Source organism: Mustela putorius, unplaced genomic scaffold (assembly GCF_011764305.1).
Source record: "Mustela putorius furo isolate JIRA1106 unplaced genomic scaffold, ASM1176430v1.1 tig00003962_pilon_pilon_pilon, whole genome shotgun sequence".
NCBI classification, from domain to species: Eukaryota; Metazoa; Chordata; class Mammalia; order Carnivora; family Mustelidae; genus Mustela; species Mustela putorius.
In genome coordinates, this window is record NW_025422106.1 from 25,081,123 (window position 1) to 25,153,211 (window position 72,089).

A 72,089-nucleotide genomic window follows, 5' to 3' on the forward strand; every position below is an offset into this window, starting at 1 on the left:
AGTATATCTCAATGAAAACATTTGAATTCCCAGATGTTTGGTGTCCATGTTACAGTGACAGGAAAGTTTAAGTCATATGTTTAGGTCCAAATCTCAATTTGACATCTACGAGTGCCTTTTGAACAAACCATTACTCTTTACAGAGTATCTGACCAGATGACATGTGAGTTGTCACCTCTCCCTCCTGAACCCCCACCCTTGCCTCCTCATTTAGTCTATACAACAGCACTATTTGTTTTTTATTATCCCATTTTATAGACGAGGTGATTGAGAGTTGGGAGGTATGGATTTATCCAATTCCTTCAAAACTAGTAACTGATGGAGTTGGGATTTGACTTTCCTTTTGCCTCTAAGTCCACACCCTTACTGCTATGTCACACATTAAACAAGAGTAAAGATGCCTACCTCACTGTGGGTTTAGAGAAGACTTAAATGCTGAATGTGGAAGCACTTCTTCAACTTAAAGCTCTGGGTAAGTGGGAGGTGCCAGTATGAGGATCTCAGAAGGAGTCCTTTTCTTATCGTTTCCCTATGTTTTGACTGCCTGCCACCTCGGCTCCAGTAGGAAATGCTGCTCTTAGAACCAAGAGGGATAGAGGGCCCCATTCTTGTCTCTATCCTGGACATGGTTCTTCCCAACTCACATAGGAGCTGCTGTAGCCACCTGTGTCTGCAGGCTGTGACCCAGGATGTTGAGGGGACACTTATTTGTGGCTCGCCCCTTGGTGCTGCTGACAAGGAGCAGAGAAAAATGAGAGAATGCATTATGGCCTTCACATGCTAAGCGGTGTGGATTGGTCAAGTCAGGAGATAAGAAATGAAAGAGACATAGAAAAACAAGTCAGGCTATCTCCCAGATGATTTAAGTGCTGTGCCTGCAAATGGGGCTGGCCAGGGGAAGTGATTCCCCATTACGGAAGACTTTCTTTTACTTGTCTTTTCCCCTTCCTTCCTTCCTTCCTTCCTTCCTTCCTTCCTTCCTTCCTTCCTTCCTTCCCTCTCTTCTCTCCTTCACTCCCTTCCCTTCCCCTCCCTCCCTTCATTCCTTCCTTCCTCCTTCCTTCTTTCCTTCCCCTTCTCCCTCCTTCCTTCCTCCCTTCCTTCCTTCCTTCCTTCCTTCCTTCCTTCCTTCCTTCCTTCCTTCCTTTTATGGAAGACTTTCAAACAGCTTATGATATAGTGGCTGAGTGATCATTTTGGAGTTGGTTCAAGCATGTAGTGGAGGTGGGTGATGGTTAATCTCTCTTTTAACCCTAAGATTCCAAATTATAGAGTAATCTTGTGCTTGTCCTTTGGCATTTGAGTTAAAATGGGAGTAATCCTTAGGACATGATATTTTGTGTGCCCATATCTATTTGTTACTCATATAGTTCTCCTAAGTTTCTACACTATGACTGAACTCCTTTGTTTCTCTGAGCATGTGAGCCTTCAAGTTGAAGAAGCTGCTTGCCTCTTAGGAAAGCAAAGAGTTTCAGTGAAAATGGGGCATGATAGGCTCATCCCAGAGACCACTACCAGACCCCAGAAGTGACCTGAGGATGATAAAGAGCACCATGGTAATGGCCTGAGGGTCCCAGATCTGAGCACTGGGCACCATCTCTGCTTTTCCATGGAGACAAAGATATTTCACCTCCTTAGGCCCCATCAGAAACTACTTCCTTGTGTAACCTATTGCCTGGATTCAGGGTTCTCTGGCACATCTTTCTTACAGGATGGAGGAAGAAAGGAAGGAAGAAGGCTGGTAAAAGTCAAAGGACACCCAGGGGAATGATAGCTCTGCTTTCTAGCCCTCAAGGCAGCATCACCCACACTTTAGTGTGCCTCAGAATCACATGTGATACTTTAAAACAAAAAGCTGATTTTCTGGCCTCCTTCCTTGAAATACTGGTTGTGTTCTGAGAACTAAGTCCTTTTTAGTGATCATCTGTTAATTCTGATGATGTGTTTTGGGAACTCCTGCTCTGAGTCTATAAGAGTCAGTGGTTTCTGGAAACTTGTGAGGTCAGATGGCCTTAGAGCCCAAGGCTTTCTGCAGTGTGGCTGGGTGAAGAAGGAAGAGAAGGGGGGTGGGGGACAATATGAGAAAGGGCTCCAAAGTCAGCCTTAGAAAACTGTCCTTTCATACCTCTGGTGTTGCTCTCTACCTGCATTATCTGTGAGCCTCCATATCTCACCCATGAAGCCCTCTTTGCAGGCTTGAGAATCAAGAGTGACAGCATGTGACAACACTTTGAAAACTAGAGTGCTAAGAGATGGGAGGGATTGTTGTAGTACCTTCAAATACTAAAGGGTTAGATTATATGGAAAATTTTAAAGTATGTGGGTTCATGAGTATGTTCATGAGAATAAATGGAGAAGAAAGGTTTTGTGTGTGTGTGTGTGTGAGAGAGAGAGAGAGAGAGAGAGAGGAAAAGAGAGACAAGGAATGTCTGAGATGTCCAGACCTTACCCACTTCTCTGTGCTGGTCACAGAATTGTGTAGTACAATGTCTCCAGTTTCCTTTTCAGGATGAAAATTCCGTCAGGACACAAAGACCCTAAGGCATTATTTCTGAATAGGATAGAAATTGGTGCCTGGGTTTTCAGTGCCTGCACAAAAGAATTTAGGCTGTGGATGCTATGATGAACTTGTGGAATCTGAGAACTGAACCCTGGATATGAGGTTCATGAAAAAAATGAATGAGCTGGAGCCACATCAGGGCTATATATCAGTTTTGGAGAGACGCAGAGGAAGCAATCCCAAGACAGCTTGTAGGGATGAACCTGGATAATTGCTCCACTGTTAATGTCTACATGCAAAGGTCTTGGGAAATAAGTCTCGTTTACAAGGAGTAAACAAGCTTCACTGTGGGCAGCAATCCTAAAACGTGTCCTAGAAATTATATTAGCAGGAAAGAAAGAGCTACATAAACATGCTTCAGCTTGGCTTTGAATCATCAGAGGTCCAGAACACTTCAAGCATTGAATTTGGATAATCCCAGATGGCTAGTGGCTCTGAGTACTAAGTAAAAGAAGTTAAAAAAAAATCTTATCTGATGTAGGAAAATAACATCAAGTAGACTTCAAGTTATTTTTCTCAATCCCATTTTCAAATATAATTTTGAGCACAAACCCAAAGATAAGCAGACACACAAGGAGACAAGATACTGAAAGCAAAAGCCAATAGCTGAAAGGCATATAGGGACTCTAGATAATAGAACAATTGGACCCAGAATGAAAAATCATGATGTTTGTGATGTTTGGAGATAGATAGTACATACCTCAATATCATAAAAGCCATCTGTGAAAAACCCACAGCAAATATCATCCTCAATGGGGAAAAACTGAGAGCCTTACCCCTAAGGTCAGGAGCATGCCAGAGCTGTCCACTATCACCACTGCTATTCAACATAGTACCAAAAGTCCTAACCTCAAAAACCAGACAACAAAAAGAAATGAAAGGCATCCAAATTGGCAAAGAAGTCAAACTCTCTTTGCAGATGATATGATACTTTATGTGGAAAACCCAAAAGACTCCACTCTAAAACTGCTAAAACTAATACAGGAATTCAGTAAAGTGTCAGGATATAAAATCAAATACACAGAAGTCAGTTGCATTTCTATACACCAACAACAAGACAGAAGAAAGAGAAATTAAGGAGTTTATCCCATTTACAATTGCACCCAAAACTATAAGATACCTAGGAATAAATCTAACCAAAGAGGTAAAGACTCTGTACTCGGAAAACCAGAGAATACTCAATTGAGGAAATTGAGGAAGACACAAAGAAATGGAAAACATTCCAAATGGCCAACAGACACATGAAAAAGTGATCAACATCCCTCAGCATCAGGGAAATACAAATCAAAACCACAACGAGATAGCATCTCACATCAGTCAGAATGGCTAAAAATAACAAGTCAGGAAATGACTTGTTGACAAGGATGTGGAGAAAGGGGAACCCTCCTCAACTCTTGCTGGGAATGCAAGCTGGTGTAGCCACTCTGGAAAACAATATGGGGGCTTCTCAAAAAGTTGAAAATAGAGCTCTCTTATGACTCAGCAATCACACTACTGGGTATTTACCCTAAAGATACAAATGTAGTGATCTAAAGGGGTACATGCACCCCAATATTTATAGCTGCAAAGTCCACAATAGCCAAACTATGGAAAGAGCCTAGATGTCCATCAACAGATGAATGGATAATGAAGATGTGGCATATATGCATGATGGAATACTATGCAGCCATCAAAAAACCAGAAATCTTGCCATTTGCAATGACATGGATGGAACTAGAGGGTATTATGCTAAGCAAAATAAGTCAATCAGAGAAAGGCAATTATCACATAATCTATCTGATATGAGGACTTTTAGGGACAGGGTGAGGAGGGAAAAAAATGAAACAAGATGGGACCAGGGAGGGAGACAAACCATAAGAGACTCTTAATCTCAGGAAACAAACTGAGGGTTGTGGGGGGTGAGGGGTGGGGAAGGAAAGTATGGCTGGGTTATGGACATTGGGGAGGGTATGTGCTGGTGAGTGCTGTGAAGTGTGTAAGACTGATGAGCTCGGGGCCTCACTCATCAGTGCACCTTCAGAGAAAAACAGTCAATCACTCCTGTCTCCCTGGTCTCCTGCTGCACACTGAGCTCACCCAGCCTGTGTCTGAGCATTTCTATCTCTGGTGCATGGTGCCATTTGGCATCTCCAAACCCAGCAGATTCCTGCAGCATGCTTCTGCACTGCTCCTCCCAGAGGAGGAAGGAAGGACTCTCCCCGGATCTACCAGTTGTGGTGTCCCTGCCCAAAGAGCAGTGGTCCAATTCTACCTTGGATCACAGTTTAAGGTAGCCCTGAGGTGAGATCCCCCTCCTTATCTCCAATTCTGCAGCCGGCTTCCCTGCCCCAATACCTGGGAGCCCTGCCACACTCAGCCCCAGTCTTTCTGTGACCCTGTGGGTCCTGAGACCACACTGTTCCAGCAAGTGTTCCACTCCCCCCCACCCCAACTTAGCCTCTGGAGCAACATCCCTTAGTGGAGCAGACTTCTAAAAGTTCCGATTTTGTACTCTGCTCTACCGTTTGGCGGGAGCTGGCCCCTCCTTCCGAAGTCTCTTTTTCCATATAGCACCTCGGATTCACTTCTCTGCATGTCCTATCTCCCAGAAAGCAGTTGGTTTTCTGTTCCTAGAATTGCTGTTCTCTTCGATCTCCTGTTGAGTTCGGAATGGTTTGATAACTATCTAGCTTAACTCCTGGGACCTGATGATATTTAGGTCTCCTACTCCTCTGCCATCTTGCTCCTCCTCCATCTCCCCTACTAGTTTTAACATAGTATTGGTATGATCCCTTTAGCAGCCAGTGAGAGTTCCAGTTGTTCCACATTCTTAACACGATTTGGTATTTTCCATCCTTCTCATTGGAGCTTTTTGGTGGGTGTGTGGTGGTATCTTACTGTAGTTTTAATTTGCATGTCCCTTCTGATTAAGGAAGTTAAGCATCTATCTTTTCATGTGGTTATTCTCCACAGGTATATTCTCTTGTGTAGATTATCTCTTCAAGTCTTGTGCCCATTTTTTCTATGACCCTTTCATGTTTCCTGACCCTTTCATGTTGATTTATAGGAGTTCTTTATGTATTTTGTTTAAGAGTCCTTTGTCAGATGTATATGTAGTAACATCTTCAACTTTGTGGTTGTCTTTTATTCAGCTAATGATGGATACTGTGAAACAGGAAAACACTCCAACTTAACAATTTTTAATTTGTAGTTAGTATTGTTTGTATCCTGTTTAAGAATCTTTGCTAAATCTTTGCTGATATTCTCCTATATTTTCCTCCAAAAGATACATGGATTTACCTTTCACATTTAGATCTGTTGTCAATCTAGACTTGATTTTTATATCAGGTGAGGGAGCAATCAATATACAGTTTTCTTTCCAAAGTATGTATATCCAACTGACTCAGTGCCATTTATTAAAAAGGCCATACTGTCCCTGCTGTATTGCTGTGTAAATCTTTATTATTAGTCAAGTGACTGTATATATGTTAATTTGTTCCTGAAATCTTTGTCCTATGCATTTTTCTATCCTTGAATCAATACTCAACTTTTAAATTATTATATATATATTAAAGATTTTACTTATTTATTTGAGTGAAAGCGAGAGAGAGCATGAGCAGGGTGGGGTGGGGCAGAGGGAGAAGATGACTCCCTGCTGAGCAGGGAGCCCAATATGGGGCTTGATCCCAAGACCCTTGGATCATGACTGAGCCAAAGGCAGATGCTTAACTGACTGAGCACCCAGATGCCCTAATTACTATATCTTCTAATGGGATTTATCTTTTTCTTCAGTATTTCTTCCACTATTCTTGGCCCTGAATTTCTATTTAATTTTAGAATAGGCCTGTCAATTTCCTCAAAAAGATCTCTTAGGATTTTAATTTGTATTGCACTGAAATTAGATTAACTTGGAGATAGAATGGACATCTTTCCAATATTGAACCTTCTAAACCAGGAATGTAGTATATTTCTCCATTTTGGAAGGCTTATTATTATTTTTTTTAATCTCAGTAACACTGTGTGGTTTTCAGTAGAGTTCTTCCCCATTATGAATTTTATATCTTTAAAATACTTTGTTAAATGGTAACATTTGAAGATTTTTTTCTACCTGTTTACTATTATATGTATTTGTTTTATACTTGTTAACCATTTATATATATATATATATATATACATTCTACTTATTTACTTTTTATACCAAATATAGTATAATATATATAGTATATATGTAGTATATAGCATATAAATATACACACACACTTGATTTTTACGTATTGACCATGTATCTGGTGATCTTGCTGGAGAAATCTACTGATTCTATTGGTTTATCTGTAGATTCTCTTGCATGTTATATGTTTACATTCAGGTTTGTGAACAATGACATTTTTTTTCCTTTCCAATCCCTACATCTTTTATTTCCTTTTTCTGACTTCTAACACCAACTAGGTCTTCCAGTACAGTGTTGAATTAATGTGGTGATAATGACATTATTGATCTTTGAGGAAAGCTTTAAATATCTCACTATTATGTATGTTTGTTTTGAATTAAGAGTCAACAGACTATAGCTTGTGAGTCAAATCTACATGTCACTTGTTTTTATAAATAGATTTTATTGAAACATAGGCTCATTCAGTTACATAATTTTTTCTTTTTTTCCCTCAAAGATTTTATTTATTTATGTATTTGAGAGAGAGAGAGAGAGGTAGTGAGAGAGAGCAGGAGCAGAGTGGCAGAGTGGAGGTCAGAGGGAGAGGGAGTAGCAGGCTCCCCACTGAGCAGAGAGCTGGACATGGGCTTGATACAAATCCCCAGGACCCTGGAATCATGACCTGAGCTGAAAGCAGATGCTTAATGACCTGGCACCCATGCACTCACCCCTCCCCATTCAGTTACACATTGTCTATGATTGCTTTCATGCTGGAATGGAATAATGGTGCATTTGTTTATTTTAAAATTCTTATATATCTTTTATTAATTTTAACTTTAGTTCTAGAATTTTTTGCTTTATATATTCTGAAGCTATCCTTTTAAGCATATACCAATTTAGAATAGTGATATCATCCTACTAGTTTAACTTATTTTTAATTACAAAATATCACTCTTTACCTCCAATATTACCGCTTCCTTAAAAACATCTCCACTGTATATATTTTCTTTTGAGTTTTGTGTACAGGGTATATCTTCTAAACTTTCTGAATCCTTATATTTAATGTGTGTTTTGTAAACAGCTTATAGCTGGGTTTTTATTTTTTTATTTTGTTTGAAAAATTTAATCTTCATTTGGAGTATTTAACCTCTTAGATTTATGTAATTACTGATATGCTTGAAGTTATATCTAGCATCTCACTTAAAATTTTCTTTTACCCATCTGTTTGTATTCTTTTTTCCTTTTCTTATCTTCTTTCAAAATTCAAAAGTCTAATATTTTAAATCTATTTATCCTTATATATACTTCTTATTTATACAGTGTTTTATTTTTCTTTTACTGTAGAGATTATAACATGCATCCTTGACTTATTACAACTGAATGCAAGTGATTTTTTTTCTTTTATCATTTCTATGATTTTACTAGAATCTTAGGACATTTAAACTCCATTAACCACCTTTTATCTTTACATTATTATTATCATGAAATTTATCTCCACACATGTTTTAAACTTCACAGGACATTATAATTTTTTGTCTTGTAGAGGCAGTATTTCAATAATTGGTCATTTGCTTACCCTTTCTGTATGTTTGAGATACGAGACTCCAATCTCATTTCTAAGTTTCAGTCTATGATCATTTTCATCTTGCCTGCAACATCTCCTTTAATATTTAAAATTTTTCTTTGTGGAGTCCTTAGTGACAAATTCCTGTAGTTTTATTTGTCAGGAAATGTTATTCATTTTTGAAGAATGTTTTTACTGTATATCATCTCTAATAACAAATGGCATGGTACTGTTTTTTGTTCTTCATCATTTCTGTTATGAAGTTAGCTGCCATTCTAATTGTTTCTCTTATGAAGATAATGTTCCCTTACTCTCAACCCCAGTTGCTTTAAGATTTTTCTTTAGATTTGTTTTCATATGTGTAGATTTAGTTTTGTTTGAATTTATACAGCGGGGTTAACTGAGCAAACTAAACCTGTAGTTTTCTGTCTTTCATTGGTTCAGAAAATAGTCATTATTTTCTCAAATATTGATCTCCCTTTTTTATTTTCTTTCTCCTGTCTTTTTTGGATTTCAATGTTACATATGTTAGATCTTCAGTGTGTGCCCATATAGCTCTTTTGATCTTATCTGTTTATTTTTCTTTAAAAATTTTTAAAATTTATTTTCAGCATAACAGTATTCATTATTTTTGTACCACATGAAGTGCTCCATGCAATCCATGCCCTCTCTAATACCCCCCAACCTCCCACCCCCTGCCACTTCAAACCCCTCAGATTGTTTTTCAGAGTCCATAGTGTCTCATGGTTCACCTCCCATTCCAATTTCCCACAACTCCCTTCTCCTCTCTAACTCCCCTTGTCCTCCATGCTATTTTTTATGCTCCACAAATAAGTGAAACCATATGATAATTGACACTCTCTGCTTGACTTATTTCATTCAGCATAATCTCTTCCAGTCCCGTCCATGTTGCTACAAAAGTTGGGTATTCATCCTTTCTGATGGAGGCATAATACTCCATAGTGTATATGGACCACATCTTCCTTATCCATTCGTCCATTGAAGGGCATCTTGGTTCTTTCCACAGTTTGGCGACCTTGGCCATTGCTGCTATAAACATTGGGGTACAGATGGCCCTTCTTTTCACGACATCTGTATATTTGGGGTAAATATCCAGTAATGCAATTGCAGGGTCATAGGGAAGTTCTATTTTTAATTTCTTGAGGAATCTCCACACTGTTCTCCAAAGAGGCTGCACCAACTTGCATTCCCACCAACAGTGGAAGAGGGTTCCCTTTTCTCCACATCCTCTCCAACACATGTTGTTTCCTGTTTTGTTAATTTTGGCCATTCTAACTGGTGTAAGGTGATATCTCAATGTGGTTTTAATTTGAATCTCCCTGAGGGCTAGTGATGATGAACATTTTTTCCTGTGTCTGATAGCCATTTGTATGTCTTGATTGGAGAAGTGTCTGTTCATATCTTCTGCCCATTTTTTGATATGATTGTCTGTTTTGTGTGTGTTGAGTTGGAGGAGTTCTTTATAGATCCTGGATATCAACCTTTTGTCTGTACTGTCATTTGCAAATATCTTCTCCCATTCCGTGGGTTGCCTCTTTGTTTTGTTGACTGTTTCCTTTGCTGTGCAGAAGCTTTTGATTTTAATGAAGTCCCAAAAGTTCATTTTTACTTTTGTTTTCTTTGCCTTTGGATACAAAATTCCACCGGTATTCTTCAAAGAATCCAAAATAATCCAAAAATTGGTATGGAATCAGAAGAGACCCCAAATTGCTAAGGAAATGTTGAAAAACAAAAATAAAACTGGGAGCATCACGTTACCTGATTTCAAGCTTTACTACAAAGCTGTGATCACCAAGACAGCATGGTACTGGCATAAAAACAGACACATAGACCAGTGGAACAGAGTAGAGAGCCCAGATATGGACCCTGAATTTTATGGTCAAATAATCTTCGACAAAACAGGAAAAAAATATACAATGGAAAATAGACAGTCTCTTCAATAAATGGTGCTGGGAAAACTGGACAGCTGTATGTAGAAGAATGAAACTCGACCATTCTCTTACATCATACACAAAGATAAACTCAAAATGGACAAAAGACCTCAACGTGAGACAGGAATCCATCAGAATCCTAGAGGAGAACATAGGCAGTAGTCTCTTCAATATCAGCCACAGCAACTTTTTCTTTTAAATTTTTAATTCAATTTTGGTATTTTATATTGATCTGTCTTCTAGCTTATTAGTTCTGTATCCTGCTAGTTCCAGTTGGCTGTTAAACTCATTCACTGAATTCTTAATTCCAGATACTCTGTTTTTCACTTCTGGGATGTCCAGTGATTTCTTTTTATATATGTCATTTGCTGATGAAAGTTATGATCCCTTTATTATTTTCAGATATTAATTGCTATAGTTTAAATTCCTTATCTGCTACCTCTAAAATCAGCTTGTCTTTGCTACTTCTTTTTCTTTTCCTTTTCCTTTTACTTCTCTTTTATTTATTTATTTATTCTTTATTATTGGCCACAGTGTTTTGCATCTTCTATATTTCTGGTCTTTTTCATTGTATGCTGGACATTATTACCATTAGTATTGCTGTGGCTCCAGATGATGTTATCTTCTGCCAGAGATGGTTCTCCCTTTCCTGCTATGCAGATATGGTGAAAGGGCTGATCACTCCATTACAGCCCTGGATTGATTTTGGCCTAGGGCTGGACTGCAGACTTACTACTTCTTAGGGTGTATTTCTCCTAGGTTTTTGATTGAGAACCTGATGAGTTCCTCAGCTCTAAGAAATAATGGGAGGTTCTCTTTAGAGTTTGTTTTACTCCTAGCTCTCTATTGTCTTGCACCATAAAACTTCAAATTTTGGCAAGTAATCTTGACAGAAAGGCCAGGCATGTGTTTAAAGAAGCCCCTTTCCTTTGATGAACCTTGGTTTTCAGTTCTGAAGGACTGTAGGACATTTTGTGCTGCCTTTTAAAAAAACTCACCCTCATTCCCTGGAATTGCATTAGATTCATTAAATGTCCAGAGGAAAAGCAGCCATGTGTTTATGTCCCCTCAGATTTCCAGTACTGTACAACTGCTATAAGCTTTGATGCTTCAAATTTCCTTAGCATATATCCTGTCTCAGTCTGTGCCCAGACTCAGGAAGTAGCCTCTAACATAAAATTAGCCAGTTGTACTCACCTCATCTCAGAACATTCTGTCTCTCTCTGAAACTAATTTATGTAGCTTTTGTTGCTTTTGCTACTCTTTGATGCCTTTCATGATGTAAAAATTTGTTCTTTAAAAATGATCATTGCAGCAGCACATTGTTTGATGCAACCCACTATATTCTATGTGAATGGAGAGATTTGCTTATTTTATATCCAGAGAGCCTCATGTCAAGAAATGTTAGTTTGTTTAAGACACTTAGTGGGTGTTAATAAGTGACACATTCTTCTAATATATCCACCTTGAAACCCTGTTACTACTATCTGAATTCAAGTAACCATTATCTCTAATCTGGGGTACTGAATTAATGATTTCTCTCCTTTTTTAATGTGAGTGAATTATCCTCTAATCTGAATTACTGTCCTAAAAATGAAATTTTAACACGTAATTCTCCTTAAAACTATTTAGAGATGTTTTTCTGAGAATGAAGATGGCCTTTAGGATGAAGAAGCACACCTTACAAGATTTTGCCTGACCAGTCCTCTGCCCGACTCTCTTACCCTGGCCCTTGCGTTTCCTCCTTCAACAATATGTGATAGTTGTGCTGAACTTGCTCAAATTCCCTGAATATGCCATATTATCTTTAATTCTTAAATCTTTGCACAAGTTATTTAGTTTGCTGAGAACACTGTTTTCTTTCCATCTATTCTTTTCATCCAGTTGCCTCACAGAGATCCAAGATCCAAGACACAGTTGTCAAATGTGGCTGGGAGTGGCTAGGAAAGTGAGGGTGTAGTGAAGGCACTGTGCTTACAGACTGCAATGAGATTTCATCACTAAGTGACAAGCAATGTGTGAAAATAAGTCACAGTTACTTTTTCTTAATGTAGCAGGGATAAATTATGGGACTCAATTATTGAATAAGTTGATCAACAAGGAAAGTTTCTTTTCCTGTTTTCAGGATGATATTTCAGGAGCAATAATTGAACTCTCTAGAAAAATAGGTTATCATACTTAAGCACTTCAGAAGGCATACTTAAGCACTTCAGAAGGCATACTTAAGCACTTTAGAAGGCAAATAAATATGTCAGGAGTCAAAATAATGATGTCAAAGAAGGAAGAAGTCTTCTGGACTGTGGTAACCAGGGTGTATTCCTGGTGGGACTGGGGTATGAGCTATTTCCTCTGTTGCCTCTCCCCCTACCTAAATATGGCCAGTAATTAAGAAGTCCCTGCTTTAGACATCCTAGGGGATTTGTCCCAGGGAGGTTTGGAATTTATTTTGTTTGTTATTAATGCCCCCCCCCCCAAGACATAGGTTCCACTGGGACCGAAAGTCCCCCAGGCTCAGGATGACAAAATGAAAAAATGAAAAGGGATGGTATAGATTCAGGTGTTGATTACAGAATCTGAGTCTCCATGAGCTTATAATAAATAAAAGAGTGAGGGGCCCTGGAAAAAACCCTGACGTCCCCTTGAAACATACTTGGTAAGTTAGGCTGGAGGGTACATGCCTTAGACTTTTTCTTAGCATTCAGGTTACTAAGGTTTTATGATGTGACTCTGTGGGATTGTTCTTCAGGCAGTCTAAATTAAACAACAACAACAACAACAACACATGCTTAACATTCTAGAAATAGCTTCATTTGTGTCACCAGATTCAATATGTATTTCAAATAGTATTTGTAAATATTTCACGACAGAGTCCTTTGTGTTTTGCAGAGATTTTTCAAAAGAGATTTCAGTTTGAATAAGTTGATCAACAACTTATTCCTTGTTGATCACCTTTGGGAGGTGGGCAGGAACAAGCCAGTACTGACATTTTAAAGCTGAAGGAGGTAAGATGTAGAGAAATGAAAGGAGTAGGTAAAGTTCATATGGCTCCTCAATGGCAACATTTATAGTCATCTCTGAGTTGGGCTCTTAATCAGGTGTTTTATACAGTAGATGGATCCCACTTGTTTCCCAGAAAAGGAAATTCCTGAGAAGTCAGAGATGGCTCCTTCCTCCAGTAATACCTAATAACAGATCTTTCTGTCCTCTGTCCAAGTGTGAGAACATATGCATATGCCTGGTTTAAGCCCCTGGATCTTGGTGAATGTCCTGCAGTGAGTGCACTTTTCTCTCTATTCAGGGTTAGTAGATGTTTTCTCATCCTGAAATGCTCATCACACTGTGGGAAGGCTATGTGGAGGAGACCAGAAATAGATCCAAGAGACTGGAAATTATCCTCATTTTTTTTTCACTTTTCCATGATCTCCCAACTTCCACATCTGTCTAGTTTCTTCTAATTTGTTCCTGCCCACCTCCCAAAGCTACAATATTGATGTTGTGTGGGGCAAATCTTAAGGAAAAATTGATAGCACTGTTGTCTGCGTAGATTAGTGTAAGACATAGAGCAGGATAGCTTCAGATGGGGTAGTGTGCTGACCCAGGGAAAGAAATTCTGGACAGTCTGCAGTACAGTATCTGGAAATCAGTACAGCAGATTTAGATAAGGGAGCTCAGATTTGGAAAGGCTCAGTGTCAGTGGATGTTTCAACCTCCAAAATTTTTGGTGTCTGTTGAAACAAATAGGAAATCCCTTGGGTGGCATAAATTTTCTTTTCTTTCTTTCTCTTCCTTTTCCTTCCTTCCTACATTCCTCCCTTCCTCCTTTCCTCCCTCTCTTCCTCCTACTCTCCCTATCTTCCTCCTTTCCTCTCTCCCTCCCTTCTTCTTTCCCTTCCTCCTTCCCTCCCTCTCTTTCTTTCTTTCTTTCTTTCTTTCTTTCTCCACACATTGTTCTAGATTTTAGGCTTCAGCAATGAACAGGATAGAAATTTTCCCTTTCCTTAAAACCTAGCAAAGAGCAAATAATCCTGATTTAATGGTCTGGGCCAATTCCTAGGACAGAGAATGGGATGAAATACAGAGAGCTTGTGTAAGTAAATGGAAGACATGATGTGATATGGTGGGATATAAGCAGGATGCCTTTGAGAAAATCAGAAATAATTGGTATGCCTGGAGTGGAGAGAGGATTAAACATGAGCTAACTGATCTGATCAAATAAAAGTGTTTGTGGGTCATGTTAATCATTTTGATCTTTATGTTAACAGAATAGAATAGTGGCACAAGCAGGTTTGAGTCATAAAAAGAACAATTCTGGGTAATGTCAATGGGATGGAATGGAGTGAAAGTAAATATGGAGAGACCAGATTGGTTGTGATGGTTCAGGTGAGAAAAGTTGTGTGACCTGAATGATGGCTGTGGGATGGGTAGCAGGGTCTATATGAGAAGTGAGTAGAAAGGGAGATTGGTAATATACAGTAAATGAGTGACAAGCATGAAGGGAGCCCTCAGTCTGGCTTGAGTACCTTGTAGGTGGTACTGCCAGTCACGGAACTACTAGAGCTACTGGGAGTGGAGCACCTACAGGGCAAGGAAGACAAGACTTCAGACATTTAAGATAGATTGCTTTCAGAGTGACAGTGAGACACATAGGGAAGATGGTCTTCAGGGAACTGAACACCCATATCTATAGCTCAGATGAGCTATGTAGGCTGAATAAATACATTTGGGATTCACTTTCATATTTAGGGTAAGCATAGAAGGAAAACATTCTGAGGACAACCAACATTCAAATGATGACCGGGAAGGGGGAGCTCTGTAAGGAGTGGGTGAAGGTATTGCAAGGCAGGCAGGAAGAACATGAAGCTGAGGTATCACAATTATCAAGAGACAGGAGAGGTTTACAAAGGAAGAAGTGATCATTGGTGTTAAATGTGCTGTCATCTGATTCAGAGACTTGGATGTCATTGGAGACTTTGATGGAGTAGTTTCAATAGACCCAGTTGCCACCTGTGCCTTAATCCTCACTCATCCATACATTTGACAATAGGCCACATGCAATAGACATATGTTTATTTCTTATATTTGGATTTTAAGGTCTGTTATTTTCTTCATAAATATGGTAGCATCACAGAATGACAGAAAGGAACCAAACTGTTGTCTCAGATTTCCTCCTTCTGGGTCTGCCCATTGATCCAGATCAGCAAGACCTGTTCTATGCCCTGTTTCTGACCATGTATGTCACCACCATCCTGGGGAACCTTCTCATCATTGTCCTCATTCGCCTGGACTCCCACCTCCACACGCCCATGTATTTGTTTCTCAGCAATTTATCCTTCTCTGACCTTTGCTTCTCGTCTGTCACAATGCCCAAATTGCTGCAGAACATGCAGAGCCAAGTCTCCTCCATCCCCTATGCTGGCTGCCTGACCCAGATGTACTTCTTCCTGTTTTTTGGAGACCTGGAGAGCTTCCTCCTGGTGGCGATGGCCTATGACCGCTATGTGGCCATCTGCTTCCCTCTGCACTACACCACCATCATGAGCCCCAAGCTCTGTCTCTCCCTGGTGGTGTTGTCCTGGGTGCTGACCATGTTCCACGCTATGTTACACACTCTGCTCATGGCCAGATTGTGGTTTTGTGCAGACAACACAATCCCCCACTTTTTCTGTGATATGTCTGCTCTGCTGAAACTGGCCTGCTCTGACACTCGTGTTAATGAATTGGTGATATTTATCATGGGAGGGCTCATTCTTGTCATCCCGTTCCTGCTCATCATCATATCTTATGTGCGGATTGTATCCTCCATCCTCAAGGTCCCTTCTGCTAGGGGCATCCACAAGGCCTTCTCCACCTGTGGCTCCCACCTCTCTGTTGTGTCTCTCTTTTATGGGACAATTATTGGTCTCTACTTGTGCCCATCAACTAATAATTCTACTGTTAAGGAGACTGTCATGGCCATGATGTACACTGTGGTCACCCCCATGCTGAACCCCTTCATCTACAGCCTGAGGAACAGAGACATGAAGGGAGCCCTGGGAAGAGTCTTTTGGAAAAATAAAATATCTTTCTCTCTAAAGTGGTAACAATTGAGATTTTCACATTATTTAATTCAGTGGGTATAGTAATATTGATAATGAAAAATTACTCTTAATCCATGTTTTTTCCCTTTCAATTTTAAACCCTTCAAACTTTTTGTTTGATATCATATTAGAGGCAAATATGAAACTATGATGACCACTTAGCTGTTTTGAGGTAGAGTTGGGGGCAGCAAACCAGTCTGTTCTGAGTCCTTATTTCCCTCTTGCCAGGTGGCATTGAAGTTTGAAAATAAGATTTATATACCTTTGTGCAAAATACCTTATTCATTTCAATTTAGGAATTTTCTTCTACTTCTTCTTCTCCCCCTTCTGCTCTCCTCTTCCTCCTCTTCATCTTTCTTCTCCTTCTTCTCTTTCTTCTTCTTCCTCTTCCTCCTCCTCCCCTTCCTCCTTCTCTTCCCTCTCCTTCTTCTCCTCCCCGTCCCCACCCCCTCCTTCTTCTTCTTTTTTCTCTTCTTCTTCATGATTCATCTATCCTCGAGAGAGAGAGAGAGAGAGAGAGATACAAGGAGAGCAGGGGGAGTGGTGGAGGGAGAGGGAGAATCCTGAAGCCAGCTTCCTGCTGAGTGTGGAGCCCCAGCCTAGGGCTTTATCTTATGACCTTGAGATCATGATCCCAACCTAAATCAAGAGTTGGCCACTCAATTGTCTGAGACACCCAGGCACCCCCAGGAATTATCTTCTTAAAACATTACTGTAATCATTGCTTTTTTCCTGCCTAGGAATCCTCAGTAATGTGCACAAGCAAAGAAAGAATAAAACCCAACAGAACACAGAGACTTCTGGAGCTCTTAGCTTCGATATACACCTTATTCTCCACTATGTCTAAAAGCACCTCATATTTCCCTCTCTCCATCCGTATGCCTGCCTCATTCTATCCTTTAATTCTAACTCTATTTTTTTTGAGCCAGAGCAGAAAATCACTCTTTGAAAGAAAACAAATAGCAAACAGTTGTTGGGTGCTTTTGTATGTGTCAGGTTCTTTTCCAATCTATTAACCTACCACCTCTATGATGTTGGTCCTATTATTATCCCCATTTTATAACTAAAATGATAGAAAGGTTAGTTTACCATCTAACATCAAATAAGAAGTTCAGATTGAAGCCTAGGCCATTTGTCTTATAGCCCAAGATCCTCACAACCACACTATGCTGCATCTTGAGACTATAGAATCACATTCCTCCATTGTAATGGTGTGTTCTATTCAGTTTCACTCACTTGTCAGTTGATTGTGCTTTCATTTATTTCTTTCATATCTTTGTTTTTCTGGTTGAATAATGATCTTTTTCATATATAATCATAAAGTATAGAACAGGAGTTTTAAACCTATATCCCAGTGGCCAAGCAGCTAATGTAGTTGAGTGTAAAGTGTATCATATTTAAGAAAAACCAGCTGCAGAAATATGATAAAAGGTACTTTATTTTATTAATATTTGGAGTATTCATCTATCATAACTCAAAATATATGCCACTGGAGATTATTTTTTAACCCTGATATCAAATGAACTCTAAATAAAAATAGAAATACTTAATCAGTAGATACATTATTGGATTTTATAACTCCTTTGATTTGGAAGCAAATTTGGCACCATTTATTCTGACCAAGATGTCAGTGTGGAGTCCTTATTTTTTCTTGAATTGTTTAGTAGAGAATTTAAGCTTGGGTCCATTTAACTGGGAGTGATATTTAGATTTTTTTTTCTACTTAATAATAGATAAGAGCTATTCACCAACACATGTACTTTGAATATGGATCAAATCTTTGCACAGACATTTTTATAATTAAGGTCACTTTTTCGGAGGTATAAGTAGAATTCTGATATTCCAATGTTGTCATAATACTTTTCAGTATTGCACAATGTTCCTAATATTAACTTTAATTTTCCATCTTCATTTATACCATCATATTAGTTGGGAAAGGTGAAGTAGTAGGTTCATATAACATATAATGTTATTTTATTGTAAAAAATAGGAAATAAATGAACATTTAAAAAGAACTCATCATTATTTTTTCACCACATCCAGTGCGGTGAAAAAATAATGAATACTGTTATGCTGAAAATAAACAAATTTAATTAAAAAAAAAGAACTCCGGAATTGTGATGTAAACCTGGTGATTCACAGACCTGTACCCCTGGGGATAAAAATATATGTTTATAAAAAATTAAAAATTAAAAATTAAAAAAAAAGAACTCATCATTCAACTCTGTAATTTCATATATGTAGATCAGTCATTGTTTTCATTTCTCTAAATATATTTTAGTTATAATGAGTAGTTTTCATTTTTCTTTGCCAAGTTATGTTTTCAAAGTACATATATTTAAGGGTATCCATCAATTGAATGAAATATTTGTGCAGTTATTTGTGAATGTATTTGCAGAGAAATATTCAGAATGTTTACATGTTTGCAATGTCAAGTTAAGGCCATGTATTGAATCAAATCTTCACAAGTGATATGAGAGGATTTTTTTTTTAAATTAGTGTGTGACACTAGTAACTTTCTTTAAACATTTCCAAAACCTTCTGGCCCTGTGCCTGACCTCCATGTAGTGCTGAAGGTTACTGCCTTGTTTACCCGTTTTTTAAAGTGGAACATTAGCCAGCTGGTTCAATTCTTGGGAGAATTTTCAATTCATGATATTAAGTACTGTTGTATTATGCATTTTATTTTTGACATTTTAACATTGAAAAATATAATAAATGAACTCATATGGTGTCTTGCAAAATATTGCCACTTTGGGTTTAATTTTTAAAAACAAGGTTAATCTTATTACCAATACTATCAAGAGTGTAGTTTGTCATAGACTTACTAATAATATTGACCAGGTAACATGAAAATTTTGAAGTTATTTTTACTCCAATAAAAACATAGCTATTTTCATGATATTGTCTCTATTAGGGAATCTTTCCCAAAGTTTCCATGAAAAGATCAAACCTTTCATCAACATCACAAACAGTGAATTCAATGATATTATTTATGTTTATATTGTTGTGTGGCAAGACGTAGATGCCTGTTTCTGTTTGAAGCACATTATTTTTGCTAAACCCTAAAGACCATCATTTATACTCGAAATCTCCAAAAAGTATAAAGGCCAGTCAATTATTTCATTTAATACAACAGCATTGTACAATATCATTTCTAAACTAAAAATTTGTCTTATTTTTGCTTAAGTTTTTCATATCATAACTTTTTGTACACTGATCATTGTAAGATTCATTTACTGTAAAATAGGTTTGACACAGTGCTCTTTGATGCATGCTTATTAAACATATTGGGATGCCATACATTCCAGAAAGATTCTCACTTTTTCCTGAAAAGCGTAATTATTTATTTTTCCATTTTTGATATATCTATGAATCCAGTAAATGTTACCTCCTTCTGAGAAAGGGAATACCAAAAGACAAGGAAACATGCTGATAAATGGGAGAGTTTATGCCCTGTCTCAAAGGTCAAAGTGCTACTGAGCTAGAGGGGGTAGCTTTTGTGTAGTAATATAGACTTAGGATCACATAATCTCACAGTTATTTGGCCCTGTGTCTGGCCTCTGTTAGTACAGGTGTCCAACATGTTATGTCTCCAATGTATTAAGCAATACATTGCTTAATGAATTGGATGACTGGTCCAATTCTTGGGAGCACATTCTGTTAAACTACATATTTGGATTAAACTATAATTATTAAACTATAAACTGTTCATTTGGATTTTTATGAGAATCTTTCAGCTTCTAATATTGACAATTCATATAAAAATTAATATTCTTCAGGTCAAATAAAACATGTTTTCCCTCCAGATGCAGCCTTTTATAGACCTGCCCTTAATCTTGGGCAACATGGTCCCCTCTCCTGGGCCACATTTGCCCCACTCTGGCACTACTGACATTTTTGGCTGGATAATTCCTTATTGTAGGTGCTCTCCTATGTACGGTAAGATGTTCAGCCAGATCCTTGACCTCCACCCACTTGTTGCCAGCGACATTACTCCTCATTCCGGCTGTGAGAACCAAAATTATCCTCAGATATTGCCAAATGGCCTCAGGTGCGGTGTGGGTGCATAATCACCCCAGCTGAGCCCACTTCTTCAGAGAGATCTCTTACACCTTGCAAACACACATTGGTGCCTCCTCTACTGGGGATCTGGAGCTCGGTTCTGGCATAGCAGGGTCTGGAACCAGAAAACCCACTCTTGTAATTTAGAGCTTTCAAGCCCCAGGGCAAGCAAGACTCCTTCACTTCACTTTCCCAAGGTTTTGAGAGAGAAGCACCTACATCTTAATATTGTAAAGCCTTGTGTGCTGTGCTTCTGCTGGTGTCAGTTGTGGCCATGGATTCAGAGTGTAGGAAGGGTTGGACCAGTGGAGCTCTGAGGTTAGAGAAAAGACTTGTTAAGCCCTCCCTTTCATAATAGCATGTGTGCAATGGATTCGTGCATGAATGAAGTGTTGTTTCTTAAAGTGCTGAGCGTCCTGTTTCTTCCGGTTCAGTATCCATAACAATTGCACATAGCTATTGAAAACATTTGAAATATTAAATGATTTATATTACTTGTAATGTTTATACATGTAGGCCAATATAACATGTATGAAATATGATTTGACAGTTTACGTTGGCAACTGGATGAACTTTGAATGCTAAATTTGAAAATCGTTTTATTTTTTATGATATAAAACAAATTTAATTAAAATTTTAAGAAATCAACAGTTTTTATTTCATTCAGTAAAAAGTTTATATTTATTATTTTAAATTTTATTTTGCCTGTCACACATAATTGTAATGTTTTAGAAGAAAACTTTTTGAAATCAGTTCAAAAATAATAACTTCAATTTTTCCATTTACTTTAATACTCATTTATTGTGAAATTTTGTATTTGAACACAATTACATTTTGTTTTTAAATCCTTAGATCATTGTTATCAATAGAAATGTAAACTATGTTAATACATAATTATGTAAAAATCTCAATTATAACAATCTGTATTTTTATTATAAATGAAGATCATAAAAATCAATATTATACATTAAATAGGTGAAGTTATGAATTATGTATGTATTTCTAACATTGTTGGCCCATCAACAGATACCAAGATATATGAGAAGTAAATAAATATCAGGACTTTTTGGTCTATTTGTTAACTTGAAGTTATATTGTTTTAGATTGGTTGACTTACAAGAAATCCCAAGACTGGGTGACTTAAACAAGAGATATTTACTTTTCACAGTTCTGGAGGCTGGAAGTCTGAGACTGGGATGCTAGTTGGGTTAGATTTGGTTAGAATTCTTTTCCTGGTTTGTAGACAGCCACTTCTTGCTGGGTCCTCAGATGGCAGAGAGAGTAAGCTCTGGTGTCTGTACTTTTTATTTATTTATTTATTTTTAAGTTAAAATTTTTTTTTAATATTTATTTTTTATTTATTTTCAGCATAACAGTATTCATTATTTTTGCACCACACCCAGTGCTCCATGCAATCCGTGCCCTCTATAATACCCACCACCTGGTACCCCAACCTGCCACCCCCCGCCCCTTCAAAACCCTCAGATTGTTTTTCAGAGTCCATAGTCTCTCATGGTTGCCCTCCCCTTCCAATTTCCCACAACTCCCTTCTCCTCTCTAATTCCCTTGTCCTCCATGCTATTTGTTATGCTCCACAAATAAGTGAAACCATATGATAATTGACACTCTCTGCTTGACTTATTTCATTCAGCATAATCTCTTCCAGTCCCGTCCATGTTGCTACAAAAGTTGGGTATTCGTCCTTTCTGATGGAGGCATAATACTCTATAGTATATATGGACCACATCTTCCTTATCCATTCATCCATTGAAGGGCATCTTGGTTCTTTCCACAGTTTGGCGACCTTGGCCATTGCTGCTATAAACATTGGGGTACAGATGGCCCTTCTTTTCACGACATCTGTGTCTTTGGGGTAAATATCCAGTAATGCAATTGCAGGGTCATAGGGAAGTTCTATTTTTAATTTCTTGAGGAATCTCCACACTGTTCTCCAAAGAGGCTGCACCAACTTGCATTCCCACCAACAGTGGAAGAGGGTTCCCTTTTCTCCACATCCTCTCCAACACATGTTGTTTCCTGTTTTGTTAATTTTGGCCATTCTAACTGGTGTAAGGTGATATCTCAATGTGGTTTTAATTTGAATCTCCCTGAGGGCTAGTGATGATGAACATTTTTTCCTGTGTCTGATAGCCATTTGTATGTCTTGATTGGAGAAGTGTCTGTTCATATCTTCTGCCCATTTTTTGATATGATTGTCTGTTTTGTGTGTGTTGAGTTGGAGGAGTTCTTTATAGATCCTGGATATCAACCTTTTGTCTGTACTGTCATTTGCAAATATCTTCTCCCATTCCGTGGGTTGCCTCTTTGTTTTGTTGACTGTTTCCTTTGCTGTGCAGAAGCTTTTGATTTTAATGAAGTCCCAAAAGTTCATTTTCACTTTTGTTTCCTTTGCCTTTGGAGACATATCTTGAAAGAAGTTGCTGTGGCTGATATAGAAAAGATTACTGCCTATGTTCTCTTCTAGGATTCTGATAGATTCCTGTCTCACGTTGAGGTCTTTTATCCATTTTGAGTTTATCTTTGTGTATGGTGATTTTTTATTAACATGTAATGTATTATTAGCCCCAGGGGTACAGGTCTGTGAATCGCTAGGCTTACACACCTCACATGGTGTCTGTTCTTATATGGGCATTAATCCCATCATGAACTCTTCACCCTCATGATCAAATGTAATCCCAGCCTCCCAAAAGCCCAGATCCATAAAACAACACATTTGGGGTTTTAATTTGAATCTCCCTGAGGGCTAGTGATGATGAACATTTTTTCCTGTGTCTGATAGCCATTTGTATGTCTTGATTGGAGAAGTGTCTGTTCATATCTTCTGTGTCTGTTCATATCTTTAACATACGAATTTTGGAAGGACACAATTCAGTCCCTAGCACACATAAAAATTGAAATGGCCAAAACTGACCAAAGAAGAAGTATAAACTTTATTCAAGTGTCTAATTGCAGGAAATGTTGGGCAACTTGTCCAGTGTGATATAGTGCAATTATTGGAGTGTGGAGAGATATAGGGAACCCGAGTTGTGTAATGAAGGTGTGGAAGTGCTGAAGAAGAAAATCGTAGAAACCACTCGCCAAGGTTGAGTGAAAGGATTCTTGAGGAGAGACTAGGTTAGGTGTGTAAGGGCCTGGTTAGCCAGAGGGAGCCATTTGGCTGTAAATTTAGATTGATCCTGCCCCTCACAGAAAAAGTTACTTGCAAAGCCCAGATACAAGGGCGGGCCAGGCAGGGTGGAGACATCCAATCAGTAGGGCGCACATATATTTTCTATGGTAAATTGAAATTCAATTGGCCACCCGTATTGCCGACCTAGCATGACTGTGCATTTTCCCTGTGTATTGCAATCTCATTGGCCACCTGTATATAAGCCAGGCTCAACCACCTCTATAAAAGTTAGTCTGTGAGGCTGGGAAGGGTCGTCGTCGCCTCTTTGTAAGAGACAGCCCCGATTCGTCAGTTTGATTCTCAATGCTTGGTGCAAAATAAAGCTTTGCTTGACCTTTGCTTTGTATCATCAGTCTTGCTCCTTTGATTAGGGACCCTAACAGGGTGGAAGATGAATTTGTCATGGAACATGTTCATATCTTGGAACATATTTTCTGATAGTCCTTGTCAGCTTGAGTGTAGAAGTAGAGAAAGGAGAGTTTTGTATGTATCTAGGAATTGCAGATTTGCTGGGCAGGTAGGATGGATGGCTGGGGAGGGTATTTGCTGGACAGAATTTTTGTGGACAGGTTTTTAATTTTTTTATTAACACATAATAATTATTAGCCCCAGGGGTACAGGTCTGTGAATTGCCAGGTTTACACACTTCCCAGCACTCACCATAGCATACACCCTCCCCAAAGTCCATAAACCAATGTGGACAGGTTTTTTATTTCAGCACTTAATATGTGTTTCTTTTTCTTCTGGTATGCATATATCCTCATAAGAAATTTGCTAACATTTTTGCCTTTGTTCCTTTGTGGGTAATGGTTCTTATTTTTCTCTGGCTATGTTTGAAATTTTCAGTAATTTGCATATTGGCTTTCTCCTCTCCATATTTGGTATGGAGTGTGGATGTGTTTAGACTGCTTGATATTTGTTAAGCTTCTATTGTGTGTGGGAATATTTGGCCACTATTTCTTTAATCATTTTTTGGCCCTCTCTCTATCTCCTTCTAAGATCCCAATGACATATTTGTTAGACCACATGGTATTATTGCATGTTATTATCATGATTAATATTATTGATTTTTATCATTCGACTGCAGCTCACTGAGAGTTTGTTAATTTTATTGTTACATTTTCTTCTCTCTGCTTTCTTTTTGGATTTTATTATTTATTTTATTGGTTATATTTTTATGTTTCAAGTTCAATAATCTTTTTCTCTACAGTGTTAAATACACTTTTAATCTCTTCCAGTGAAATATTCATTCTATCTATTATGTTTTAAAAGTCTCTATAATTTCATTAATGTTCGTTTTCCTTTTATTTTTCTACTTAATATGTTTTCTTTTTTTAAAAAATTAATTTATTTATTTTCAGAAAAACAGTATTCACTATTTTTTCACCACACCCAGTGCTCCATGCAATCCATGCCCTCTATAATACCCACCACTTGGTACCCTAACCTCCCACCCCCCCCGCCACTTCAAACCCCTTAGATTGTTTTTCAGAGTCCATAGTTTCTCATGATTCACCTCCCCTTCCAATTTACCCCAACTCCCTTCTCCTCTCTAACACCCCTTGTCCTCCATGATATTTGTTATTATGCTGAGTGAAATAAGTCAAGCAGAGAGAGTCAGTTATCATATGGTTTCACTTATTTGTGGAGCACAACAAATATGTTTTTATTTTCATTTGTGTTCTTCATCTTATGATGTCTATCTGTAACAGCTGTTTTAACATACTTATCTGCTAGTCTCATCATCTAACATTTCTGGGTCTGTTCCTATAACTTATTTTTCTCCCAATTATGGATCTAACATTGCTGTTTCTTTGTGTATCTAGTAATACTTCATTGTATTCCAGGCACTGTGAATTTTATATTGTCGAGCACTGGATCCTGTTGTGTTTGTGTAAGGAGTGTGAGACTTTTGCTGCTGATGGTTAAGTTACAGATGAGTTAGTTTGATGGCTTTGAAGCTGTTTTAAAGCTTCTTTTAGGTCTCGTCTAGAATAGCCTTTATTTTAGGGCTAATTTAATCCTACTTATAAAACACTTTCGGGATCTCTACTGAATGTCTTGTAAATGGAAAAGTCTCTCCATTTTGGGTGAAGGGAGCTCAAAGAATTCTTGATCCAGTGTGAGCACAGAGAATTATTTGCTGTACAGGTCTCCAGTATTTTTTTAAAATTTAAATTCAATTAGCCAACATAGAGTATGTCATTAGTTTCAGATGTAGAGTTCAGTTATTCATCAGCTGCATATAACACTTAGAGCTCATCACATCACATGCCCTCCTTAATGCCCATCACCCAGTTACCGCATTCCCCCTTCTCACCTCCCCCCTAGAAGCCCTCAGTTTGTTTCCTATAGTTAAGAGTCTGTCATGGTTTGTCTACCTTTCTGGTTTCTTCCCATTCAGATTTCCCGCCCTTCCCCTATGGTCCTATGTGCTATTCCTTACATTCTACAAGTGAATGAAACCATATGATAATTGTCTTTCTCTGATGGACTTATTTCACTTAGCATGATACCCTCCAGTTCCATCCATGTCAACGTAAATGGTTAAGATTTCACCCTTTCTGATGGCTAATGAATATTTCATTGTATGTATGAGTGTGTGTGTGTGTGTGTGTGTGTGTGTATGTGTATATATAAACACACATATCTCACATCTTCTTTATCCATTCCTCTGTTGATGGACATCTGGGCTCTACCAGGGCTTTCATCCTATGAATGCAGAAGTTGATATTCAGCCTAAGTCTTATTTAGATACCTCTGCTGATAAATATAATTCTTTGTCTGGGTGGCTTTCTCCTCTCCATAACTCTGCCTTGCAAATTCTAGCCATCCCAATCTCCCTTAACACTGATCTCTCTCCTCAGCTCAATGAGATTTATGGTCTTTGGGTTTTCTCTCCTTGTGCTACAGTCTGGAAATTTCTTCCAGACAGAAAATCTGTCCAGTGATAGAGTGCATATAATTTGTTGTCTTTCTTCCAGGTATTACAAGTTTTGCTGCCTGTTGTCCAATATTTTAAAATAGCTTTTCCTACATCCAGTTTTTAAGCTTATATTGGTAGTCCAGACCCTGTTACTTTACCATAGGTGGAATTTTTTTGGTATATTAAATTGCTTTAATTTTTCTTTAATTTCCTGGTTTGTACCTTCAGTATTATTTTATTATTTTTTTAGTACAATTTTTAATAATAATGGTGATAGTGGGCTACTTTATCTTGGAGGAAAGCATTTAAGTGCTAATGTGGCTTATTTAATTCTGTTGTCTAAGAATATGCCTTAAGTTGTGTGATGATGACACCGTATTGCTCTATTTACAAATATCTTTATTTTAGATTTTTTTTTTAAACTAGGCTCCATGGTGGGTATGAAGCTCAGTGAGGGTTTGAACTCACAACCCTGAGATCAAGACATGAGCTGAGATCAGGAGCTGGACACTTAACTGAGTCACTCAGGCACACCACAAATATCTTTATTTTAAAATTTTCACTTGGAGGAGTAGCAAGGGTATTGAAAATTTGATAAAACCCTGGGTGATAGGAATAATTTTCAGTTGTTAATACTGATTGACAAATTATTATCCTTATCTATAATTAAATTACATTACTCTGTTTTTATTATGCTAATAGAATAAATAAAAATATTGAAGTAGTGTTGGTGAGGTTGTGGAGAAATGGTTACATTTTGGTATCAGTTTGGCACTATAGGACATGAAATTAAAACTATCCATAATTATAGGTGGATATATTTTTAAAAGATTTTATTTACTTATTTGACCAAAAGAAGGAGAGATCACAAGTAGGCAGAGCAGCAGGCAGAGAGAGAGAGAGAGGAAAGCAGGCTCCCCGCTGAGCAGAGAGCCAGTGTGGGGCTCAATCCCAGGACCCTGAGATCACAACCTGAGCTGAAGGCAGATGCTTAACCAACTGAGCCACCCAGGTACCCCTATAGGTGGATAATTTAATTTCTAAGACTATAGGTAATATACAAATGCTTATTGAAATGATACTTTAATTTGTCTCCATTTTCTTGAACTACTATTGTCAAATAAAAATGTATATATTTAAGTTTTACAATATGATATTTTGACAAATATATATATTGTACAATGATTATCACAATTAATCTAGTTAACATATCAGTGACCTCACAAAAGTACATTGTTTGTGTGTGTGTATGTGTGTGACGAGAGCACCTAAGATCAACTTAACCAAATTTACATGTAGGTCTCTCTTTCTCTCTCTTTTTTTTTTTAGTTTCAGAGGTAGAATTTTGTTATTTATCAATTACATATAACACCCCATGTATATTAGTTCAAGTGGCCCTCTTAATGACCTTACCTTACTCCCTCCCCCCTCCCCTCCAGCCAACCCTCAGTTGGTTTCGTAGAGTTCAACATCTCTTCTGGTTTTCTTCCTTCTCAATTTTCATCTTATTTTAGTTTTCCTTCCCTTCCTTTATGTTTACCTGTTTGTTTCACATAAGTGAAATCATATGAGATTTGGTTTTCTCTGACTGACTTATTTCGCTTAGCATAATATCCTCTAGTTCCATCCATGTATTTGCGAATGGCAAGATTTCATTCTTTTTTTATTAAAAGAAGATTTTAGTTTCAGTGAAGATACAAACCATGAGAGACTCTGGACTTGAGGAAACAAACTGAGTGTTTCAGAAGAGAGGGGTGGAAGGGGCAGGGTAGCTGGATGATGATTATTAAGGAGGGTACATATGATGAGCATTGGGTGTTATATGCAACTAATGAATCATTGAATACTACATCAAAAACTAATGATGGCTAACTGAACATAATAAAAAATTAAAAAAAACATTTTATTTGTTTATCAGAGAGAGAGAGAGAGAGAGAGAGAATGAGTAGGAGGGGGGCAGAGGGCGAGGGAGAAGCAGATTCCCTTCAGGGCTCAATTCCGGGGCACCGAGATCACAAGCTACCCAGATGTTCCAAGATTTCATTCTTTTTGATGACCATCAAAAAGGATATTTATCTCTTACTAAATATCAGTATGGCACCTTTTTCAATGATCAGTGTGTATGTGTGGGTTTCTCTATTCTGTTTAGTTTTGGGTTTCTCTATTCTGTTTAGTTGGTCTATATGTGTGCCTTTATACAAGCACCATACTGTTTTGATTACTATTGATTTTGAAATCAGGAAGTGTGATGCCCCCAGTTTGTCTTGGCTGTCAAGATTGCCTTGGCTATTTGGGGTCTTTTGTTGTTCCAAATGAATTTCAGGATTGGGTTTTTTTTTCTATATCCGTTAAGAATAACATTGGAGTTTTGATAGGGATTGCATTGAATCAAGAGACCATGTTGGGTAACATGGACATTTTTACAAAATTAATACTTCTAATCCATGGACATAAGATGTCTTTCTATATGTCTTTTAACATTTCCTTCATCAGTGTTTTATAATTTTCAATGTACAAGTCTTTTTTTTGTCTTTAAGTATTCCCAAGTATTTTGTTTATCTTTTGGATGCTATTGTAAATGGAATTGCTTTCTTAGTTTCCTGTTCTCACAATTCATTGTTAGTGTATAAAAATATCGCTGATTTTGTACTCTACATATTTTCTGAATTCATTGATTATTTCTGATAGTTTTCTTATAGAATCTTTGGTGTTTTATTCCTATAAGATCATGTCATCTGCAGAGGTAATTTTACTTCTTCTTTTCTTATTTGAATACCTTTTATTTCTTTTTCTTGAATAATTCATCTAATTAGGACTTCCCTTATTGTGTTGAATAGATGTGGTGAGTGTGGGTATCCTTGCTTTGTCCCAGATCTTAATGGAATAGCTTTCAGTTTTTCTCACCACTGAGCATGACGTTAGTTGTGGACTTGTATATATGCCCCTTATTGTGTTGAGGTAAGTGCCCTTTATATAAAATTTTTTAGTTTTTAACATGAAAGAGTGTTGAATTTTGTTATATGTTTTTTCTACATCCACTAAGAAAAAACGTGGTTTTTAAAACTCTATAAGGTTAATGTGCTGTACTATGCTGATTGATTTGCATATTTTGAACTATCCTTGCATCTCTTGGGTAAATTCTGGTTGTTATTGGTGTATAATTCTTTTAGTGTGCTGTTGAATTCAGTTTGATAATATTTTTGGTGAGTATTTTTGCCTTTGTATTCTTCATGGAAGTGAGCTTGTAGTTTTCTTTTCTTGCAGTTTCTTTGTCTGGCTCTGATTTCAGAATGATGCTAGCCTTGTAAAATGAATTTGGAAGTGTAAACCTCTTCTTTTTCATTTTTTTTGTGGGGGAAGAACTTAAGAATGATTCTTTAGATATTTGGAGGATGGCACTTTTTTGTTGTTGGATTTTTTTATTGCTGAGTCAATCTATTTTTTTCTTAAAAAAAAGATTTTATTTATTTACTTGACAGAGAGAGAGATCACAAGTAGGCAGAGAGGCAGGCAGAGAGAGGGGGGGGAGTAGGCTCCCTGCTGAGCAGAGAGCCCGATGTGGGACTCCATCCCAGGACCCTGAGATCATGACCTGAGCCAAAGGCAGAGGCTTAACCCACTGAGCCACCCAGGTGCCCCCGAGTCAATCTATTTTTTATTTATTTATTTTTTCCATACAATCTATTTATTCTTACTTCAGTCTTGGTATGTTTCAAGGATCTTATTTACTTCTTACAGGTTGTTTAATTGTTGGTATGTAGTTTTTAATATGAGTCCTTTATGTTTTTGTTTTTCTATGTCTATGACATTAAATGTGATGTCTGTTGTTTCTAATTGTCAAAATCTGTCTTCTCTTTTTTCTCTGTCTACTGTTGCTTATGTTTGTTTTTCTTTTCCAAAAAATGAAACCATTAGTTTAATTATTAGTTTCTATATGTTTTCTATTTTCTATTTCATTAATTTCTATTATGATCTTTGTTATTTCCTTCCTTCTGTTAATTCAGGACATAATTTATTCTTTTTCTAGTTCCTTGACATATATAATAAAGTTGTTTTTGAGATTTTTCTTCTTTTTTAAATGTTGTTGTTTTATTTCTATGAACTTTTCTCTTAGAATTGCTTTTGCTGTGTTACATGTTTCAACATGTTGTGTTTTCTTTTTCTTTTCTTAAATATGGACCTCTTTACAAATTTGTGTGTCATCCTTGCACAAGGGCCATGCTAATCTTCTCTGTCTTGTTCCAATTTTAGTATATGTGCTAATGAAGTGAATATTGTGTTTCCACTTTTATTTGACTCATGATATTTTCTAATTCCCCTTTTGACTTCCTCTTTGTCCTATAGGTTATTCAATAATATATTGGTTAACTTCCATGTATTTGTGAGTATTTCTGTTCTCATTTTGTTCTTTATTCCTTGCTTCATTCTATTGTTGTCAGAAAAGATACAATGATTTCAGTTTTCTGGATTTGTTAAGACTTCTGTTTTGTGACTTGAAAGGATTATACTTGGAAATAATACAATCACATCTGTGTTGTTAAAAAACCTGAACTAGTTATTTACTATTTGTCTCCAGGAATGGCTAATAAAGTAAACACTAAAGCATTGCAGTCCCTGAAAAGACCATGAAGCCCTGGGAGTAATTCAAAAGTCACTGTGGAAGGCCCTAATAACAATGACCTCAGGGGCACCTGGGTGGCTCAGTGGGTTAAAGCCTCTGCCTTCAGCTCAGGTGATGATCCCAGGGTCCTGGGATTAAGCCCTGCATTGGGCTTTCTGCTCAGCATGGAGCCTGCTTCCCTCTCTCTCTCTGCCTGCCTCTCTGACTACTTGTGATCTCTGTCAAATAAATAAATAAAAATCTAGGGTGAAAAAAAGCCACAATGACCTCAAGCCTCACAGTTCATACCCCTACTCAGACTAATTGTTCTGATGTTCCCTTTAATCTTCAAGGGTGAGAGTATTCTTCTGTGGCCTGGAATGCCAAAATCATAGACCTAAAACAGAAAGTTGAAAATATTTTCAACAAAAAATGCTGTGAAGTTCTTGGCCTCAAGCAAACTCTGAAAGTGCCATTGCATTATTTGACTCTTCCCAGAAGATTTTTATGCGGAAAGCTTGCTTAAATGTGTGCCATTCTGACTGCAGTCTCCTTTTGGTATTCCAAGGCTGAAGAAGATATTCATAAACAAAGCTAAAATTTAGTTCATCATTAAAAAGCCTGAAATGTTTGAGACCGCAGTTAAGGAGAGCACCCCTCTGAGAATAAATTCATCACCCAGTGTTCATACTACTGAATCAGATGTTGGAGATCTTAACATCATTCAGGTGACAATTCCAGATGATGAATACAAAAGAATATCAAAAGTTGAAAAACTAGACAACTTTTTCAGAGAAATAGTTAATGGCTCCTTCAGTCAAAATTTGGTGAAGCTACTGTATGGGCTTCCCTGTGAATGTTCTATGCAGGAAAATGGCAATTAACCCTGGCTGTGTGGTGGTTAATGGCATTCCTCCCACAGGGTCATTCAAAGACCCCAGTTACCTGGAAATCAGCTCTATGGGAAGAATCTTTTTTTTTTTTTTAAAGATTTTATTTATTTATTTGGCAGAGAGAAATCACAAGTACACTGAGAGGCAGGCAGAGAGAGAGAGAAGGAAGCAGGCTCCCTGCTGAGCAGAGAGCCCGATGCGGGACTCGATCCCAGGACCCTGAGATCATGACCTGAGCCGAAGGCAGCGGCTTAACCCACTGAGCCACCCAAGTGCCCCAATGGGAAGAATCTTAGATTCTGCTGAGTTCATTAAATTTACAGTCATTAGACCATTTCTAAGACTTGTTGATCCCAGAATTGATTAGAGTGAGTCAAAAGGTCAAGTGATACAAGAATCAGCTGAGCCAAGCCAGTTGGAGATTCCTGCAACAGAAGAAATAAAGAGACTGATGGAAACTCTCAGATCAAGCGAGAACCAGGCCCTGCATGTTAGACCTCTTCCCTCCAGGGTTAAAGTATTGGTGGGTCAGAAGAGTTTTCAGATGTGGTACTGCCACAAGCTGTTACTTTGTGTAACAGGAAAACCTCATTTTTTCTTTAAGCTTATATTCATTTGAGATAGAGCAAGAGTGAGAGAGTGAGAGAGCATGAGCAGGGAGGGGGCAGAGGGAGAGGAAGTAGACTCTGCTGAGTAGGGAGCCTGATGAGAAGGTCAATTCCAAGATCCTGGGATCATGACCTGAGCTGAAGGCAGTCACTTAGTTAACTGACTGAGCCACCCAAGTGTCCCACAGAAACACATTTTTCCTTCTTTTAGATAGAAGTGTCTACTTTTTCAGCAGTTCTGTCAATTGAAATAAAGAGCAAAGTGACTGTAGATTTGGAATGGCTGGTTTACTTTGGAATGTATTATAAGCATTTTATAGCAATGCTGGAAAAAGGACAGGGAAAATGACAGGCATGAAACTCACCAGATTTTTTATGTATCAACAGAGCCTTCAACTATGGTATTTATTTTCCAGCCAAGTGAAGATCTCCCCTATTGGAACATCATCTTCTGCAGTGAAGAAAACACTTGTGATAGTTCAGTCCTTTAGTTTTTCTATTTGAAGAGTCATTTAAATGATCCTTTTGTTTACGGATCTCCTTGGTGACTGAGTGAACATTTAGAATCTGTATATTTGACTAAACACTTTCCTAAGCTATCTATTATGGTTCATATGTTTTTTGTTATAGTTAAAAAATCACCATCTGGATCACCTAATAGGAAGTAAGAGGTTAATATGTCAGCATGTGGCTTATAGATGGTATACAGAGAATCTCCTCTGCATTTATTTTTCATCCAAAAGGCATGGTGTACCAGACGTTTAAGATCAGGTATGAGTGTTTGGCCAAGATCAATGACACTAAACCCTCACTATCATGCAACCTAAATTGTGGTGTGTATTTCTTTGGAACACTGCCCAGCTTGGGTCAGACTCAAGGAGTTTTCATGGTCTTCATTATTTTAGAACTCTACTTGTAACTTTGAGGCTCCAGGGTGGGGAAGGAGGGGGTAATAAACTAATTATGGACCCTCTGATATTCTACACCATTTGTGGGAGAATCTTACATGTGTTGGGATTTCACAGAAAATGAGAGCTAGAAAATACCAGCTATAAGAGAAGCTAGAGTATATGATAGCATACAGTTTTTATTAGCTTTATCAGAATATTCATGATGGATAATTATATTACATGGTAGCAGAAATAGACATTTTTATGTGTTGCTTATATTTTACCTCAAGTTAAACTGTAGATGTAGGGTAATTAATAAAATGCATCTTTTTGGAAAAAAGACCACCTCTTCAACAAATGATGTTGGGAAAATTGGACGGTCACATGCAGGAGAATGAAATGGGACATTTCCTCACACCATACACAAAAATACAATCAAAATAGATGAAGACCTCCGTGTGAGACAGGAATTTGTCAAAATCCTTGAGGAGAACACAGGCATCAACCTCTTAAACCTCAACTGCAGCAACTTCCTCCTAGACATGTTTCCAAAGGCAAGAGAAACAAATGCAAAAATGAACTATTGGTGAAGTCCCAAAAGTTTATTTTCGCCTTTGTTTCCTTTGCCTTTGGAGACATATCTTGAAAGAAGTTGCTGTGGCTGATATAGAAGAGATTACTGCCTATGGTCTCCTTTAGGATTCTGATGGATTCCTGTCTCACGTTGAGGTCTTTTATCTATTTTGAGTTTATCTTTGTGTACGGTGTAAGAGAATGGTCGAGTTTCATTCTTCTACATATAGCTGTCCAGTTTCCCAGCACCATTTATTGAAGAGACTGTCTTTTTCCCACTGTATATTTTTTCCTGTTTTGTCGAAGATTAATTGACCACAGACTTGAGGGTCCATATCTGGGCTCTCTCTACTCTGTTCCACTGGTCTATGTGTCTGTTTTTATGCCAGTACCATGCTGTCTTGGTGATCACAGCTTTGTAGTAAAGCTTGAAATCAGGTAACGTGATGCCCCCAGCTTTATTTTTGTTTTTCAACATTTCCTTAGTGATTCAGGGTCTCTTGTGATTCCATACAAATTTTTGGATTATTTGCTCCAGCTCAAAAAGATGAAATTCTGCCATTTGCAATGATGTGGATGAAAACTAGAGGTTACTATGCCAAGCAAAATAAGTTAGTCAGAGAAAGGCAATTATCATATGATGTCACTTATATGTGGGATTTAAGAATCAAAACAGAGGATCATAGGGGAAGAGAGGAAAAAATATGAAAGATGAAATCAGAGAGGAAGACAAACCATAAGAGACTCTTAATCATAGGAAACAACTGAGTGTTGTTAGAGTGGAGGGGTGTGGGGGATGGGTGTGAGGGATTGGGTAAGTGGGTGACAGACATTAAGGAGGGCATGTGATATAATGAGCATTGGGTATTATATAAGACTGATGAATCACTGATCTCTACCTCTGAAATTAATAATATATTATATGTTAATTAGTTGAACTTAGATATTAAAAAAATAAATAAAATGTGTCTTCTCACACTCCCACCCCAAAAGAAAAGAAAAGGAAGAAAAAAGACTTGTGTTTCGGCCTGTCATGTAATCTACCTTGGAGAATGCTTTATGTGTACTGTACAATGCTTATTTGTTGCTGTTTGATAGACTGTTCTATATGTGTCTGTCAGGTCCATTTGGTCTGTAGTGTTTTTCAAATCTGCTGTTTCCTTATTGATTTCCTGCCTGTATGATCTATCCATTGTTGAAAATAGGGTATTGAAGTTTCTTACTATTATTGTCGCTGTCCATTTCTCCTTCAGTTCTGTTAGTATTGCTTTCTATACTTAGGTCCTCTGAACTTGGGTACACATACATTTATAATTCTTATATTTTATGTTAAATTGACTTAAAATCATTTAAGAATGTCATCTTCTGTCTTTGGTGAGTTTTTTGACCTAAAGTCCTGTTTGTCTGATATAAACACAGCCACGTATGGTTAAGCTACATATAATGTGGAATATTTTATCCCCATCCTTTCACTTCAAGGCCATTGTGTTCTCAAATCTCAAGTGGTATGTCTTGTAGATAGCATATAGTCATATATATTTATTTTATCCATTCAGACATTGTGTATATTTTAGTTGGTGGGTTTACTCCATTGCATGGATTCCAGAGCATGGTGGCAATGTGGTACTGTGGTCACATAAGATGAAGGATCTTATCCTACAAAATTCTGGTGTTAGTGTTAGTGTGGCTTTATTTATTTCCAAGGTTTTTTGAGACTGGGGGACTTTGGGTTATGTATACATGTCTTTCCTTTACCACAGATACATAAATTCATTCTGAGCTGGAGCTTTGTCCTAATCCCTCTTGTATTACCCATAGGATAATGCTTTGCACATGGTGAAGGAAATTCTCAGTTTCCACTTCAGTGTTCAAAATTACCTCACGTTAACCTCTGGAAGGCTTTCCCTGAGAGCAGTCTTCCCAGAGCCCCATGCATGTCCTTGTTTCTCAGGCTGTAGATGAAAGGGTTCATCATGGGTGTCACCACAGCATACATTACTGTGGCTACTGAGTCCTTCATGGAGTAGGTTTGGAGGGGCTGCAGATATACCATACAAAGTGTCCCATAGAAGAGGGAGACCACAGCCAAATGGGAAGCACAGGTGGAGAAGGCTTTGTACTTGCTAGAGGCTGAGGGTATTCGGAGGATGGCTCTGACAATACGGATGTAAGACATGATCATGAACCCAAAAGGGGAAAGGAAGATAAAGATGCCTGTGGTAATCAACACTATGTGAATGGTCTGGGTGTTGGAACAGGCCAGCCTCAGCAAAACATACATCTCACAGAAAATGTAGTGGATCTTCCGGGATGCACAGAATGTCACCCTGGTCATGAGGAGAGTGAGGGTGAGGCCATAGAGGGCAGAAAGTACCCAACATAAGATGAGGAGCAAAATACAGATCCCAGGGCTCATGGCTGTGACATAGTGGAGGGGGCGGCAGATGGCTACATAGCGGTCATATGCCATTGTGGCCAGGATGAGGTTGTCCAGTGTCACCAGGGAGACCAAGAAGTAGAGCTGTGTTAGGCACCCTGCATAGGAGATGGCTTTGCTCTGGGACTGAAGATTAACCAACATCTTGGGAATTGTATTTGTGACAAAGAATAGGTCAGTGAAGGAGAGGTTGGCCAGGAAGAAGTACATGGGACTGTGCAGGTGGGAGTCAGAGCCAATCGCCAGGATGATGAGCACATTTCCCACCACTGTGACCAGATACATGGACAGGAACATCCAGAACAGGACCCGCTGCTGCTCAGGACTGTCTGAGATCCCCAGGAGTTGGAATTCAGAGACTCCTGTCTGGTTGCCTTCATCCATTTCCCCAACTCTGCAACATCAGTACCATCAAATGTCTGCTAAGTGTCCTCTATTGAACAAGGATATTCATATAAGCAAAATCAATGGTTTTATTAGCATTAAAAATATCTCAGTTTTGTAAAAGTATCATTAAAATAGGCTCAATTTTATACTTTCTTTTAAAATAAGAAAGAAATAACAGACACTAAAACAGAACATAAAAAAATCTTTATGCACCTTAATCATTCAAGGAACTTCTAGTTTGGCATTCTCAATATTCTAGGGATTATGTCAATGTCATATATGAAATCCTATCCTCTTAAATACTCTTATAGTGCTTAAAGATTACTATGATTGCTATGATAGTATATGTATTCTTTGTATTACACAAAGAATACAAAGTAAAAGTATTGGAAAGGAGAAGGAAAAATTATTTGCTGAAATGAAAATTTATCTGGGAAATCTAAGATAATCAACTGATATGCCATTAGGAATAAAAAGGGTTTTCATGAAACTGGACACTTATACAGTACACGGACCTTACACTCATGGCACTCTCAGTTACTAAGATCGTACTGTCAGAACCCTTGAATTCCAGTCTGAGTGTTGCCACCAGTGAGTTGTCTGGTAAATTACTTGAGACCTTCAATAGTCCATTTCTTCATGTGAAAATGGGCAAGGATAAAATTAAGTAGTAATATTCTTAACACAAGGAGCTTGTCTGCAGTGAGAAGTTAAGAATCATTGCCTATTATTCTTACATGTAAACACTAATCAGAAATAGGATAGAACATAATGTGAAACAGTCACGTCCACACTATCAACAAACAGATCCATGCATTAAAATGTTAGCAGGAGTCAGGCAGGACCTTCAAAATCTCCAGTGAGGCACCATGTACAAATTTAATGATAGATACACAATGATACCAAACAGAAAGATAAATTGGTTGTAATGGTTCATATTCCCTTGAAGTAATCTTAAATTAAATGCACCGAAACATAAAATTCTAACATGGTTTTTAATAAATAAAAGATAATCTAAATGTCATCTTACAAATAAGCATGAAAATAAGCTAAGCAAATGTGGAAAAACAGTAAGGAGTCACTGCTTTGTCACATAGCTGGGACTCTGAAACAGCATGTGCTAATGGTAGAATGAAAGATCACTAGAGCTTGATAGAAACTTTAGAAACAGAGCCAAGTGCATGTAGTATTAAGTGGATTATTGTGATAAAACTTTAAATTAGCAGAAAAAGTTGCACCATGCAATTAATGTCACTGGGACAACTGTCTATTATTTGGGAGAGAAGTTAAATCAATGTTTTTATCTTACTAAGCAAATTTCAAAGATAGCAAAGACTAAAATATCTATTGCATCTTTTAACCACTTGAAAACATAATGTTTAAGGAGTAAAGATTTTAAAAATAAAAAATAGAGAAATAGAAATAAATTATACCGAATCCTACCATGTGGAGATAGATAACCACTGCTAACATTTTGATGTCTTTTTAGTTGAGGCATGAAAGACAAAAGAATTCTGTCTTGTCAAGCACTGGGCAAAGAACATTGCAGGAAGAGAGCTGTATGTGCAAAGTCCCTGAGGTGGGAAAGGTCCTGTGTTTAAAGCACTAAAAGAAATCAGTACAGTTGAAGGCTTAGAGATTTTTCTTCTTGCATTACCTGCACATTTTTTTTCTTTAATCTTTAAAGTTTTCCCAGTCTTTTTTCATTGGTGCTTCTCCAGTTGAAATTAAGGGTCTTTTCCAATCTAAAATTTATTTCTCCTCTAATTTATTCCACTCTTTCATTATTTTAGTTTTCCTACACTTCTTGAAATTAATACTATAGTAGATATTCATTAGTATTTCATATTGGGAAGCACTAATCCATTACCCTTCACCCCCCAAACCTCTAGGAAATCTAACTTACCTCTCTGAAAATGAACAGACATACAAAATAATAGTCATTTAATGAACTAAAGAGTCTAAAAGTAAGGTATCATTCTAAGCAATCAGGTGAATGGTCCTCTTATGCAGAAGACTTTTTCTTTTATGAAAAAAGAGAAACTTATAAAAATGATTCATTACATCAATGGCAGGGAAATAGTGCCTCTACCTAAAAAGACTACTTCACTTCAGGAAGTCTTGCTTTTGCGTGAAAAACAAAATAAATACAATTTAAAATGGAAGAAGAAATTTTCTTCCAGCATGACAGTGTGAGATGCTCCAGTATCCATTCTACACTAAAATTGGTAGAAATATAGAAAAATGATAATTTAAAACTTCTGGAAATGATTCGAAAGGTGAAGAGCAAATGAAGAAACATCTATTCAAGAAAAATTTTGAAAATTCAGTGGAAAACACTGGAGGCTGTGGCATTTTGAGCCATAACTCTACCTCTTTCCCTCCTATCTCAGTGATGTGTAGACTCCACTCCAGACTACCACATCTCAGAACACAGGTCTTTATACCCAGCAGAAGAACATTCTTCCCATGAGAGCAGATCATTGGTGCTCCTAATCATGCCCTCAGCTACCTGTTGCTGAGGCTAAACCCTAGACAAGTATAGTTGAAAGGTGGGTCCTTTTTCTGCTTAGCTTCCACTTCTGGAATGGAGGCTCTACCTTGGTGTGGAGTGCTCAGTGTCTAAGTATTGTGGGGTCACTCAAAGAGAAGATTGCTAATTTCCTCACCTGCAGCTCCAGAGTCATGGCTTAGAGATTTGCTTGGGTTTAGAAGCAGCCCTAAAAAATAGCTCTTAATTTCTTCTCCCAAGAACTGAGTTTATTTGCAATAAAGCACAGATAAATTCAAGCCCAAAGTTGCTCTCAAGAACTGGAGAAAGGCAATTGGGAGGAGATTCGTGGATCTGATACTGATATAGCCTAGGCTGTAGGATCCTTACTGTGTCATAGAAAACGGAGTAAAAAGACAGCTGGGAGGAACCTTCCCAGAGATAGAAGAGATATTAAGCATTGAGTTAAAATACTATTCCTTCCATGGAGTCACAATTTGATAGGATACATGGTAGAGCAATTTATGCCCCAGGTAATTGCTGAAAATCATAGAAAAATCAACTGCCAAGCAGTGGTGTTTAACAGCTGGGTGTTATGAAGGGAAGAGAGGAGGAGCCTTACCAATTCTATGGTCAGCTCACAATGACTGTAGGCATACCTATGGCTGTGCTGCCCTGAGGAGCAACACCAGAGGCTTACCACTGTGGGGATAAAACTGACTGCAATAAAATAATTCAGCCAACACTAAACAAATAAATAAATAACAATAACAAGACCCAGAAGGGAGGCTCAGTACCCAGAGTTGCAGCAATGTATTATTGAAAATGTCCATTTTCCAACAAATTTTTATATCATGAAAATAAACAAGAAAATATGACCCATACAGCTGGATAAAAAGCAGGCAAGAGAAACCATCTGTGAGAGTGATGAAAGGACAGCCTTAACAGAAAAACACTTCAAAGAAGACATTAAAAGTATGTTCATAGTACTTATAAAACTCAACACCCCCAAAACAAATAATCCAATTTAAAAACGGGCAGAAGAGATGAACAGACATTTCTCTAAAGAAGAAGCCAAGATGGCCAACAGACATGAAAAAATGTTCAACATCACTCATCATCAAGGAAATACAAGTCAAAACTACAATGAGGAAAAAAAATGCAATGAGATATCACCTCACATCTGTCAGAATCACGAAAAAAAAAAAAAGCACAAGAAACAACAGGTGTTGGTAAGGATGTGGAGGAAAAGGAACCCTCTTGCACAGTTGGGAGGAGTACAAACTGGTGCAGCCACTGAGGAAAGCAGTATGGAGGTTCCTCAAGAAGCTAAAAATGGAGCTACCATATGATCCAACAATTGCACTACTGGATATTTACCCAAAGAATATAAGAACACTAATACAAAGAGATACTTGTACCCCCATGTTTATCACAACATTATTTACAGTAGCCAAGGTATGGAAGCAGTCTATAAAAAAGAATATATATACACATACATTATATATGTATATACATGTCATCCATAAAAAGAATGAAATCATGCCATGGATGGAGCTAGAGAGTATAATGCTAAGTGAAATAAGTCAGTCAGAGAAAGACAAATACCATATGATTTCAGTCATATATGGGATTTAAGAAAGAACAGATGAGTAAAGGGAAAGAAAGAGATAGAGAAAGAGAAAATCAGGAGACAGACTGTTAACTATAGAGAACAAACTGATGGTTACCAGAGGGGAGGTGAAATAGATGAGGGGATTAAGGAGTACACTTGTTGAGATGAGCACTAATGTATACAATTGTTGAATCACTACATCAGACACTTGAAACTAATATAACACATTTATTAACTGGAATTAAAATAAAAAATGAAAAAATGAAAAAAAATTGGAAAGAAAATAAAGTTTATAAGCCTCAAAAAAAATTTTCATAAAAAAAGGAAAACGTGTTTAAAGAAGTAAAAGAAAGTATTATGACAATGCCTATCAAATCAAAACTAGCAGTAAGAGGAAGGAATTTAAAAATATAACCGCATAGAAATTGTGAGTTTCTAAGTATAATAATTAAAACAAAAAGTTCCCTGGAGGGGGTCAAGAGTGACTTTGAACTGGCAGAAGAATTAGTAATCCTGTAGATAGATTGTTATAGATTATACAAACTGAAAAAAGAGAAAATGAAGAAAAATGAAGAGAGCCTCAGAGAAATGTGGGACATCTTTAAGCACACAAATACATATGTAGTAGAGTACTGGAAAGAAGAAAGAGAGAGAGAGAGATTGAAAGAGAGAAAGAAAGAGGTGCAGAAAAATATTTGAAGAAATAATTACTGAGAATGTCCCAAATTTATTGAAAAATACTTACACATCTACAGGCTCAGCAAACAGAGAGAATTCCACAAACAGACACATCATCATAAAAGGGCTAAAAAGTGAATACTGGAAGAAATCCTGAAAACAGCAAGAAACCAATAACTGGGTGAGGTACGTAAACAATGAATCTTGGAACACTGCATCAAAAACTAGTAATGTATTTTATGGTGACTAACATAACACAATAAAAAAAAGAAACTAATAACTATTTATATGGAAACTCTAATAACATTAATAGATCACTTAGCAGACACAATGGGGGCCAGAAGGCAGTGGGATAACATATTTAAAGTATGAAACAAAACCAAAAAACCAAAAAGCCCATCAAACAAGAATTTCATGTCTAGTGAAGCTACTTTTCAAAATGAGGGCAGCATATAAAATATTTCTCAGGAAAACAAAACTGAGAGAATTTGTTCCTAGCAGTCCTGCCTCACAGAAAATACTGAAGGAGTTTTTTTGAACTGAAAGTATAAATGACCCCACTTGTAATTCATATGCACACAGAAAACAAGGAACAGTGAAAGGCAATTATGTAAATATAAAATACAGTGTAAATGCTTATTTTCTTCTTTCTTGCCTTAACTGATTTACAGACCAAGTATAGAAAATAATATGTGTATGATATATTGTTGAACCTATGGATCTATAATATATGTGTAATATATTGTCAATAGCACCACAAAGGATGTCAGTGGGATCAAACCTGTACTGACTAAGGAAATGACTACAGAGAGTAAAGTAATAATTATAACAATATTTTGTTGGGCTTGCAAATTATTAGATGTTATATCATATAATAGTAGAAAAAGAGGGAAAGGGAATAGATCTACATAAAAACCATGTTTGTATATACACCACTGAAATTAAGCTACAATAGATCTGAAGCTGCTTCTCCCATTTTAAGATGGGATCCTAGAGCAACCACTAACAAAACAAACAACCCAACCCTCAAAGAATATAGTTTCAAAATCATTAAAGAAACTAAAACGCTACATTAGAAACTATTCACTTAATGGAAAAGAAATTAGTTAAGGGAGAAATAGAGGCATAAAAAGACATAAGACATGTAGGAAACATTATTATTTCTTGGGCTTTGTACACTTTTATAGTTTTCCTGTCCTTCAATGTCTGTTCTTCACAATACTGAGAGTGCCTCAAGAACAGGGACAGTAGCATTTTCATTATTGTACCCCAGGACCTTGCACAGCATCAGAAACAGCATAGGATCAACATATGAAGTTGGAACTGAACTGTATATAGAATATTAATCATTGCATGTGTACAGGATGAATGGAGTACAGTGATCAGCCTGAAAGCTTAAATGAATTAGCTATACTACAGATAAAATGCAGTCATCAGAAAAATTAGCCAGTGTGTGTGGGGGAAGTAGGCCTGTTCTGGAATTTCCATCTGGAATATGATGAATTTGAAGTAGCAGCCAGACAAAGAACTGCAAATGTGTGGACAATGAGTAACCGGGGAGATTAGAGTAACTTGGAGCTCCAGTTTGGGGGAAGGGTAGAAGGCCCAGCATTTAGCAGATGAACAGGTTTGTTATCTTCACAAAGTTCACTCCCCGCATATCCAGAGTGGGTGGTGGAGTGGAGGGAGGACATTTTGAGTCAGCAGTTTAGGTTCAAGTCCTAGCTTAACACATACAACTGTTTTTCTGAACAAACAACTACCTCTTATTGAAAGGTTAGGCAATGTGTTTTATATCTATTAAAATCTTGTATTTAGTTCACACAATATCACAAGTTGACTCTAATATTCCAATTTCTTGATCAGGCAACCAAGACTTAGGTTAATGATTTACCAAGTTGCTTAACCAGGAGCTGATAGAATCAGAATAAGAGTCTCCTTCTTCTTCCTGGAAAGTCCATGTCCTAATGATTTTGCCATACTTGAATAAGACAATACCTACCTGAAAGGATGTATTGAGAACTGAAATGTTCTACAACCTAAATGGGAGTGACTGTAAAGGGAGTCCTTTTTTTCTGATTATTTCTGATTGTCTCCCACCTTCTCTAGCAGGAAACCCTGCTCTCAGGAAAAGAGGCATCAGGGGCCCAAGTCTCTTTTCCATCCCCAGACTGGCTCTGCCCACCTGTGTCTGCAGAGAGTGACCCAGATGCAGACTCACTTGTGGCTGGTACCTTGGTGCTGTGTACATGGGGAGAGATGAGTGACCGAACCTACTATCATGGGCTTCCCATACATGGGTATGATCTGTCCAAGTCAGCAGCTAGGGAGTAAAATGGAGACAAGGAGAAGAGCCAGGCTATCTCACAGAAGAGTTAATACTCTGCGAATGAAAGGGGATGGTGGGGAAGTGGATTCCCTATCACAGAAGGCATTCAAATGTTATCTCACAGGCTGAGTGGTCATTTCAGAGGTCAAACAAGCATTTAGTGGAAGTAGGTTGTGGTTAAGATCTCTTTTAACTCTAAGATTCCAAACTCCAAGATTCCAGTAATCATGTGATACCTCTTTGGCGTTTAAATGAAAATGGGAGTAACTCTTAGCACAGACTCTATACTTTGTATATATATAGCTTCCCACACTTGTCACCATATAATTCACCTATGTTCAACACCATGAATGAGATAATTTATTTTACCCATACTTAAGGGAGGGTTTTGGTTGAAGAACTCTGTTCAAGGTCATAGAGTGATTTGGTGGCAGGGATGAGGCTTTGACCAGGAGTTCCAAACCATGTGCTTACTTTGTTAGTCTAGAACTGGGAGAAAGTAAAAACCTGGAAACTTGAGGCTAGTAGAAGACTGCTTGCCTCTTAGAGGAACAGTTGGCTAATATTGGGGGGAACTGATGGGCTAATTCCAGAGGCTACTCCAGGCCTCAGAATGAAAATGAGTATAATGGTAACTCCCTGAGTGACCACAACCCTGAGCACACTGGCTACCGTCACTGTTTCTGTCATGGAGACAAAGGTCTTACACCTCCTTAGACCTCATCAGAAACTACTTCCTTCCATAGCCCATTTGTCTGGATTCAGGACCCTCTGGGACATCTGCCTCACAAGTGGGAAAAAAGGAAGCAGGCAAGAGGGCTGGGGAAAGACAGAGAACACCCAGAGGGCTTGATATCTTTGCTTTTCTAACCCTCAAGGCAGGTGTCTCCCATGCTTCACTGTGCAGAGAAACACCTGTGATACTTTAAAACAAAAAGCTGATTTTTTGGCCCCCTTCTGGAAATACTGATTCTGTTTTGAGAACCAAGTCCTTTTTAGCAGCCACCTGGTGATTCTCACTGTGCGGAAATGCTGTTCTGAATCTGCAAGACTCAATGGGTTCTGAGCATTTGTGTGGTCAGATGGGCTTAGAGTCACAAAGCCCTCTGCAGTGGGGGCAGAGAGTGTAGGAGTGGTGTGGAAAAGTGTTCCAAACTTGATGTTGGAAAAGTGTCCTTTGGTACCTCCTGTGTTGCTCCCTGGTTGCAGGAAGAAGAGGAGGGCACGGAGCCTCCCCAAGCCACTTCATCCCACCCATGAAGCCTTTCTTGCAGATTTGAGAACAGAGTATGTGACAGCACTTTAAAAACTGTAGAGTGCTAAAAAGATGGGAGGGGATGCCAATTACCTTCAAATATTAAGGGATTAGATTATATGAAGGCCATTAAAGTTTGTATGTTTGTGTGAGAGATGAAAAGTGAAGAAAGAAGATAATAAAGGGTAAAAGGGAGAGAGAATGAAGTCTGTCATGTGCACACCTTACCCACTGTCCTTTGCTGTTCTCAGAGTTGCCTGGTTCTGCTGCCTTGTTTCCTCTTACATAGGATATAAATCCAATCAAGGCATAAAGGACCCTAATGCATTGCTTTCTGAGAACACTTGGCAATTTGTCCTATTGGCTAAAGTGAAAAGGAGGGTATTGGTGCCTGGATCTTCAGTTCTTGTAAAGAAGAGACAGTATGGAAGAAGTGGATGCCCTGATGAGAATGTGGCGTCTGAGAACTGATGCTTGGATCTCAGGTTCATGAAGAAAGGGGGTGTACTGGAGCACATCAGGCCTATTTATTACTTTTGTAGAGGCCTTGGGGAAGCAATCCCAAGACAGCTTGTTGAGATGAACCTGGATAATTGCTCCAACATCAGTATCTGTTAGAAAGTTTCTTGGGAAATTGGTCTTTTTTACAAAAGTAAACCAACTCCATATTGGGCAGCATCTTAAAAGGTTTCCTAGGAGTAAGAATAAACCATAATTAAAGAAGACTTCACACACATACTCCTGCCGGGCTTTGAGTGATTAGAGGACTGGAAAATCTGAAGCACTAAATTTGAATTAGGATGATTTGAGATTGCTATGACCCCAAATACTAAATAAAAACAATTGAGAAAAATCACATTTAGAGGAAAATGATGTTAGTCCAATCTTCAAATGATTACTTTCAATAATATTTAAACACAATATTAAGCACAAACTCAAAAAGAAGCAGACACACAAGGAAATAAGATACTAAAAGCAAGAACCAACAGATGAAAGGCATCTGAAAATACGATAATCTGACACAGACCAAAACCCAAAGGTGTTTATAAGCTAAAACCAAGCCTGAAAATTTTGGTGGGAATTTTGACAAACTGACAAAATGCAAATAACCAGAACTCAAATAAAAGGCACATTGTTAGCACTTTGCACTCCTCATGTCCTCCTCAGTCACCGTTCCTGCAAGACTAACCACTTTTAATACTGTAATTGAGTTTAACCCATATCTGTACTTTATATAAATGAAAGAACATAGTTTGTACACTTTTGTGTCCGTTTCTCCCAGTTAGCATTATATATGTGAAGTTTACCCATACTGCTCTATGTGGTTGTAGATTGTTCATTGCTGTCTAATGTTCTATTTTATGACTCTGCCATTAGGAGAGATCCATTTTACCTTGATGAGTATTAGTAGTTTCCAATTTTGGCTGTTATGAATAATGCAGCTACACTTGACTCTTGAGTACCTTATACTTTATGTTAAATGATTTATTGTTTTAACTTTAACACTTAGATGTGTTTTTAATCTAGAATTGATTATGATATTTGGTGAGGTAGAGGTCAAGATACATTTTTTTCTGCCGTGAGTGTGGATATCCAACTAAATCTTGAATATGGTGTATTTTTCCTTTTTTTTTTTTTTTTAAAGTTCACTTTATTTTTTGGGTAATTTTTAAAATTATATTTTTCTTTCCCCAAATTTTTATTTAAATTCTAATCCATTAACATACAGTATAATATTAGTTTCAGGTATAGAATTTAGTGATTCATCACTTACATAAAACACCCAGTGCTCATCACCACAAGTACCTTAATATCCATTACCTATTTAACGCCCCCACCTCCCTTCCAGTCCCTCAGTTTGTTCTCTATAGTTAATAATCTGTTTCTTGTTTTGCCTCTCTTCCTTGCACCTCTGAAACCCACTTGTTCATAAGACCTCAATGTGAGATAGGAATCCATCAAAATCCTAGAGGAGAACACAGGCAGCAGCCTTTTTGACACTGGCTGTAGCAACTTCTTACTAACCAGGTCTCCTGAGCAAGGGAAACAAAAGAAAAAATTAACTATTGGGACTTTGTCAACATAAAAGCTTCTATGCAGCAAAGTAAACAATCAACAAAACTGAAAGGCAGATGATATTTGTAGATGACATATCTGATAAAGGGTTAGTATCCAAAACAATAGGGAACTTATAAAACTACACAGCCCAAAATCAAATAATCTAGGTAAAAGACGTGAGTAGTTACTTTTTTGAAAAAGACACACAGATGGCTAACAGATACTTGTTTACTTTAAACAAATAATAATGTGGTATAATCTTCAGAGTAGAGATCTTCCACATCTTTTGCTAGATTTATTCTTATGTGTTTCTTGACTTTTACTAAATATTTCTTAGATTTCAATACTTACAGAAAATAATCATCCATACCAATAGTTATAGTATTACATTTTACTAAACTACTAAAATGAATACAATAGTGAAACATTATTGGTGAGACTGTGGATAAACAGTTGTATTTTGATGACAAATTGGCAGTATAGAACATGAGCTTTAAAACTATTCATATGTATGTGTGGGTGTATTCCTTTTTAAGAATGTAAACTAGGAGAGTAAATTATGTGAAAAATTTAATGCTTGCTGAAATGATATTTTTTTAATATTCAAAAATTTAAATTTATCCTCAAACATATAGTAGGGCAGTCTTTGACAAAACCATGGTGTGTTGGAGCATCTGGGGGGCTCACTTGTTATCCTCACTTGTTATCCTTCTGCTGGGGTCATGATCCCCGGGTCCTGGGATCAAGCCCGCATCAGGCTCCCTGCTCCTTGGGGAGGCTTCTTCTCCCTCTTCCACTCCCCCTACTTGTGTTCCCTCTCTCACTGTGTCTCTCTCTGTCAAATAAAGCAATAAAATATTCAAACAAACAAACAAAAAACTGTGGTGTGAGGGTGTATTGACACCCCTTAAAGGGTATAATTATGACAGATATGTAAACTGTGTTGTTACAAATGCATTCACATACAAAAATATAAATATGAAAGGGTAACATAATTTAAGTTAAAGGTAGAACTAAAAATTTGGTGAAAATTTATTTAACCAGTGGCAGATACATGTCTGTCCATGAAGTAGGAGAGAGTATTGGACAGTTAATTAGGTAAATTTTTACTTTAAATTTAAGTACCTGGAAAGTATGGTTTCTAGGATAGACTGAAATCATCCCTGCACATGAATCCCAGTAAGCAGGTAATTCTACATTAAACTCAAAATGTTCTCCAAAAATACGATTGAAGCACAGAATGCCATCTAGTTTCACAGAGCAGGTCACAGGTGATTCCTTACAGTTTTGGGGAGGGAATTAGCAGTAACTTCCTGGCTTTAATTTTAACAAGGACTATGGCCACTAACAGTTATTTAAAATATACCATATCCTTGGAATTCACCCTTTACATGGTTTTTATTTTATTTTATTTTAAACAGACTACATATTTTATTTAGGCAAATCTGATAAATACTAATATTTCCACTTGGGTAATTTCATTTTTTAAATGAAAATTTTAAAAAATAATAGATAAAATCATATACATCAGTTGCCTTGGGCTTCAGCTCCATAAAAAACCGCATGTCTAAACTTGTTAGAACCAAAATTTCTTCATCTGTGATATATAATCTTACTACCACTAAGTAATAAGAAAACATCAATGGCTTTTTATTGTTGTTGTTGGTTTCAGGGGTAGAATTCAGTGATTTAGCACTTATGTATAACACCCAGTGCTCATCACAACAAGTATACTCTTTTCTTTTTCTTTTTTAAAAAAATTTTATTAACATATAATGTATTATTTGCTTCAGGGATACAGGTCTGTGAATGATCAGTCTTACACAATTCATAGCACTCACCATAGCGCATACCCTCCCCAGTGTTTATAACCCAGCCACCCCATCCCTCTCCCCCACCCCCCAGCGACCCTGAGTTTATTTCCTGATATTAAGAGTCTCTTATGGTTTGGCTTTCTCCCTGGTCCCATCTAGTTTCATTTTTTTTCACTTCCTTCCCCTTATGATCCCCCACCCTGCCTCTCAAATTCCTCATATCAGAGAGATCATATAAAAATTGTCTTTCTCCAACTATCATATGATCTCCCTGATATGAGGAAGTGGTGATGCAACATGGAGGCTTAAGTGGGTAGAAGAAGAATAAATGAAACAAGATGGGATTGGGAGGGAGACAAACCATAAGTGACTCTTAATCTCACAAAACAAACTGAGGGTTGCCGGGGGGAGGGGGTTTGGGAGAAGGGGGTGGGATTATGGACATTGGGGAGGGTATGTGATTTGGTGAGTGCTGTGAAGTGTGTAAACCTGGTGATTCACAGACCTGTACCCCTGGGGATAAAAATATATGTTTATAAAAAATAAAAAATTAAAAAAAAATTGTCTTTCTCTGATTGACTTATTTTGTTTAGCATAATACCTTCTAGTTCCATCCACATTGCTGTGAATGACAAGATTTCATTTTTTGATGGCTCCATAATATTCCATGGTGTGCGCGAGTGCATGTGTGTGTGTGTGTGTGTATCACATCTTCATTATCCATGAACTATGGATAATGGCTCTTTCCATAGTTTGATATTTCTGATATAAATATTGGGGTGCATGTACCCCTTTGGATCATTACATTTGTATCTTTAGGGTAAATACCCAGTAGTATGATTGCTGGGTTGTAGGAGAGCTCTATTTTCAACTTTTTGAGAAGCCCCCATACTGTCTTCCAGAGTGGCTATACCATTTTGCATTCCCACCAACAGTGTAGGAGGGCTCCCCTTTCTCCACATCCTTGCCAACATTTGTCATTTCCTGACTTGTTATTTTAGCCATTTTAGACTAGTGTGAGGTGGTATCTCACTGTGGTTTTGATTTGTATTTCCCTGATGCCGAGTGGTGTGGAGCCCTTTTTCATGTGTCTATTGGCCATTTGGATGTCTTCTTTGCCGAAATGCCTGTTCAGGTTTTCTGCCATATTCTTGATGGGGTTATGTATTCCATGGGTGGTGAGTTTGATAAGTTCTTTATAGACTTTGGATACTAGCCCTTTGTCTGATATGTCACTTACAAATATCTTCTCCCATTCTGTGAGTTCCCTTTTAGTTTTGTTGGATGTTTCCTTTGCTGTGCAAGAATTTTTTATTGTGATGAAGTCCCAATAGTTTATTTTTGCCCTTGCTTCCCTTGCCTTTGGCAATGGTTCTAAAAAGAAGTTGCTGTGGCTGAGGTCAGGGAGATTGCTGCCTGTGTTCTCCTCAAGGATTTTGATGGATTCCTGTCCCACATTTAGGTCTTTCATCCATTTTGAGTCTATTTTTGTGTGTCGTGTAAGGAAAAGGTCCAGTTTCATTCTTCTGCATGTGGCTTCCAATTTTCCCAACACCATTTGTTGAAGACACTGTCTTTTTTCCATTAGAATTCTGCTTTGTCAAAGATTAGTTGACTATAGAGTTGAGGGTCCATTTCTGGGCTCTCTATTCTGTTCCACTGATTTATGTGTCTGTTTTTGTGCTAGTACCGTATGTCTGGATGATTACAGCTTTTCAAAGAGCTTTAAGTCTGGAATTGTGATGCTGCCAACTTTGATTTTCTTTTTCAACATTGCTTTGGCTATTAGGGTCTTTTCTGGTTCCATAGAAATTTTAGGATTATTTTTTCCATTTCTTTGCAAAAAGTTGATGGTATTTTGATAGGGATTGAATTCAATGTGTAGATTATTCTAGGTAGCATAGATATTTTCAGAATATTTGTTCTTCCAATCCATGAGCATGGAACATTTCTTTGTATCTTCCTCAGTTTCTTTAAAGAGTACTTTATAGTTTTCTGTGCAGAGATTCTTTGCCTCTTTGATTAGGTTTATTCCTAGGTATCTTTTTAAAATTTTTTTTTTCAATTTATTTATTTTCAGAAAAACAGTATTCATTATTTTTTCACCACACCCAGTGCTCCATGCAATCCGTGCTCTCTATAATACCCACCACCTGGTACCCCAACCTCCCACACCCCCGCCACTTCAAACCCCTAAGATTGTTTGTTTTTCAGAGTCCATAGTTTCTCATGATTCACCTCCCCTTCCAATTTACCCCAACTCCCTTCTCCTCTCTAACTCCCCATGTCCTCCATGCTATTTGTTATGCTCCACAAATAAGTGAGACCATATGATAACTGACTCTCTCTGCTTGACTTATTTCACTCAACATAATCTCTTCCAGTCCCATCCATGTTGCTACAAAAGTTGGGTATTCATCCTTTCTGATGGAGGCATAATACTCCATAGTGTATATGGATCACATCTTCCTTATCCATTCGTCTGTTGAAGGGCATCTTGGTTCTTTCCATAGTTTGGCGACCGTGGCCATTGCTGCTATAAACATTGGGGTACAGATGGCCCTTCTTTTCACGACATCTGTATCTTTGGGGTAAATATCCAGTAATGCAATTGCAGGGTCATAAGGAAGTTCTATTTTTAATTTCTTGAGGAATCTCCACACTGTTCTCCAAAGAGGCTGCACCAACTTGCATTCCCACCAACAGTGGAAGAGGGTTCCCCTTTCTCCACATCCTCTCCAACACATGTTGTTTCCTGTTTTGTTAATTTTGGCCATTCTAACTGGTGTAAGGTGATATATCAATGGGGATTTAATTTGAATCTCCCTGAGGGCTAATGATGATGAACATTTTTTCATGTGTTTGATAGCCTGATAGCCATTTGTATGTCTTGATGGGAGAAGTGTCTGTTCATATCTTCTTCCCATTTTTTGATATGTTTGCCTGTTTTGTGTGTGTTGAGTTTGAGGAGTTCATTATAGATCCTGGCAATCAACCTTTTGTCTGTACTGTCATTTGCAAATATCTTCTCCCATTCTGTGGGTTGCCTCTTTGTTTTGTTGACTGTTTCCTTTGCTGTGCAGAAGCTTTTGATTTTAATGAAGTCCCAAAAGTTCGTTGTCGCTTTTGTTTCCTTTGCCTTTGGAGACATATCTTGAAAGAAGTTGCTGTGGCTGATGTCGAAGAGATTACTGCCTATGGTCTCCTCTAGGATTCTGATGAATTCCTGTCTCACGTTGAGGTCTTTTATCTATTTTGAGTTTATCTTTGTGTACAGTGTAAGAGAATGGTCGAGTTTCATTCTTCTACATATAGCTGTCCAGTTTTCCCAGCACCATTTATTGAAGAGACTGTCTTTTTTCCACTGTATATTTTTTCCTGTTTTGTCGAAGATTAATTGACCATAGACTCGAGGGTCCATATCTGGGCTCTCTACTCTGTTCCACTGGTCTATGTGTCTGTTTTTATGCCAGTACCATGCTGTCTTGGTGATCACAGCTTTGTAATAAAGCTTGAAATCAGGTAACGTGAAGCCCTAAGCTTTATTTTTGTTTTTCAACATTTCCTTAGCGACTCGGGGTCTCTTCTGATTCCATACAAATTTTAGGATTATTTGCTCCAGCTCTTTGAAGAATGCCAGTGGAATTTTGATCAGAATGGCAATAAAAGTATAGATTGCTCTAGGCAGTATAGACATTTTAACAATGTTTATTCTTCCGATCCAAGAGCATGGAATGGCTTTCCATCTTTTTGTGTCTTCTTCAATTTCTTTCATGAGTGTTCTGTAGTTCCTCGAGTACAGATCCTTTACCTCTTTGGTTAGGTTTATTCCCAGGTATCTTATGGTTCTTGGTGCTATAGTAAATGGAATCGATTCTCTAATTTCCCTTTCTGTATTTTCATTGTTAGTGTATAAGAAAGCCATGGATTTCTGCACATTGACTTTGTATCCTGCACGTTGCTGAATTGCTGTATGAGTCCTAGAAGTTTGGGGGTGGAGTCTTTTGGGTTTTACATATAAAGAATCATGTCATCTGCAAAGAGAGAGAGTTTGACTTCTTCATAACCAATTTGGATATATTTTATTTCTCTTTGTTGTCTGATTGCTGTTGCTAGGACTTCTAATACTATGTTAACAAGAGTGGTGAAAGTGGGCCTCCTTGTCTTGTTCCTGATCTCAACGGGAAGGCTGCAAGCTTTTCCCAATGAGGATGATATTGGCTGTGGGTTTTTCATAGATAGATTTGATGAGGTTTAGGAATGTTCCCTCTATCCTTATACTTTGAAGCGTTTTAATCAGGAACAGATGCTGGATTTTGTCAAATGCTTTTTCTGCTTCAATTGAGAGGACCATGTGGTTCTTCTCTCTTCTCATATTAATTTGTTGTATCACATTGATTGATGCGAATGTTGAACCATCATTGTAGCCCACCAATGAATCCCACCTGGTCATGGTGGATAATCTTTTTAATGTGCTGTTGGATCCTGTTGGCTAGGATCTTGTTGGGAATCTTAGCATCCATATTCATCAGTGATATTGGTCTGAAATTCTCCTTTTTGGTAGGGTCTTTGCCTGGTTTGGGGATCAGGGTAATGCTGGCTTCATAGAAAGAGTCTGGAAGTTTTCCTTCTGCTTCAATTTTTTGAAACAGCTTCAGGAGAATAGGTGTTATTTCTTTTTTGAAGGTTTGGTAGAATTCCCCAGGGAATCCATCAGGTCCTGGGCTCTTGTTTTTTGGGAGGTTTTTGATCACTGCTTCAATCTCATTACTAGATATTGGTCTATTCAGGTTGTCGATTTCTTCCTGGTTCAATTTTGGGAGTTTATATTTTTCCAGGAATGCATCCATTTCATCTAGGTTGCTAAGCTTATTGGCATATAACTGTTGGTTATAACTTCTGATGATTGTTTCTACTTCCTTGGTGTTCATTGTGATCTCTCCCTTTTCATTCATAATTTTATGAATTTGGGCTTTCTCTCTTTTCTTTTGGATTAGTGTGGCCAATCGATCTTATTGATTCTTTCAAAAAACCAGCTTCTAGTTTCATTGATACCTTCTACTGTATCTCTGGTTTCTACCTCATTGATCTCAGCTCTAATCTTGATGATTTCCCTTCTTATGTGTGGAGTTGGTTTGATTTGTTTTTGATTCTCCAGTTCTTTAAGGTGTAGAGACAGCTGGTGTATTCTGGATTTTTCAATTTTTTTGAGGGAGGCTTGGATGGCTATTTATTTCCCCCTTAGGACAGCCTTTGCTGTATCCTATAGGTTTTGGACCGAAGTGTCTTCATTCTCATTGGTTTCCATGAATTGTTTCAGTTCTTCTTTGATCTCCTGGTTGATCCAAGCATTCTTAAGCAAGGTGGTCTTTATCTTCCAGGTGTTTGAGTTCCTTCTGAACTTTTCCTTGTGATTGAGCTCCAGTTTCAAAGCATTGTGATCTGAGAATATGCAGGGAATAATCTCAGTCTTTTGGTATCGTTTGAGTCCTGATTTGTGACCCAGTATGTGGTCTATTCTGGAGAAGGTTCCGTGGGCACTTGAGAAGAATGAGTATTCTGTTGTTTTAGGGTGGAATGTTCTGTATATATGTACGAGGTCCATCTGGTCCAATGTGTCATTCAATGCTCTTGTTTCTTTATTGATTTTCTGCTTCGATGATCTATTTCTGAAAGAATCATGTTAAGATCTCCTACGATTAGTGTATTCATATCAATATGACTCTTTATCTTGATTAACAGTTTTCTTAAGCAATTGGCTGCTCCCATATTGGGTGCATAGATATTTATGATTGTTAGATCATTTTGGTGGATAGTCCCTTTAAGGATTATGTAGTGTCCTTCTGTATCTCTGACTACAGTCTATAGTTTGAAGTTTAATTTATCTGATATAAAAATCGCTACCCCAGCCTTTTTGAGGCCCACTGGCATGAAAGATGCTTCTCCATCCCTTCACTTTCAGTCTGGGTGTATCTTTAGGTTCAAAATGGGTCTCTTGTAGACAACATATGGATGGGTCCTGTCGTTTTATCCAATCTGCAACCCTGTGCTGTTTTATGGGTGCATTTAGGTCATTCACATTGAGAGTGATTATTGATAGATATGTTTTTATTGACATCGAGTTACCTTTGAAGTCTTTCTTTCTGTAGACTGTCTCTATATTTCTGTTCAATGCTATTCTTGGCATTTTTCTTCTTTTATAGAACCCCCCTTAATATTTCTTGCAGTATTGGCTTGGTGGTTGCATAGTCTTTTAAGCCTTGCCGGTCTTGAAAACTCTTTATCTCTCCATCCATTTTGAATGTCAGTCTTGCTGGATAAAGTATTCTTGGCTGCATGTTCTTCTCATTTAGTGCCCTGAATATATCTTGCCAGCCTCTTCTGGCTTGCCAGGTATCTGTGGACAGGTCTGACGTTATTCTGATGGGCTTCCCTCTGTAAGTAAGGAGCCTCTTTGCCCTGGTGGCTTTCAAGAGATTATATCTACAATTATAATTCCTCAATTTTACTATCAGGTGTCGTGATGTTTTTTTGGAATGTATAATCTTCGGTGGAGACCGTTCAGCCTCTAGTACATGAACGCTGGTTCCAGTCGTGAGATTGGGAAATTTTTCATTAAGGACTTGTTCCACTATATCTTCTAGACTTCCTTCTTTCTCCTCCCCTTCAGGGATTCCAATCATTCTGACGTTGGAACGCTTCATGGCATCATTTATTTCCCTGATTCTGTTTTTGTGGTTTCTAAGCTGTTTGTTCCAGGCTTCCTCCTGATCCTTTCTCTCTATCTGTTTGTCTTCCAGATCACTAATTCTATCTTCTGTCTCAGTTACCCTAACTTTGAGAGAGTTTAGATTAGATTGGAACTCATTGAGAGCATTGTGAACCTCCTCCCTGGTAGCTTTAAGCTCTGCCCTAACATTGTGAACATCCTTTCTGGTCGCTTTCAGTTCGGCCCTAATCAATTCCTTTTGGTCATCCATGGCTTTCTCCAACCTAGCTATTGCCTGGATAATTTTTCGCCTAAATTCTCTTTCCAACATATTGTCTATGTTGATAGCCGTTAGCTCTGTTGCAGAAGGTCCATCCTCTGTATTTTTCTTCTGTTGGGCATTCCTCCTCCTAGTCATTTTGGTGGGAGATGACTGAACAGATGTAGCTGGATGTATCAACTGTGGTGCAGTCAAGGTGCACCCTGGAACACTTCTGAGCAATCAGGATTCCCCACCCAAATGAGAGACAAAAGAAAAGAAAAAGAAAAGAAAAGAAGTAAAAAAAAAAGAGAGAGAGCAAGAGAGAGACAGGAAAGAAAGGGAAGATTAAAAAGAAGGTTCAGCCCAGATGGGCCCCAAGGTAAGATTTATGAAGTAGACAAACAAAAAGAGATAAAAAGACTGATACAAGTATGTGACAAGAGAAAAAAAAAAATATATGCAAATAAAGAAAGAACCTCGTCAAAATTAACCCCAAGTGTAAAATTTATATGCTATCAGGACAAACACAAAAAACACAGAAACACTGGTGGAAGAAGATGGGAGAGTTCTTATAAATTCTCAGTGTGTGTGAGGAAGGTTGTTTTGATTCTTCCTGGATGTATCTTGATATCTTTGTTAAAGGACTCAACTTTCCTAAGAGAAAGGGGATTAAAAATTGGTTTACCTATAGGGGTAGTATTGATTGGGGAAAGGGGATTACTTTGAAGTTTAACTCTATATGAATATTAGAGGATAAAAATAAAAAGGAATAAACTAGACTAAACTAAACTAAAATTTAAAAAAGGAATTCAAAAAATAAAAATGCAAAAGAAAAACATAGGTGTATGTATCAAAAAGTTCAGGTTAGAAAGGTATTATGGAATTTGATGTACTGTACAGCTCGCTGTGATGGTAAATAGGTTAAAAAAATTACCTATGTGTAAAAAAAAAAAAAAAAAAAAAAAAGAACCGGAATAGTGGGAACGAGTGAACAATACTAAGTTTTCCTATGAAGTAGTGGTTGTTCTCTTGTAGTCCTTTTTTTTTTTTCTTTCTTGGTTTGTTTTCTGGGGGAGGGGCCTGCCACGTGGGTTGTCAGTCAAGATGTTTCCTGAGTTAAGTCCTCCCGCCTCCCTCAAGGGGGTGGGCTCTGAGGAAACTGTTTTTTTCTGCAGGCTTTTGTTCTCTGGCGGTTTTTATGCTTGTTCACTTTTTTTTCTCTCACCTTGACCGCCTTTGACGGTTTTTGTAGTTTTAGAGGAAAACAAACCGCACCCTCTCAGAGAGAAGCCTCAGTCTGGGTGCAGAGCCTAAATAAGTTCCCCCTTGGCCACTGGCAGAGCAGGTTCCAAGTTGCAGACCCTGGGGGTGCAGGATCTTTTGCTTGTACCCAAAGCCAAGGCAGTGTCAGCTGTCTGGGAGCTCCCGACTGCCAGAGAGGTTCCAAGCAGCGATCGCACACTGAAATTTTGCCGCTGGCCAGGGCTGGGAGTGCCCGGCTTGCGTGCACCTCTTTCGGAGGCGGCTGTGGGTCGCGCGTGCGTCTCAGGCACTGAGAACGGGACGCAAGTCCGTAAGCACCAGGCTGGGCTTTTGCGCACCTCTGTCAGGGGAGAGTTTGGGGTGTGCGGCTTAGGCTTTGAAACAATGGCGCGGGTCAAAGAGCACCAGTCAGGCCTTTGTAACTCAGGGGAGCATGAGGGACATGCGCCCGTATCTCAAGCTTTGTGGTAGGGCTCGCGCATTCTGCCGACTGGCGTGGCTCCCATCCCCTCACAGGAGCTAGAACCCACGCATTTTCGGGAGCGCTGGCGGCTTAGGGACCAAGAGCTGGTTTCTCTGTCGCACTCTCTCTGCCTCAGCGCCGGGGAGGCTGTCTGGGACTGGGGACTTAAGCCCCTGTCCCTAGCCGCCCCGATTCCCACAATTCCCCCCCACAATCCTTTGCTCTTTTGGAGTGCTTTCAACCAGTCTCCAAGTTAATGCTGGTCCCCAGACGCAGGGCACTCTCGCTCGTATTGGGGTATTACTTTCCAACCGGTTACTCTGGTGGCTCTCTCCCCCTTTTGTTTATCTTCTGATATCAGTCCGCTGTTCCCACTCCGCTTTACCTGCCCACTGGCGTCTTCTGCCCCTTCAGAGATCCAGACGTGTATAATTCTGATCTCAGGCTGATTTCATGGGTGATCGGAGTTCTTTGGTAGGTAATCAGCTCACTTTGGGGTACCGGCTGAAAAGGCGCTTCCTCCTACTCCCCCGCCATCTTGTCCCTCCTATTCCTAGGTATCTTATGGTTTTGGGTGCAACTGTAAATGGGATCGATTCCTTAATTTCTTTCTTCTGTCTTGTTGATGTATAGAAATGCAACTGATTTCTGTGTATTGATTTTATATCCTGACACTTTAATGAATTCCTGTATGAGTTCTAGCAGTTTTCAGGTGGAGACTTCTGGGTTTTCCACATAAAGTATCATATCCGTGCATCTGGGTGGTGGCTCAGTGGGTTAAGAACTCTGCATTGGGCTCAGGTCATGATCCCGGGGTCCTGGGTTCGAGCCCCATCTCAGGCTCTCTGCTCAGTGGGGAGCCTGCTTTCCTTCCTCTCTCTCTGACTACTTGTGATCTCTGTCTGTCAAATAAATAAATAAAAATCTTTAAAGTATCATATCATCTGCAAAGAGTGAGAGTTTGACTTCTTCTTTGCTGATTTGGATGTCTTTAATTTCTTTTTGTTGTCTGACTGCTGAGGCTAGGACCTCTAGTACTATGTTGAATAGCAGTGGTGATAGTTGATAGCTCTGGCGTGTTCCTGACCTTAGGGGAATATCTCTCAGTTTTTCCCCATTGAGGATGATATTTGCTGCAGGTTTTTCATAGATGACTTTTATGATATTGAGATATGTACCCCCAATTCCCACACTGTGAAGAGTTTTGATCAAGAAATGATGCAGTAATTTGTCAAATGCTTTTCCAGCAGCTATTGAGAGTATCATATGGTTCTTATTCTTTCTTTTATTAATGTGTTGTATCATATTGATTGATTTGTGGATGTTGAACCAACCTTGCAGCACAGGAATAATTCCCTTTTGTTTGTGGTGAATAATTCTTTTAATGTACTTTTGGGTCCTATTGGCTAGTATTTTGGAGAGAATTTTTGCATCCATGCTCATCAAGGATATTGGTCTGTAATTCTTCTTTTTGGTGTTGTCTTTGTCTGGTTTTGGAATCAAGGTAATGCTGGCCTCATAAAATGAGTTTTGAAGTTTCCCTTCCTTTTCTATTTTTTGGAACCATTTCAGGAGAATAGAATTCTTCTTTAAATGCTTGGTAGAATTCCCCTGGGAAGCCATCTGGTCCTGGGCTCTTGTCTGTTGGGAGATTTTTGATGACTGCTGATTGCTTCAATCTCCTCACTGGTTATGGGTCTTTCAGGTTTTCTATTTCTTCCTGGTTCAGATTGGATAGTTTATATGTCTCTGGGAATGCATCCATTTCTTTCAGATTTGCTGGTGTATAGTTGCTCATAATGTGTTCTTATAATTGTTTTTTATTTCTTTGGTGTTGGTTGGGATCTTTCCTCTTTCATTCATGATTTTATTAATTTGGGCCCTTTCTCTTTTTTTTTTTTGCTAAGTCTGACCAGGGGGTTTTCAATCCTCTTAATTCCTTCAAAGAACCACCTCCTAGTTTCGTTGATCTGCTCTGTTGTTCTTTTGGTTTCTATTTCATTGATTTCTACTCTGATCTTTATTATTTCGCTTCTCCTGCTGGGCTTATGATTTCTTTGCTATTCTTTCTCCACCTTCTTTAGGTGTAGCGTTAGGTTATGTAGTTGACACTTTTCTTGTTTCTTGAGAAAGGCTTGTACTGCTATATACTTTCCTCTCAGGACTGCCTTTGCTGTGTCCCAAAGATTTTGAACAGTTGTGTTTTTATTTTCATTTGTATCCATGTATTCCTGTATCCATGTATTCCATTAATTTCCTGGCCCATTTATTCTTTAGTAAGATGCTCTTTAGCCTCCATGTATTTGAGTTCTTTACAACTTCTCTCCTGTGGTTGAGTTTGAGTTTCAAAGCTCTGTGGCCTGAAAATATGCAGGGAATGATCCCAGTCTTTTGGTACCAGTTGAGACCTGATTTGTGACTCAGGATGTGATCTATTCTGGTGAATGTTCTATGTGCACTAGAGAAGAATGTGTATTCTGTTTCTTTGGGATGGAATGTTCTGAATATATCTGTGATGTCCATCTGGTCCAGCATGTCATTTAAAGCCTTTATTTCCTTGTTGATCTTTTGCTTAGATGATCTGTCCATTTCAGTGAGGGGGTTGTTAAAGTCCCCTCTATTGTATTATTGCCAACGCGTTTCTTTGATTTTGCTGTTAATTGGTTTATATAACTGGCTGCTCCCATGTTAGGGGCATAGGTATTTAAAATTGTTTGATCTTCTTGTCGGACAGACCCTTTAAGTATAATATAGTGTCCTTCCTCATCTCTTATTACAGTCTTTGGCTTAAAATCCAATTTATCTGCTCTAAGGATTGCCACCCTGGTTTTCTTTTGATGTCTATTAGCATAGTAAATTTTTTCTCACCCCCTCACTTTAAATCTGGAGCTATGTTTGGGTCTAAAATGAGTTTCTTGCAGACAGCATATTGATGGGTCTTATTGTTTTTTTATCCATTCTGATACACTGTGTCTTTTGATTGGGGCATTTAGCCCATTTACATTCAGGGTTACTATTGAAGATATGAACTTAGTGCCATTGTATTGCCTGTAAGGTGACTATTACTGTATATTGTCTTTATTCATTTCTTTTCTCTTATTTTTCATCTCTCTTTTTGGTTAGAGGACCCCTTTCTCTATTTCCTGTAGGGCTGGTTTGGTTTTTGCAAATTCTTTTAGTTTTTGTTTGTCCTGAAAGTTTTTATCTCTCCTTCTATTTTCAATGACAGCCTAGCTGGATATAGTATTCTTGACTGCATATTTTTCTCATTTAGTGCTCTGAATATATCATGCCAGTCCTTTCTTGCCTGCTAGGCCTCTGTGGATAGTTCTGCTGTCAATCTAATATTTCTACCATTGTATGTTACAGACCTCTTATCCTCAGCTGCTTTTAGGATTTTCTCTTTGTTGCTGAAACTTGTAAGTTTTACTCCTAGATGATAGGGCGACCTATTTTTATTGATTTTTGAAGGGGTTCTCTGTGCCTTCTGGATTTTGATTCTTGTTCTCCTAACCAAGTTAGGGAAATTCTCTACAATAATTTGCTTCAATATATGTTCTGCCCTGCCCCCTCTCTTCTTCTTCTGGGATCCCAATTATTCTAATATTATTTCATCTTATGGTATCACTTATCTCTCAAATTTTCCCCTCTTGGTCCAGTAGTTGTTTATCTCTCTTTTTCTCAGCTTCTTTATTATCCATCATTTGGTCTTCTATATCACTAATTCTCTCTTCTGCCTCATTTATCCTAGCAGTAAGAGCCTCCCATTTTGATTGCACCCCATTAATAGCTTTTTTTGATTTCAACTTGGTTAGATTTTAGTACTTTTATTTTTCCAGAAAGGGATTTTATTTCTCCAGAAAGGGATTCTCTACTATTTTCCATGCCTTTTTTGAGCCCAGTTAACACCTTGATAATTGTCATTCTGAACTAGTTTTGACATCTTACTAATGTCCATATTGATTAGGTCCCTAGCCATTGGTGCTGTCTCTTGTTCTTTTTTTTTTTTTTTGAGGTGAGTTTTCCTGCCTTGTTATTTTATCCAGATAAGAATAGATGAATGAGAGAACAATGTACTAAAAGAGTATCAATGACCCCATAAAAACATACTCTAACCAAATCAGAAGACACCCAAAACCAGGGGGAGAAGAAAGGAGGGGGAATATATATATCTATATATATAGATATATATATCTATATATCTACACACACACACACACACACACACATTAGACAGGTGAATAAGACACCTTGATTTTGGGTGTATTTTGGTCTGTTAGAATAAACTGCCTCTCAAAATTTTAAAGAAAAAAAGAAAGAAAAACATATATATACAAAATAAGGGTAAACATGATGAAGGGATGGAAAATGACTGTAAGATGAAAATGAAAAAAGATTCTAAAAAAGTAATTGATAAGATAAGAAATTGGTTGAAAAAAGAAAAAAGGAGGAGAGAATGTGATCAGGCTGGAGACTAGAACATGTGCTAGGTTTAGGATATATTTTGATTTGTTAGAAGAAACTGTATCCCCCAGTTTTTTTTTTAAGGTTTTATTTATTTATTTGACAGACAGAGATCACAAGTAGGCAGAGAGGCAGGCAGAGAGAGAGAGGAGGAAATAGGCTCCCTGCAGGGCAGAGAGCCCAATGCAGGGCTTGATCCCAGGACCCCGGGATCATGACCTGAGCCAAAGGCAGATACTTAACCCACTGAGCCACCCAGGAGCCCCAGTATCCCAAAATTTTAAAGAAAAACCCATATGTATACAAAAAATAAGGTTAAATACAATGAATATGACTATAATAATGAAAATTAAAATTGAGTTTTAAAAAATGGTATCCATAAGATAAAATAGTTTAAAAGGTTAAAATAGGAAAGAGGAAAAATTTTAAAAAATAGAATAAGACAAAAATAAAACTTAAAAAATTTAACTTTGAAAGACTAAATAATCATGGGAAAAGAGCCATGAAGTCTATGTGTTGCTTTCCCCTAGCTTTGGAGTTTTCCATAGTTGTCATTGATAGGAGAACTTGGTCTTGGCTGGATGTTCTTGCTAATCTCCTGGGAGAGGGGCTTGTTGCAGTGATTCTCAAATGTCTTTGCCTGAGATGGAATTGCACTGCCCTTTCCAGGGGCCAGGCTAAGTAATCTACTCAGTTTTGCTCTCAGGAGCTTTGCCCTCTGAATGCTTTCTGAATCGCTTTGGAGGACAGGAATGAAAATGGCAGCCTCCCAATCTCTAGCCAGAGGAGCTGAGAGCTCAGGGTCCTGCTCCCCAGTGCACCCTCAGAGAAAAACAGTCAATTCCTCCCATCTCCCTGGTCTCTGCCCGCACTCCATGCTCATCCTGCCTGTGACTGAGCATGTCTATCCCTGGCACAGAGCCCTATTTGGAGTCTCCAAACCCAGAAGATTCCTGCAGCATATTCCCATGCCACTCCCCCAGGGAAGGAAAGTGAGTCTTCCCAGATCTTCCACTTGTGGGGGTGCCTGCACAAAGAGCAGTGGCCTGATTGTGCCTTGGATCACAGATTAAGGTAACCCCTAGCTGAGAGCCCCTCCTTGGCTCTGTCTTTGCAGCTGGCTTTCCCAAAGCTATACCTGGGAACTCTGCCACACTGAGACACTCCTGGTCTTTCTGTGACCATTCAGGTCCTGAGACCACACTGTCCCTGTAAGGGCTCTAACCCACTTAGCCTCTGGAGTGATGTCCCTCAGTGGAGCAGGCTTCTCTAAAAGTTCTGATTTTGTGCTCCACTGCTCCACTGCTTGCCGGGAGCTGGCCCCTCCCCCCACATACTCTCTTCCTGTATATCGCCTCAGATTCACTTCTCTGCATGACTTACCTTCCAGAAAGTGGTCACTTTTCTGTTCCTAGAATCGTGGCTATTCTCCTTAATCTCCTGTTAACTTTGTAGGTGTTCAGAATAATTTGATAGCTATCTAGCTGAATTCCTGGGACCCAACAAAATTTAGGTGTCCTATGCCTCTGCCATCTTACTCCTCCCTCCAACAAGTGTACTCTTTAATAGCCATCACCCATTTAGCCTGTTCCCCATTATAATATTCCACGACACACATATACACACCACTTTTTCTTTACCCCTTCATCAGGTGGTGAACATTTGGGCTCTTTTCATAATTGGCTGTTGTTGATAATGCTGCTATAAACATTGGGGTGCATGTGTCCCTCAAATCACTATTTTTGTATCCTTTGGATAAATACCTAGTAATGCAATTACAGGGTCATAGGGTAGTTCTATTAAGTTTTTGAGGAACCTCTATACTATTTTCCAGAGTGACTGCACCAGTTTGCATTCCTACCAAAAGTGTAAGAGGGTTTACCTTTCTCTGCATCCTTGCCCACATCTGTTGTTTCCTGAGTTGTTCATTTGAGCCATTCTGGCAGGTGTGAGGTGGTATCTTATTGTGGTTTTGATTTGTATTTCCCTGATGATGAGTGATGTTCAGCATTTTTCCTTGTGTCTATTAACCATTTGTATGTCTTCTTTGGAGAAATGTTTCTTCATGTCTTCTGCCCATTTAACTGGATTATTTACATTCTGGGTGCTGATTTTGATAAGCTATTAACAGACTCTGGATACTTGCCTTTTATCTGATACATCATTTGCAAATATCTTCTCCCATTCTGTCTGTTGCCTTTTAGTTTTGTTTCTTTCATTGTGCAGAGGCTTTTTATCCTGAAGAGGCTCCACTAGTTTATTTTTGTCTTGTCTCTGAAGACACATCTAGTAAGAAGTTGCTGCAGCAAAGGTAAAAAATGTTGCTACTTGTTTCCTTCTCTAGGATTTTGATGGATTCAGTCTCACATTTAGGTCTTTTTGTATGGTGTAAGAAAGTAGTCCGTTTTTATTCCTCTCCATGTCACTGTCCAGTTTTCCCAACACCATTTGTTGAAGAGACTGTCTGTTTTTCTTTACTTTGGGTACTCTTTCCTGCTATGTTGAATATTAGTTAACCATATAGCTGTGGGTCCATTTCTGGGTTCTCTATTCTGTTCCATTGATCTATGTGACTATTTTTGTGCCAGTACCATATTTTTATTTATTTTTTAAAAAGATTTTATCTATTTATTTGACAGAGAGAGAGAGAGAGAGAGAGAGAGAACAAGCAGGGGGACTGGCAGGCAGAGAGAGAGGGAGAAGCAGGATCCCCACTGAGCAGTGAGCCCGACATGGGGCTCTATCCCAGGATGTGGGATCATGACATGAGCCAAAAGAAGATGCTTAACTAACTGGGCCAAACAGGTGCTCCTGTGACAGTACCATACGGTCATGATGATTACAGCTTTGTAAAACAGCTAGAAGTCTGGAATTGTGATGCCTCCCACTTTACTTTCGTTTTTCAGTATAACTTTGGCCAATTGGGAGTCTTTTCTGGTTCCATACAAATTATAAGATTATTTGTATCCAGCTCTGTGAAAAATGTTGGTGTTATTTTGATTAGGATTGCATTGAATGTGTACATAACTCTGGGCAGTATAGACATTTTTTAAAATTTATTTTGTATTTATTTTCAGCATAACAGTATTCATTATTTTTTCACCACCCCAGTGCTCCATGCAATCCATGCCCTCTATAATACCTGGTACCCCAACCTCCCACCCCCCCCCCCGCCACTTCAAACCCCTCACATTGTTTTTCGGAGTCCATAGTCTCTCATGGTTCACCTCCCCTTCCAATTTACCCCAACTCCCTTCTCCTCTATAACTCCCCATATCCTCCATGCTATTTGTTATGCTCCACAAATAAGTGAGACCATATGATAACTGACTCTCTCTGCTTGACTTATTTCACTCAGCATAATCTCTTCCAGTCCCATCCATGTTGCTACAAAAGTTGGGTATTCATCCTTTCTGATGGAGGCATAATACTCCATAGTGTATATGGACCACATCTTCCTTATTCATTCATCCGTTGAAGGGCATCTTGGTTCTCTCCACAGTTTGGCGACCTTGGCCATTGCTGCTATAAACATTGGGGTACAGATGGCCCTTCTTTTCACGATATCTGTATCTTTGGGGTAAATACCCAGGAGTGCAATGGCGGGGTCACAGGGAAGCTCTATTTTTAATTTCTTGAGGAAGCTCCTCACTGCTCTCCAAAGAGGCTACACCAACTTGCATTCCCACCAACAGTGGAAGAGGGTTCCCCTTTCTCCACATCCCCTCCAACACATGTTGTTTCCTGTTTTGTTAATTTTGGCCATTCTAACTGGTATAAGGTGGTATCTCAATGTGGTTTTAATTTGAATCTCCCTGATGGCTAGTGATGATGAACATTTTTTCATGTGTCTGATAGCCATTTTGTACGTCTTCATTGGAGAAGTGTCTGTTCATATCTTCTGCCCATTTTTTGATATGCTTGTCTGTTTTGTGTGTGTTGAGTTGGAGGAGTTCATTTTAGATCCTGGATATCAACCTTTTGTCTGTACTGTCATTTGCAAATATCTTCTTCCATTCTGTGGGTTGCTTCTTTGTTTTGTTGACTGTTTCTTTTGCTGTGCAGAAGCTTTTGATTTTAATGAAGTCCCAAAAGTTTATTTTCACTTTTGTTTCCTTTGCCTTTGGAGACATATCTTGAAAGAGTAGAGAGCCCAGATATGGACCCTCAACTCTATGGTCAATTAATCTTCGACAAAACAGGAAAAAACATACAGTGGAAAAAAGACAGTCTCTTCAATAAATGGTGCTGGGAAAACTGGACAACTATAAGTAGAAGATTGAAACTCGATCATTCTCTTACACCATACACAAAGATAAACTCAAAATGAATAAAAGACCTCAACGTGAGACAGGAATCCATCAGAATCCTAGAGGAGAACATAGGCAGGAATCTCTTCGATATCAGCCACAGCAACTTCTTTCAAGATATGTCTCCAAAGACATATTACCCTGATCCCCAAACCAGGCAAAGACCCTACCAAAAAGGAGAATTTCAGACCAATATCACTGATGAATATGGATGCTAAGATTCTCAACAAGATCCTAGCAAACAGGATCCAACAGCACATTAAAATGGTTATCCACCATGATCAGGTGGGGTTCATCGGCTACAAGGATGGTTCAACATTCGCAAATCAATCAATATAATACACCAAATTAAAATGAGAAGAGAGAACAACCACATGGTCCTCTCAACTGATGCAGAAAAAGCATTTGACAAAATCCAGCATCTGTTCCTGATTAAAACGCTTCAAAGTATAGGGATAGAGGGAACATTCCTGAACTTCATCAAATCTATCTATGAAATACCCACAGCAAATATCATCCTCAATGGGAAAAAGCTTTCAGCCTTCCAGTTGAGATCAGGAACAAGACAAGGATTCCCACTCTCACCACTCTTGTTCAACATAGTATTAGAAGTCCTAGCAACAGCAATCAGACAACAGAGAGAAATAAAAGGTATCCAAATTGGCAATGAAGAAGTCAAACTCTCTCTCTTTGCAGATGACATGATTCTTTATATGGAAAACCCAAAAACTCCACCCCCAAACTACTAGAACTCATACAGCAGTTCAGCAACGTGGCAGGATACAAAGCCAATGTACAGAAATCAGTGGCTTTGTTATACACTAACAATGAAAATACTGAAAGGGAAATTAGAGAATCAATTTCATTTACTATAGCACCAAGAACCATAAGATACCTGGGAATAAACCTAACCAAAGAGGTAAAGGACCTGTACTCGAGGAACTATAGAACACTCATGAAAGAAATTGAAGAAGACACAAAAAGATGGACACAAAAAGACCATTCCATGCTCTTGGATTGGAAGAATTAACATTGTTAAAGTGTCTATATTGCCTAGAGCAATCTATACTTTTAATGCCATTCTAATCAAAATTCCACCAGTATTCTTCAAAGAGCTGGAGCAAATAATCCAGAAATTGGTATGGAATCAGAAGAGACCCTGAATTGCTAAAGAAATGTTGAAAAACAAAAATAAAACTGGGGGCATCACATTACCTGATTTCAAGCTTTACTACAGACCTGTGATCACCAAGACAGCATGGTACTAGCATAAAAACAGACACATAGACCAGTGGAACAGAGTAGAGAGCCCAGATATGGACCCTCAACTCTATGGTCAATTAATCTTTGACATAACAGGAAAAAACATACAGTGGAAAAAAGAGTCTCTTCAATAAATGGTGCTGGGAAAACTGGACAGCTATATGTAGAAGAATCAAACTTTACCATTCTCTTACACTGTACACAATGATAAACTCAAAATGGATAAAAGACCTCAACGTGAGACAGGAATCCATCAGAATCCTAGAGGAGAACATAGGCAGTAATCTCTTTGATATCAGCCACGGCATAGACATTTTAACAATGTCTTTTTCTTCCAATCCATGAGCATGGAATATTTTTCCATCTCTTTGTGTCTTCCTCAATTTCTTTTCTAAGTGTTCTGTAGTTTCTGGAGCACAGATCCTTTACCTCCTAAGTATCTTAAGGTTTTAGGTGCAATTGTAAGTGGAATTGATTTCTCAATTTTTCTTTCTGCTGCATCATTATTGGTGTATTGAAATGTAACAGATTTCTGTATATTGATTTTGCATCCAGTGACTTTGCTGAATTAATGAATCAGTTCTAGCAATATTTTGGTGGAGCCTTTCAGGTTTTCTACATAAATTATTATGTCATCTGTGAAGAATGAAAGCTTGACTTCTTCTTTGCCAATTTGGATACATTTTATTTCTTTTTGTTTTCTGTTGAAGCTAGGGCTTTTAGTACTATATTGAATAACAGTAGTGAGGGTGGACATTGCTGTCATGTTCCTTACCTTAGGAGAAAAGCTCTCAGTTTTTGCCCATTGAGGGTGATATGACCATCATAACATCACCCAGCAAGGGAGCTGGCTATCAACAATTGACTTCTACTGGAGAGCATGTTTTCTACAGTAATCACAACCTAAGTCATTCAGCATGCAACCAGATACTTAAAGGGAAATAGGCAAGAATAAAAAATAACACCCCAGAGTAGCTGTTTATTTTCTTATGGAATATAATTAGTTATGGTGTTCCATATTGTACATTTACTTGCCAAAACATTTTACTGACCTAGCTTTCCAAGTCCTTTTTGGAAAACTTCAACAATAATCAGCATGTTATGAAAATATTGGCCTGAGTTGATCTTGGGAGCAATGCAGAACAGTGTGAGCTGTGAACCATATATATTATGAGCTGGTGATACGGTTCCTCAATGTTATAATAAATAAATTTGAACTTTATTCTGTAGGCAGTGTAAGGTCACTGGATATTTCTAATAGGGTGATAATCATATTCAGTGAAGATTAATCTGATTGTGGTGTGCAGAATGGATGGAGTGGGAAAAGATTGAGGACCGAGGAACATTTCAGTGGGGGTTTCAATCATTTAGCTAAGAGACTATGAACTGTCAATTAAATCATTCTTTCCTGGCACCTAACTGTATGAATGCAACCATGCCAGTGGGGCTCAGTACATATTAATGGTGCCAGGCGTTATGCCAAATTGTAAGAATTGGTGTTGCAAAATGAAATTGACTTGGAAAAACTTTCCCCAAAGATAAAAATTAAAATTTCTTGTGAAAATTAAGGTGTTAAAAGGGATGGAGGTCTTGGTAGCCTGGTAAAATGTTATATCAGGTCTACCTAAGGATTCCATCTCAAGCAAACACTTCCTTCCCAGTTCCAGTTTCTATTCTCTCAGCATGGGGACTTCATAGATATGGAGATTCCCAGTGTCAAAAACAATATTGGTAGGGATCCAAGTCACAGTGTCATAACATGTTGGGGAAATTGATCTTTCCCTGTAGTTTATTTTTGGCCACATACAATAGCACAATCAGATATTCCCTTATTTTGGTCATGAGCTGTTCCATATCATTTTGAAAGTATTCAGGTATATCCTTTATCATATTTTAAATCTGAATGACTGTGATTTTAGAACATTATAACTAGAAGAAATTAAGCTAATGATATTGGCCTGATGATAGGTATGTTTTGATATAGTCCTAGAGCTAAGGCATGAATATTTCAAGTTCATATTACAGATCCTGGAAGTGAGGTCTTCACTTTTTATCCTTCTCTCATTTTTCACTTCTTAATTATGGTGAATACAATTAAGTGGAGACCCCCATATTGGATATGAAGTCAGTATCACAAAGGGGAGTGGATTTTTTTAACCCAAATTAGCTTTCTTAAGGAAGACTTGATGTCTCTGTTCCTCAAACTATAGATAAAAGGATTCAGCACTGGGGTTACCACTGTGTACATGACTGATGCAACTGTGCCCTTCTGTGCTGAGCGGGTTGAAGGAGGACTGAAATAAACACAGAAGGAAGTCCCAAAGAATAGAGAAACTACAGAGAGATGAGAGCTACAAGTGGAAAAAGCTTTCTGCTTCCCCTGAGTTGAGGGGATCTTCAGGATTGTCGAGAAAATATGTGTGTAAGAGATAATCAGGCAAAGTACACAAACCAGGCCTGCGAGACCCCCAATGGTGAAAATTACCAGCTCGTTAATGAAGGGGTCTGTGCAGGACAGACTTAGAAGTGGGTTGATGTCACAGAAGAAGTGTGGGATCTTATGGTCTGCACAAAAGGACAGGCTGTTCATCAAGAGTGTGTGTAGGAGAGAGTGGAGGGCATTCATGATCCAGGATGCAGAAACTAGAAGGACACAGAGCCCAGGGCTCATGACCATGATGTAATGGAGCGGGTGACATATGGCCACATAGCGGTCATAGGCCATGACGGCCAAGAGGAATGCCTCCAACATCACAAACAACATGAAAAAATACAGTTGTGATAGACACCCTGCATATGAAATGACATGATTCTGGATCCATATGTTTGCCAGCATCTTGGGAACTGTGGTTGACATGAAGCAGGCATCAGCAAGAGAAAGGTTGGCCAGGAAGAAGTACATGGGCGTGTGGAGGTGAGCATCAGCAATGATGGCCAGAATGATGAGGAGGTTGCCTGCCACTGTGACCAGGTACATGGACAGAAACAGCCCAAAGAGGACTTCTTGTTGTTCTGGTTGCTCAGAAAGCCCCAGGAGGTAAAATTCTGAGATGCTGGTCAGGTTTTCCCACCCCATTTTCCTGTAAACAGAAAGTTGGGTTAATAGAATGAAATTGGTAAGCCTTGGTTTGTTAACTCTGAAAATTATGCAGTATTCCAATGTTAATCTTCTAGTGTGAGATGGAATCATATGAAATAGCCAATATTTCACTGCTTAGGACCTACAAAAATGGCAGTTTCATATAGTTCAATTGAGTATTTGTAAATACCTGTGCTTTCTGCCATGGGTAACCAAAGGTTTGTTTGCAATAGGAAAGAGGTTTCTTTCTTTCTTCCTTTTTTTAAAGATTTTATTTATTTATTTGACAGACAGAGATTACAAGTAGACAGAAAGGCAGGCAGAAAGAGAGGAAGGGAAGAAGGCTCCCTGCTGAGCAGAGAGCCCAATGCCAGGCTCGATCCCAGGACCGTGGGATCATGACCTGAACTGAAGGAGGAGGCTTTAACCCACTGAGCCACCCAGGCACCCCAAGAAGTTTATTTTTTTAAAAAAAAATTATATAAGCATTAATTCAATGCATGTACTTTAAAGCTACGTTGGAGTTGTTTGCATAACTTCTGTGGTACTCATGTGGACATTGTGACATTAACCCATCCAAAGACTTCACAGGTCAAATAAATCTTTAGCATATTTTCCCAATATTTTGAAAAGCATGGCTATTGGAAAAAAGGTTTGGAATTGGTGAAAAGCATATCTAATGCTGAAATCATCATCACCACTATCTATACAGCTGGACTGATGAGAAACCTGGATGCCATTATAGACCTTTTTTTCTTCCTCCTCATCTGTATCCAAATACTACCAAATCCTGGTGATTTTATTTTCTCAACATAGTGAAAATTTACCCATTTAAAAAATCTATCCACTGCCCTTGGTCCCAGTTGTCACTACCTTTGTTCAGGATACTCATTTGTCACTTAGATTAAGGCAGTCATTCTTTTTGCCTGTAGGCATACCCATCTGTCATCTGGTCTCACCAAAGAGAGAGTGGGCTTTCTACAAATCATATCTGATTTTGTCACTCCACCTGAAAAATTCTTCGGGGTTTTTCATTACTCTCAGGATAAGCCCTAAACTTCTTTATATGGCATGAAGACCTTTGATCATACTGGCGCTTATTATAGATGTCTCCATTGACTCATGAATTCATTCTCCATTCTATACCCTAAGAACAATTATACTTTCAATTATTTAGAAGATCTAGAT

At 38.3% G+C, this 72,089-nt stretch overlaps 3 protein-coding genes, 1 non-coding gene and 1 pseudogene across 4 annotated transcripts; 2 read left to right on the top strand and 3 right to left on the bottom strand.

Moving 5' to 3' along the window:
• The first annotated feature begins 14,114 nt into the window (after nucleotides 1–14,114).
• LOC101684501 (olfactory receptor-like protein DTMT) lies at nucleotides 14,115–16,618 on the top strand. The gene has a single exon (XM_013053472.2). It carries the CDS (start codon nucleotides 15,332–15,334, stop codon nucleotides 16,280–16,282), a length of 951 nt encoding a protein of 316 aa, XP_012908926.1. The 5' UTR covers nucleotides 14,115–15,331; the 3' UTR covers nucleotides 16,283–16,618.
• Nucleotides 16,619–30,628: 14,010 nt separating this feature from the next.
• LOC123389219 lies at nucleotides 30,629–30,733 on the bottom strand. Its single transcript, XR_006603817.1, has one exon. It is a non-coding gene; the product is annotated as a U6 spliceosomal RNA (small nuclear RNA).
• A 553-nt stretch (nucleotides 30,734–31,286) lies between these two features.
• On the top strand, nucleotides 31,287–32,026 carry LOC106005292 (annotated as a pseudogene).
• A 3,877-nt stretch (nucleotides 32,027–35,903) lies between these two features.
• On the bottom strand, nucleotides 35,904–36,882 carry LOC101691740 (olfactory receptor 1D2-like). Its single transcript, XM_045070247.1, has one exon. The coding sequence runs from the start codon at nucleotides 36,843–36,845 to the stop codon at nucleotides 35,904–35,906; it is 942 nt and encodes a 313-aa protein (XP_044926182.1). The 5' UTR covers nucleotides 36,846–36,882.
• Nucleotides 36,883–69,953: 33,071 nt separating this feature from the next.
• LOC101684206 (olfactory receptor 1G1) lies at nucleotides 69,954–71,012 on the bottom strand. Its single transcript, XM_013053471.2, has one exon. It carries the CDS (start codon nucleotides 71,010–71,012, stop codon nucleotides 69,954–69,956), a length of 1,059 nt encoding a protein of 352 aa, XP_012908925.1.
• Nucleotides 71,013–72,089: the final 1,077 nt, after the last annotated feature.

What these genes read in the sequence shown, in the direction of transcription:
- LOC101684501 (XM_013053472.2), top strand. Translation starts at nt 15,332, where the DNA reads ATGACAGAAAGGAACCAAACTGTTGTCTCAGATTTCCTCCTTCTGGGT.
- LOC101691740 (XM_045070247.1), bottom strand. Translation starts at nt 36,845, where the DNA reads ATGGATGAAGGCAACCAGACAGGAGTCTCTGAATTCCAACTCCTGGGG.
- LOC101684206 (XM_013053471.2), bottom strand. Translation starts at nt 71,012, where the DNA reads ATGATTCCATCTCACACTAGAAGATTAACATTGGAATACTGCATAATT.